At 41.9% G+C, this 72,089-nt stretch overlaps 2 protein-coding genes across 4 annotated transcripts; both read right to left on the bottom strand.

Annotated features, from left to right (window-relative positions):
• Positions 1–13,627: 13,627 nt before the first annotated feature.
• LOC137281576 (sucrase-isomaltase, intestinal-like) lies at positions 13,628–38,950 on the bottom strand. 3 transcript variants are annotated; one of them, XM_067812892.1, is made up of 25 exons: positions 38,796–38,950; positions 34,030–34,177; positions 33,735–33,818; positions 32,822–33,038; positions 32,057–32,217; positions 31,017–31,185; positions 30,692–30,788; positions 30,128–30,246; positions 29,339–29,464; positions 28,619–28,750; positions 27,404–27,541; positions 26,522–26,641; positions 23,906–23,990; positions 23,214–23,343; positions 22,309–22,445; positions 21,350–21,384; positions 20,863–20,994; positions 20,275–20,423; positions 19,511–19,595; positions 19,188–19,244; positions 18,632–18,756; positions 18,175–18,263; positions 17,408–17,457; positions 15,157–15,327; positions 13,628–14,379 (listed from the first exon to the last, which is right to left on the bottom strand). In XM_067812892.1, exons 2-25 carry the CDS (start codon positions 34,167–34,169, stop codon positions 14,317–14,319), a joined length of 2,811 nt encoding a protein of 936 aa, XP_067668993.1. In that variant the 5' UTR covers positions 34,170–34,177; positions 38,796–38,950; the 3' UTR covers positions 13,628–14,316. The 3 variants fall into 3 exon arrangements, with proteins under 3 accessions (XP_067668993.1, XP_067668991.1, XP_067668992.1); XM_067812890.1 differs by lacking the exon at positions 38,796–38,950 and adding an exon at positions 38,734–38,789; XM_067812891.1 differs by lacking the exon at positions 38,796–38,950 and adding an exon at positions 34,935–35,093.
• Positions 38,951–50,091: 11,141 nt separating this feature from the next.
• On the bottom strand, positions 50,092–71,443 carry LOC137281572 (amine oxidase [flavin-containing] B-like). Its single transcript, XM_067812884.1, has 15 exons — positions 71,411–71,443; positions 70,611–70,685; positions 62,372–62,441; positions 61,925–62,019; positions 60,376–60,513; positions 59,933–60,037; positions 59,072–59,163; positions 58,330–58,471; positions 57,876–58,025; positions 57,258–57,417; positions 56,741–56,885; positions 56,081–56,138; positions 55,804–55,901; positions 55,052–55,163; positions 50,092–52,303 (listed from the first exon to the last, which is right to left on the bottom strand). Exons 3-15 carry the CDS (start codon positions 62,418–62,420, stop codon positions 52,106–52,108), a joined length of 1,542 nt encoding a protein of 513 aa, XP_067668985.1. The 5' UTR covers positions 62,421–62,441; positions 70,611–70,685; positions 71,411–71,443; the 3' UTR covers positions 50,092–52,105.
• Positions 71,444–72,089: the final 646 nt, after the last annotated feature.

The following is a 72,089-nucleotide window of genomic DNA, read 5'->3' as shown; positions in this document are numbered from 1 at the left end:
GCACTACAATGTCACTTATGTCAGTAAAGATGTTTCTTTGTAAGTACTTCAAAGGATTGTTGGTGAAAGGACACTTTTCACAAGAAATTGCTGGATCTGTAACAGTTTGAGTGCTTTGTGTGATTGTCTAGCTGTGTTCTGAGGGTGTCTAAGGTAGTGACCCTGCAACAGGTTGAGTGTTCCAGTGGTTGTTCGGCTTTGTTCTGAGGGTGTCGCAGGTACAGAGATGCCAACCACTCTGATTTTGGAGGCGTTGCTCTGATTTTCGAATTCAAAATTTGCTCTCTGATTCGTCTGTAAAAAACTCAGATTTTTTAGAAAATGTGAATATGTTTATAAATTTAGAGTGTATGAAAGAATTTTAGTAATTCACCGATTGAATTATTAGTAACATCTGGTTAAGTAAGCCCCAAAATTACATATATGCAGCAGACTATATCTGTTTTTGTAGGGCAGCCCCCTGTCACAAAGGGGCCGATCCCACTCTTTCGCTCACCCCCCAACTTGCACCTTCAAGGCTTGAGAATTGCTTTGGGCAAGGCGTCACTTTGTTTACATTTGATTCAGGTTTGGCATCTCTGCAGGTACCAAAATCATGATCCCTGGCTTTTGATAGTACCGACAGCCAGTATGTAGAGATGTTGTTCAAGATCTGTGGTGCTATTGTTTGAAACCATCAACTGACCAAGCAGAATTGTCCTGGATTAAATACTTAACTCAAATACTACAGGAACAAATCTGAATTCTCGCAGTCACTTCCTTCAGAGTTGTAGGCTTAGGGTGCCATGCCATGGATGGAACACCCCTTTAAAGGTGTAAGGGTTTGGGTGCTATGCTATGAGTGGAACACCTCTTTATAGGTCTGACTGTTGGGGTGCCATGCCATGCCATGAGGGGAACACCCCTTTAAAGGTCTGAGGGTTTGGGTGCCAGATTTCGGGTGGAACACCCCTTTAAAGGTCTGAGGGTTAGGGTGCCATGGTATGTGTGACACAATTTTCAGAGTCATAGGTTTAAAGTGCCATGTTATGGCACCCCGTTAATGCCATGGGGCTATTGTGCCGTGCTATTTGATGTACACCCCTTCAACATTATTTGGAACCATGTACACCCGAGGAATATTCTGGACTAAGCCATAGTTTACCCCCAGCCCTGATACTTCGCCTACAGAAAATAAGTGATTAAGAATGCTGCTATGATTTTCTTGTACTTTTCACACAGTTGAACACTATTTACCACGCTAAAATGGGCTGATACATTTTCAAGATACAGAGCATAATAAGTCTGGGTTTTCAAGCTGAAAAAGGCAGGGAATGTCAGCCATGGCATTGTCAACATAATTCTTTAGGGGTATAGTCTAGGCTGGAGGGGTATACTTTGGCCTGGTCCAGAATATACCCCAGGGTATAAACTGGGCTAGTGTATAGTTTACCTCAGGGTATAATCTGGTAGGGGATTATTCTGGGCTGCTACACTGCGGTTTGATTCCCTACGTGGGCACAATGTGTGAAGTCCATGTCTGGTTCCTGCCTTAATATTGCAGGGATATTGCTGAAAGGAGTGTAAAACTGAAACCTCCCACTCCTGTCCCTGCTGTTGTACCCCTCCACACGTACTGTTCCTTCACAAATCCTCTGACCTATGTCAGCAGGTTTCTGGATAAGGGAAGTTCCAAGTTACACATTTGCAGTAGAATGTGCAACAGTTTCCTGTCAGTGGCCATCCAGGCAATGTAAATATGAATGTATCAGGAATAACAGGTTTCTGGATAAGGGAGGTTCCAAGTTACACATGTGATGTAAAGTAGGCAATAGTATCCTGTCAGTAGCTGCAGGCATAACGTATGTTCAATGTCTACTGTCGATGAATAGCAGATGTTGAAGTCTCCCTGGTGTTGGTCGATGCAGCAGAAGTCAGTTATGTCATGGCACTGTGACAAAAATGTTATTCCCTATTAAATATAATTATTGTTGTCATATTGAAATGTGGCACTAGGGTTTATGCAGTGTAATGACGTTTGGTCAAAGTACTAATTGGCCTGAAATAGTGTTGGCGTGTCTCCTTAAATATTCCCTTTACTGAAAAATGTCATCAATGCATGTCATAACTTCCCAGTATTATCCTTTATCCGTAACACTGACCACTATATTGGTCAGTGTTGTACACCAGCCACCCCTGTACTGTACACTGTCTCTCTTAAAGGGAGGTAGAGTACACTGGTCAATTCTGGACACGAGCCGCCACTTTAGTGTACACTGTTAGTGTTTGAGGCATGTAGAGCGACCTGGTCAGTGTTGTACACCAGCCACCCCTGTACTGTACACTGTCAGTCTTAAAGGGAGGTAGAGTACACTGGTCAGTGTTGGACAAGAGTCACCGCTGTACTGTACACTGTCATTCTCAAAGGGCTGTAGGGTACACTGGTCAGTGTTACAAGAGTAATCCCTGTACTGTACAGTGTCAGTCTTAAAGGGAGGTAGAGTTCACTGGTCAGTGTTGGACAGGAGTCACCCCTGTACTGTACACTGTTTTAAAGTTGTGTAGAGTACATTGGTCTGTTTTGGATTACAGTCATCCCTGTACTGTGCACCGTCCGTCTTACAGGGATGTGAGGATGAGTAGGTACCATTTTACTATGCATTGTTTGAAAGGGATGTAGAGTCTGTGTTCAAGCCACCTGTGTACTGTACATTTTCTTAAAGGTACACTGTTCAGTGTCCATAATCATTACTCTTTGATTTTGTCACCATGAAGTTCTTTAATGTGAGACAGACAGGATGCACATAAGCCACACCAACTGTATGTGTTTGTAAAATATGATTCACTACGCAGAGTCTAAGATATCTAGAAATTATAGTCAAGAAATTCATCCAAAATTCTTTTGTACTTTTGAGGTTCCAAAGCATAAAAGAATATTAGTATATATTAATTATGCTAGGATTCTAAAACCAAAATTTGAAGACATACATTGACTGCAGTTTCTTTCAATTCTATAATTATTTATCACTGGCAGATGTATCTTATCATGATATTGAAGATGAAAATGTTAATGTGTTATAAAGAGGAAGAGTTTTTCCAATTAATTTCCAGTCTAAACTGTATTTCATCCCTTTTGTTCCTCCTTACACCACCAACTGCGCTTGCGGGTGGTGCTACAGAAATTGAAACCCAGCCATGACTGCTTGATACACAGTCCCAACATCTGAGACTGGTGAATTTTGCAGGACTGGTAAAAAATTTGACCAGCCAGTGGAGAGGCGAGATTTTCTACATCTTTCCTACACTGCAGTAATCTATACACAGCCAAGGATTCTTAGATATAATCCAGGTATTTCAAATTTCAGGTGATAGCTAAGTTTCATTCTATTTTGACTGTGCTTCACTCCCTTTATTTCGGCCACCTGAAGTGAGGGTATGAAACAAGTATTAGGCTAACAACCAAGCTTGTATCCCACAACTAACTGCAATATGCTGATGCAGCTGAAACAAACTCACTCACTCACTCACTCACTCACTCACTCAGGATTATTACCAGCTGTGTGATAAACAATGTAAAACTGAGGCTCTTAAAAGTCTTGGAGTATTCTGTTTAAAGAAAATGATTACTCTCACATGATTTTAACCTTGAGTTCTTTGTTTACGTTGAGAGTGTTTGAGATGTGACCATCTCGTGTGTGAAGTGGATGAGTAACTTTGAGAACTTCCCGAATCTGGTCAATATTTGAATTAATGAGGTTCTTTTGTTTGTCTCTTGGTGACTTTCGCTAAACAATAGTGAAAATATTCAACCAGTTTTGAGTTCTGATTAAATAATAGAATTTATGGCTGAAAACCTGTACATCCATGAATTTCATGTACGTCTGGTACTTACACTTCGTACATCGTCCAGTACTGATTTCTTATAATTCCCTTGCTTATAGCCTGTTCATCTGGTACTAAAACTTGCACGTGTGGTCTGGTACCAGCCTGTACATCATTGGGTACAGCCAGTCTGTACATCGTGTAGGTACAAAATGTACATCTGCTACTTAGAGCTTGTAAATCTGCTACTTACTTCAGTACACAGGATTCTTACAGACTGTATGTCCGGTACCTACAGTCTGTAAATTTGGCACTTAGTTTCTGTACATCTGTTAGTGACTATCTGAACATCCGATACTGAAGTACTGTACATCCAGTAGTGACAGCCTCTACATCTGGTACTGACAGCCTAGCTGTACTTCCAGTACTTATATTCAGTGCACAGCATACCTATATGTTATATATATGACAGCATGTCCATCCGGTACTTACCGTCTGTTCATCCCATTCTGACAGACTGTATATCTGGCACTGAAAGCTATTGTGTCTTGTACTAACTGCCATTATATCCAATACTGACAGCCTGTACATCTGGTAGTATCAATCTGTACATCCTGTACTGGGCAAATACTACTTCTGGCACTGAGAAGGTCTGCTTATAGTCCCATCAATTCTACGTCTGGTTCTGACCAATTCAGCTTCCGGTATTCAATAATTCTACGTCCAGTTCTGAGGAATTGTACTTCCGGTTCTGACGAATTCTACTTCCGGTATTGAAGAATTCTACTTCCGGTAGTGGATTCTACTTCTGGTTCTGACGAATTGTACTTTCCGGTATTGAAGAATTCTACTTCCAGTTCTGACGAATTCTACTTCCTGTTCTCACGAATTCTACTTCCGGTATTGAAGAATTCTACTTCCGGTTCTCACGAATTCTACTTCCGGTTCTCACGAATTCTACTTTCCAGCGCTCACGAATTCTACTTTCCAGCGCTGTTTCCAGGTGTTGCATGCAGTGTTGTACTTAAAGCCTGTACATTCTGACAGGCTCAGTGTATGCTGTGGATGTATGCTGTGGATATATGCTGTGGATGTATGCTGTGGATGTCCAAACAGCAATGAAATGTGCCATGAAGGTAAAGAATAGTTTGATATAAGTTGGTGATATCAGCACATTAGTTGTTACAAGAAGACCACCTGAAAACAAGCTGCTTGTGTGTACCCGAGTATGTAGGTCTGTCAGACACTCAGCTGTCCAAGTAACTAGTATAACTAATACCGTTTTAAATGGCTACTCTGAAATGGCCTGGCCTGGCCAGGCCTGGCTTGGCCTGGCCTGGCCTAGCCGTTAAAGCTTACGATCATCATGCAGAATACCTGAGTTTCCCGACATGGGTGCAATGTGCGAGGCCCATTTCTGGTTCCCCGTTATAATTTTGCTAAGTCGAATAAAACCATACTCACTCACTCACTCACTCACTCACTCACTCATCCACTCATCTGATATACAGAGACCAAGATGTAAGACATGCCCCACTCCACTATTATTTCTCTCTCAGAAGTGAAAACAGTCTCTCAGCTGAAGGCCTGCCGCAGAATTAAAGTGTTCGCGGCGTGACGTCATCTCTGGCGACACTGACGTCATGACTGTGTCCTTACAATGGACTGTCCACCAAGTTGTTGTTGACTTGTTTGCACCATCAGCTGTGAACGAATTTTGACGTAATCAGTGGCCGTTTTCCATACCCTAATAAATCCTCAAAGTATTGCTGTAATTATTATTTTCAAATGTCCATATTCTCCCCCCTCCCAGAAAAAATACCTTGAATGTATCGACAACACATATACATCAGGTTAATTACTAGGTCACCTGACCGTCGCCCTGTCGGTCCAAGGTAAATTGATTGGCGTTTAAATTATAAAAATTACAATCTGTCGACAACAAATCAATGGATTGGTTGTATCAGTGTTTCAAAGTGATTGTTTATTTGTGTAATTGTTTTAACAAAAGAAGTCAGCAGAAATTATATATTCAGTATTTGCAGGTAATACAAACACCATACACTTGACGCAATGCTAGTTTTCAAGAAGCTCAATAACACTTTAACCATCTTCCAATCCGTCCATCTTCCATATTTCAGGTTAAATGTATTAATTATTACTTTCATCGTCACAAATATGCCCACATCAGACGATGGTTCGTAGGTGGGAATGTACAATCGACAAGTCGACAGTAGTCAATATACTTACATACGTATGTCTCCATAACGTTATGCAACGTTGTTACATAGTTGTTTTCGCAAACATGAAACGTTATTTTAAGTTAAAACCAGTTCTGGATATGAGAGTATATCTTTAGCAAACCTATGACATATCTTTGCAAGAAATAAATAAACAGTTCAGATGCTCGAAACAAATAAAGGTTTGCTGTAGTTCAGAGTTTTAACAATATGTAACCGACGGATTACATCAATTTGTATTTTGTTTTTCAGAGAGGGGTGCTGACCAAAGAGAAAATATTGCAAGAGCTCGGGTAATGCCTCTTCATTCTTGATTCTTCATCTGTGTGTGTAGTTAAAGATGAAAATATTAAAACAGTGTCTTAACTGTACAAGATTTTGTTCTTTGTGGTGAACTGTGTGTGATTCTGTGTTTGGTTTGTAAGACCACATACAGCAATGTTCCAGCAATATGACTGCGGTCTGTGGCAGTCCAGGTTATTACTCACATGTTGAACGATTGGGACAGGATGAATGACATGACTGAACCAAACCAGCGAGTCTGACCACACGATCCGGTTAGTCGCCTGTTGCCCGGATCTTCACAGATACCTATCTAGACCAGCAATGGTTTTGGTTTCGTCTGGGAACAGCAAGCTGTTAATTCTGCTGCCTTGTTTTTAACTGAATTTCTCAGTCGGCTTAAATGTATTTATGAACAGAATTGGTACAATAAACTTCAAAATGACAGCAAATCTATGTTCTATTCTTATTTCAAAATGTCACTGTCCAGGGAATTGTATTTAAATGTGATTTACAATAAAAAGTCTAGAGTAGCACTCGCGCAGTTTAGACGTTTTTCACTGTTACGTATTGAAACGAAGGTATTATAGATAGAAATGAAAGGTTACGTTTACAGTGCAATGAAGATTATGTTGAGGATGAGTACCACTTTCTCTTCATGTGTTTCAAATTCAGACAGCTTCGCTTGAACCATGTACGAAAAGCCTTTTATGTCAACCCAAGTAAAGCCAAATACAAACTCCTTATGTCGCCATCAGATTGTAACCTTATAAATAACTTAAAATAGTAAATAGCACGCAATACATCAAATATGTTAAATTATCAATCTATACTGTACACACCATGTGTTGCCATACACAAAGCAAAATTTGTAGTTATGGGCCGATGGATTACACTTCTGTAATAAAAGACCAGAGCAGAGCAGAGCAGAGCAGAGCAGAGCAGAGCAGAGCAATAGGCCGATGGCAACAAATTCTATCCGCTTAGTGTGTAGTGCTTGTCACCCGTGTGCTATCGAAGATTAGCGGGACACACTATGCTATACTCTCTGGATGGTCCAAGAGGTGAACATAGAATATGTTTTTCTGTGTTCGAATCGGAACTGTTGCACGCTATTCAAAAACGTTCCAAGTGTATTACGTACAGTACTCTATGCCGCGATGCTCAGGGTGCATGTGCACCCGTAATCAGGCGAATCGGAACTACAATAGTTACACATTTTGGACTCTTATTGCTGGTTTGGGTACCGTACCCGGTAATGCTCTGTCTTCTGATTTCGGATAGGATGATATCTGGGGTATATGGTATATGTCTGCATATGTGGTATTTGTGCCCACAAGGACTCCTCCTTTCAGTAGTATTTCAGTGGGGTGTGGACACGACTGCGTTGGTCAAGGGCACGGTTTGTAGTGTAGATTCAATTTGTATTAAGCGTTTAAATATTATCATATTTTAGCCACATTGCCGTTTTCACTTTTGCACGACTTCTACGACATGTCAGCCTCTTGCCATGGGTTCAAATAACGTATGACGTCACACCCGTCGACCGCCTCGCAGCGTGTCAGCTGTAGAAAGAAAGACGTTTATCGTTTGAGTCCTATACGGCGGGGCGGGGCGGGGCATCAGCACGCACCTTGTGCCGTTTTGGAAATTTGTACACTTGCTCAAAAGTTATGCGCCACTATTTTTACAGTGTCTTGATTTCACCACTGAAGAGGATCAGAAATATAAACTATAAATGTTTATGACTGAATTAGCCTTCCCTAGATTCTTGAACCTAAGATTATAACAAGGGAAACGTTATGCAAGTGCAGCTGCATTTCCCTACACCTACATCTACACCTACACCTGCACCTGCACCTGCACCTGCACCTACACCTTCACCTACACCTACACCTTCACCTACACCTACACCTTCACCTACACCTACACCATCACCTGCACCTGCACCTACACCTTCACCTACACCTTCACCTTCACCTACACCTGCACCTACACCTTCACCTACACCATCACCTACACCTACACCATCACCTACACCTGCACCTACACCTTCACCTACACCTACACCTTCACCTACACCTACACCACCTACACCTGCACCTTCACCTACACCACCTACACCTGCACCTTCACCTACACCTTCACCTTCACCTACACCTTCACCTACACCTACACCACCTACACCTGCACCTGCACCTACACCTTCACCTTCACCTACACCTTCACCTACACCTACACCTACACCTACACCTGCACCTACACCTACACCATCACCTACACCTGCACCTACACCTTCACCTTCACCTACACCTGCACCTTCACCTACACCACCTACACCTGCACCTTCACCTACACCTTCACCTTCACCTACACCTACACCTTCACCTTCACCTACACCTACACCTTCACCTACACCTACACCTTCACCTTCACCTACACCTACACCTTCACCTACACCTACACCTTCACCTTCACCTACACCTACATCTTCAAAATCAATCTTGAAAATCAATCTTGAAAATCAAGTTTCACACTCTTGGTTTCACCGGTCTCAGATTCTCCTTTCACGTTAGAGTTAGGAAATCAGTCATGGTGTGGAGAAAGTTGACCACCGCTCAGAGATGTCAGGTGATAGGTGATAGGTCATAGGTCATAGGCGTGAAAAAAATGCTGGCATGTCATGTAGGGCCATTGCAAGGCAAATGGGTCGTCATCACAGCGTCATCTCCCGTTTAGTTGGCAAACATAACCAAACCAATGATGTCATGAACAGGCATAGATCTGATAGTGATGATAGTAACCACTGAGTATCCAAAGCAGCAGATCACAGAAATAGTGGGTGGCCCCTAACTTTTGTGCATGTGCATATATTGAATTACACGTTAATATCTTCCTTTCGTCAATCTGTGTCGGTACTGTCGTATTTCGGACATGTTATTATTATAGAATTAACCATTCCAGGTAGTGTTAGGGCGTTCCACAATAAAACCACTTCGACTATTTCTTCCAGCAATGCGTCGCATTGTCCATACTCCTTAACTAATTCGTTTTATAAAGAGATACAATCAATCAAAAAAATAAGACTGCCTTGTTTTCCATCAAGAAATACCGGTTAATGCTGGAATCGTCCCACCGTGACCTCATCCAGATGTCATAGGCAGTTAACCGCACCATTATGACGAGGGCGCTGTCCTTCCCGTGTGCACTGATGGCCGCCCTACCTTGCAGGTCATGTGTTAGAGACGATAATGTTATTTAATTACTCAAATTACGGCTATACAAATCGATGTTAGCTGATACTCAAAGTACCACAAAAGGTCAAATGTTTGTTAGTGTCTTGCAATGGTGTTTGCATCGTCCGGATGGACTATAAATATCGTATGTTTAAACTACACTAGTTCCGTTCTTATCACTCGCCTGTGAAAATAAGTAATGCTATGATGAATACACGTCTGTTGTGTAGTGTGTCAGGTACTGACGATTAACAATATGTACAGAAACATGGTCTGTATTAGAAAGTGTAGCAAATATTCCAAACCAAACACTAATACATGAATCGTGAAAACATGTTATAGCGGGATATACTCTGGAAAACAATTTAAGCAACTTCACAGTGACCCCGCAAATGCATTTTGAAATAGGTTAGATCCTGAATAAACATAATGTAGTTGCTTTTGTGTTCACTAGTTACAACATAACATGTTTGGAATCTTTTTGCATTTCTTATTGTCGTATGCATACAATCAATTGATGTTTACGAAAAATACCCAGCCACAGAGTACATTAGAATCACCAAGTGCGTGAGAGAATGGTTGATAGTTGAACAGACAGCAAAACGCCGTCAAAGGTGGACAGTGTATCTGTACAGGTTGACTGAAGTTTGTGCACATAACGCGCCTCTGTTTGAAGTCCCAGGACCAAGGCCTGCTCGTTCAGGTACAGACGTAATGACGTCAGGTTTCCACTCGTCTGCTGTCCGTCCAAGCTATCAAGATGAAGACTTCAAATGACTTAATATATTGACTTAAATATCCGCTCGGTTCTCTGGCTGAAAAGAGGAGAACTGAATTGGTCATGGGATGGGAAAAAAATGGAGAGACACTAAAACATTTAGCACTACACTACAGTGTCCCATTTTTCATTGTATGTGGAGAAAGCAAGTCCTATGCACAGTCTATTTCTTTATTGGAATTAGTGTAGATATTCACATGAGATCACTGAATGATTGAATGATTCCCAAAAGCTTGAATTAAAAAAACCTAATAATCAAAGAATATATATGTACTATAACATTTATACAGCACAGCACAGCACAGCACATCACAGCACAGCACAGCATGTTGCATTGCCCATGTCAGGATACAGCTGGCTTGTGAAGGTTGAGGAAAATGCCGGGTTTCCATTGTCAACATGGTTAAAGCCATTCCCAGCGTTCCCCGCCGTGAGATTTGCTGGAATAATGCTAACCACACGTGTAGCTCCTTCACAACAATGGCCCTATTTGTCATATCATTCCCTGCACATATCGGCAGCAACATTTTACCACTGGTCAGAAAGGTTTGATAAAACAAATTCTTCATTTGAGGGCAGAGCCAAAATAAATCATAATACGCCACATGTTTCGCCATTCAACACCAATTTAAACATGATTATGAATATTGTGCACTCTTTGTGAAATTGACTGACGTACATAGAAGCGCGTCCTGATTCATTGATTGATTGATTCATTGATTGAGTTTAGCTTTACGCCGCACCGTAATCTTCCAGCTATATGGCGACAATCTGTAAATATTAGAGTGTGGACCAGACAATCCAGTGATCAACAACATGAGCATCGATCTGCGCAACTGGGAACCAATGACATCTGTCAACCAAGTCAGCGAGTCTTATCACCCGATCCCGTTAGTCGCCTCTTACGACAAGCACAGTCACCTTTTATGGAAAGCATGGGTTGCAGGCGGCCTATTCTACCCCGGGACCTTCACGGGTCTTTTTTTTTTTTTTTGTGTGTGTGTGTGTTTATGTTATATGATTTTCCATGATCAACGTTTATTTTAGAGGTTTTATATATAACGTTACATTTGGAAGCATATTTTTATAATGCGATGTGAGACCTTACACTAATATAGATCATGTCGATGTGCCAGACGTTACACCGCAGATACATCCCCTAGTGTTGAAGGCGGTGAAGGTGAAGGTGAACGTCGAGGACGATTCCCTACATAGGTGTAGCAGAATCACAATGAGTGAGTGAGTTTAGTTTTACGTCGCACACAGCAATATTCCCGCCATATGACGGTGGTCTGTAAAATTAATAATCAAGTCTGGACCAGACAATCCAGTGACCAACAGCATGAGCACCGATCTGCGATTGCAACCGATGACATATGTCAACCAAGTCAGCGAGCCTGACCAGCAGACAATGGACTAACGTACGGTGTACACTGGAAATAAGATAGATTATGAAAACGAACAAGACGATTGGGTGCAAACTATCCGTACAGACGTAATGCTAAGCATGGAAAAATATTTCATACACTATAAAACCTTAGATTGAGATACTTTTTGCCATTATTTGTGCAAAATAAGATAATCATACTTGGACAACATTTATATTCAAAGCATACTCACAATGCCTCGTTTTGTAGTTATTTAATGTGATATTTGTTTCAAAGGGAATATATATATATATATGAACTTTCCGTTTACCAGCTTACTATACATGCTTGCTACCCTGACAGGATTAGTTACTAGTGACTTATTTAATATATGTTATGTGTTTTAAATTAATTATGTTATGGCTACACTAGATGTGATTAGAGACTGTTTAAGATAGTTTACTAACCTGATGAAAATTTAGTAGATGGCTTGGCTTTGTCTGTCACACAAGTTTTGCCAGTCGTGTCTGGTGACTATATGACGTGTCGGGGTGCGGGATGTTCATGCATAGAAAAAAGCATGCAGGTTTGAACGGGCCAATTGTATCGTGTTGTCATGGTTAAACACTATTGATTTTATTATTGAAACCAAGCAATTAAACTCTATGAACTCTGTGAACTGCTGATATGATCTGAAATCATGAATGTGTTTAAAATACATAAATTATTATCTATTTTAGTTAGCCACTGTAGTAAGCTGAAATAAAAGTAATATATTAAGACATATTTGCATTGCATGTTTCAGCGTCTGTTGGATGCTGAAATAAATATGGAGAATTAACGGCTATTTACGATTCTTAAAATTAACTAAAGCTATCTAATTATACCTACAGACATACAAATGCACAGACATACAAACGTGCAGACATACAAAGTATGCCCCTGTCACACAGGTACAGTATGTGAAGCCTATTTCCATCACGATATTGCTGGAATATTGCTACAAGCGGCATAAAACGAAACTCACTCATCCTTCCGATGAGTAATGTGTAATCACTATACATGTACAGAGAAGAACGTCCCTCACAGCTATCATCATGAAAGTTTTTCCAATTGCATGACAATATTGTTCATGGGCGTCCTCTGGCATCAAGGCAACGGGAGTGACCTCCCTTAAAGGAATAGGAGGAGGTGGAACTTTTACGGCCGCATTCGTTCATACTGACAGACTTGAGGACGAAGCAGTGTGTGTGTGTGCGCGCGTGCGAGCGTGCGTGTCTGTCTGTCTGCTTGCACAAATAAGAACAGTAGTTCAGTCCAGAGATCCTTGAAAGAACCATTCAACATACTGCGAGAGAGGCCCTAACCAATACTTTGTCATTGGCCATCACAGCAAACGCCCAACTGAGATAGTCGGCACAATATTGTACTCGTCCAAGTGTCACTGCACGCGTGGAACCGGTGGTCAGACACACACATCTGGATATACTGTAAACGGTATCACACACCATGCAGGACTTCTGTCAGTTGTCTTAGCTGAATACCCGCGAAGGTCAGGGGTAGAATAGGCCTTCAGCAACCCATGCTTGCCACAAAAGGCGACTATGCTTGTCGTAAGAGGCGACTAAAGGAATCGGGTGGTCAGGCTCTTTGGCGTCAGCCTGTAATTAATCGAGTCTGGATCAGACAATCCAGTGATTAACAACATGAGCATCGACCTGACCAACTGGGAACAGATGACATATGGCAAGCAAGTCAGTGAGCCTGACCACCCGATCCCGTTCTTACAAAGGCACTATATCGTCCCAGCAGGGAAAAAAATAACATTTCAGCTCAGTAAGAAAGAAGACCAACCCACCAAGAAAGAACAGTATACTGGTGCATCAAGAAATACAGCAACAAGCCCGCAACAACTGGGTCACCTTTTCTTTGTGTAAAACTAGTTTATTGAAATATGTTACAAAGGAATATATAAACCAAATTACATTCATGCGTTCCACATCCCTGGCTCAGTTAAACGTATACTTAACAAAACAAGTGTGTTATTCCAAACATGAGTTTATGCCTGTATAAGCATTTTGACGCCGTGGAGAGGTTTGATCGGTTGGACATAAACAGATCTTTTACAGGTCAATTTATACCTCACAAAATATCACAATATAATCAACAACTATACGTACATCCGTCAACCAATGTCTTGTTGCATAAAGTTGTATGAGATACATATATACTCTTAAAAAAAAAGAAACTTAACATTCGAACAATATGAATTTAGGAACGCGTTTTTACACAAACCAATCAATGATGAATACCATGTCTCCACATGTTGGGATTCAGCAAGGACTGGTTTGTGTAAGAATGGTATGGTAAATTAACTCAAACACACCAAGAGAAGTTTCTTATCCTAAGAGTATATCTATGATAGATCACTTCAGTAATGCATGTTAGCATTCCATTTTTTTCAGTACAGGCGAGGCATGAATCACTGCCTGAAAGAACGCTGAAAACAGCTTTGAGATCTGGCGTTACACATCAGGCGCTTCCGATAATGAGGACATCACTGATTGGCTGACGTTTGCCGGAAGTGAATCACTCGTCTATCTGACTGGCTGCTACGTCCACGTGATAGTGTGGTTGCTAGTGAGGGTCATGTTCAGGTTCAGTAACGAAGTAATCTGTGGATAGACATTCTGGATCAAATTCCTGTATCATCTGAGAATGAGGTTATAGTTGCAAACTGTTTACCAATGTCTTGATTTATTTTGTATGCCATGTTATGCCAACCAGTATTAACTTTAAAATTTGTAGTGACAAAGTTGATTCCAGAAGTTAATAAAATATTGTGTATTTGTGATCAAATAAATCAAAATACCATGTCGTTTTTGGTCCGTTTCCAGCCAAAACCATCCATTAGTGTACACATTACCTTCGTGCAGTTTATATTTAGCTCCCTTTAGAGCTCCTTCCGCTCCAGATGTTGGAACCAGATTTTTTCAAAACCGTTACAGCACTAAATTTGGTGTGTGTTTTCCAGACATAAATGCCTTCATGCGTGTCGAACACGGAAACGGTGCTACAATTTGTTACAGATTTATGGCCCTTGTATGCAGTATGTATTTTCAGGTCATAAATACCTTGATGGAGTTACTTACAGAGTTAAAGCCCCTGCCATGCAGTTCTTGACAGTGCTTGTTGTCCCCAATGGAAACAGTTTTTCTCAGTAATCATTACTGATAGTGAAACCAAATGTATGTGTTTTTTGGACACGAATGTCGTGGTGACATTTAGAAAACAACAGGAACCAAATAGAAACAGAACGCTGTGGCGAGGGATATTGATGACCATGCTTTTTTGTTTATATTTGATCTGGCTTAATTAAAACTAGCAACATACTAACATTTACCCTCATAGTTTACTATATGGGTAGTATAAATAACTTGCGTGGGACTCACCGCGTAGGACTGCCGTATGTTGTCGACGGGCACCACGTGCCCGTCCAGACTGACGGACAGTGGAATGGTCTGGAGGCCGTAGATGTCCAGCTGGTCTAACGGCGGAGGCGGAGGCGGCGGCGGCGGGAACACTGACACAGACCCTGTCTGAACCACGTGTAGCTCACCGTACTGCAGAAACAAACAGGCTTGGATTGAGTCTGGGCTCAAACACATACTCAAAGCTAAATAGTTCAGTCCTACTGTTGACTCGAATACAATGTGTTTTGGGTAAATCTTAATTGACAATAGTTACCGCACTTAAGATTATGCAAGACAGAAAAGAATCTGGACCAGACAGTCTGGTGAATATTATAATTAGCATCACTCTGAGAGAATCAAATGAATCAATACGAATCAAATCAACGAGGCTATCAGTTACTACCCTAAAAGTACCGTTGGGAATAGGAAAAAACCTGTTTTTGCTGCTACTCTGTATCCCTAAATTTTACACAATTGCAAATAGCATATGTCGAAATAATCCACATCGGCCTAACTGGCATCAAACTGTAGATGGCACTTAGGTCTCTCAGCCAGGTATGCCGAAGGTCTGTCGACTCAACTGGCTTCAAATGCAAGTGCTACCTACGGAAACATGAGTCCATTGGAAAGCTTAATTTAGCCATCTTATTAAATGCCTTAAAATAAATAGATGTCCTGTGTGCCTCCTTCGCACTCTATTTTACATAAAGTCATGGTACGATCTCAATAAATCTCTTTGGAAAAAACAAACAAACAATAAAGAAAAAAAGAACCAGCATTGCTCATTTCTGCAGTACTCTCACCTCAGTAAAATCCTTTTTCTACGTTCACTCTTCCCCTACCACTCAGACTATAGTTAGGCCGAACGAACAGATACTTCACACTTTCACATATTAACTACACCAAAAGAATTCCGACAGTACTTTAAGTTGCTCGATAATCATAAGTTTCTCAAAATCAGTTCTAACCCAGAACTATTTTGTTGATGAGTCAGGCGGTGGCATAGTTCAACAAAGACTGGCCAGACGTAGGATTTACTTGATGTTGAGGTTGTTGATTGAAGTTGAACTATCACAAATGTAAGACAATATACAGCGCCAATAGATGGTATAGCATACATAAAAATGTACTCTTGATGTTCAGCTATTTTAATGAGTTATCAAAGTTTTCTGCTGTGAACAATGGATTAAGCCATCAAGCAAAGACTCTTTTTGTTTTGAAAACATCCTAGAAATGTGATGCCCGTTTAATAAAAAATAATACAGATATAACAAAAATAGAATGTCTAAATTATTCAAAGTAATACTTATACAATGTTTCCAAGCGACATCATATGTTCACATTGTTCTATACTCCTAAAAAAAGTAGGGGAACTGTACTTTCAATGCACGATTGTCGAAACTGGGAGACATATGGGATTGAATCAGTGTTGATACAAGAATGGGTGTTTTGAGATTGCATCACCTCATGGATTTCATTCAAGGCAAAGCTGTTCGTTCAGTTATCTCCCTTGTTAGGTGACTGGAGTATGACATGAAAGTTTCAGGTTTACAATTTTCAGTAAGTAGTGTGTGATGTCACCCTGAAAACCCTGACCATGCACAGATGCAAGAAAATTATCGGAAAAATGGCCTGCAGTGATTTATCCACCTACCTGAAAAACGCCAAGATTCATAATGACACCCCATGCGCGTGAATGAGGCTCCCACGTTGTGCACGTGCATCTCATGCATTGTGTTTGCGTGTGGCGATAACGTGAAATGATGAATGTCATTGTCACGTTCCTCAATGGGTTTTCTTTCTACCAGACTTCAAAGTTCAGGTTGCCCTACTTTTTCTGAATAGTATATATATATGATACCGTCACCTGTTCGAGTTATGTGTGAATTACGTTCCAAGTTGTCAGCAAAGATGTCCAGCTCCGAGATTTTACTGGAGCTTCGCAAATTATGTTTCTTTGAATTGTTAATGGTCCTCGGTAGATGTATTTCCAAGCTGTTGATGTCATTGTACTGTGTTCGAAAACTCATTTGGCTCTCCATGTCACTCACAGTGCAGAGTGTTGGGGTAGTCCAGTGGTGAACACCACGCCAAACACCCGGGTTCGATTCTCACTCACTCATTCACAGTGCCCAGCTATACACTTATGACTCCGTATCCATGAGCAGAGATTTTATGTTCTATCTCAGATCCGCTGACAAATAATATTATTGTTAAATGCTGAGCTTACCTTGGGCATGCGGAACTTGATCAATAAATAATGGTCTGTTTCGTAGGTATCTGGAAAAGTAAATACATGGTCTGGTTGCATGGATCCTGATCACGAAGTGTTTCATAAATTCTTTGTTTAGACGTACTCACGTAATGTAGACAATTTATAGCATGGTCGGTACTACAAGTTAAACTTGGAGTGAGAGACCTTACAAAGTATGTCCCTGAAGTATCAGGACAATCGGTATAGCCCTGTGATTAAATCCACTTTCGACGCTACGACATTAATTAATTAACATTAACTTACGACTATCTTAGCGCCATGAGATCTTCGAAATTTAGCCCCCAGGATTTCATTTCCCGCACGGGCAAAATGAGTACGGATTGTGGCATAATTCACTGTGCAGAGTTCTGTCTCGGTGACGCGGAATTTCCGCGTTTGAATCCTAGATTCGCACTGATGATGATATATAGTATGCTCCTACCAGCCGGATGCCTGTTATTTTTTTCGAAGTGGTATAGACAGCTTATATATACAACAATTTGGACATTTCTGACGTTCTGCGATTAACCTAAATTCATTAACCCAAAAGTCATTATGTTCTGTCATTTGATTGGCTGAGAAACATGATCAAATGGTATTAGAATCCCGGAATATTCCTAAAAGCGGCGTAAAATCAAACTCACTCACTTCCCGATCATCCCATAATGGCCTCACCTATTGCTTCCCGATCATCCCACGATGACCTCACCTATTGCTTCAGTATCAGACAACAATGACCTCACCTATTGATTCCCCATCATCCCAGAACAGCTCGCCCTCTGCTCGACCCTCTTTATCCAGGGCAACAATGGCACCCATCTTGTTCTTTCGACTACAATACAGAATGAAGTTACGAACAGCACAAATAAATTGGTAGATAAGACAGTGATGCAGGTTATCCTAAGCATTCAGTTATTCACGCCTGTCTGCCCAAATGTGCATGTTTGCGCGCCATATGTGTACAACCTATCGACCATTTCTTCGCTTTGCGTTGCACCCTTTTTGATAGCTTGTATATTTCAGCACTGCAAAAAAGTTATCTATTTGCTGCAGATATAACGCTCTGTAATTGTCTTGTAATCTGTACCTATGTATATCTGTTACTCTCTGTTCGCTCACTTTGTTTATCTATATCTAAAACATGCATCCCGACACATTTGTTGCTATAATCCGGCGAGCTGGTCCTGAAGACCTACCTACCTTGAGTTAGTTGTGATAGCCGGCACCTGCCATGGAATCACGTGACCACCCCTGACGTGAAGGTTGAACTTCTCCAAAGGCGTGTCAAGGTCAAGGTAATCCTTGTTTACCGCAACCGTTTCACCCTTTTACATGCAACAATAGGGATGCAGCATTAAACCCCTTTCCCGGGAGGGCATGCATACTTTAATCTTCAACCAACTTGTACCGTTACCATTATAATGAACATACTTCAACAATGGAACAGCGAACGCTCAATGAGTAAGCGACCATCCCAAGGCACATGTGTACAAGACCTACGTGTTCGAGAAGCCTGAACGTGGGATAATGGTTTCGACGGTATACCAGTTTGGGAATATTGGCATATTCCATGCTCAAAAGCTTACGGAAATGAACGAAAAGGGACGGAACGATGACGGACACACAGGGACGTTTCAGGTACCCATATGGTTGAGTGACTGCAGCTGGAGGAGATCGCGCATCAGCACACATTATATAGAAAGTTGTCAGGAAGTTGTCAGATGACAAAAGGTCACCAGAAGATATGCTGACTCACCTGGAAGTAGTCATACCAACGGCCTTCTGGGAAATATGCTGTCACGGTTGTCTGCCCCTGGAGAAATGACAAGTCAGCTTTCTCTATTATATGCTTTGAAAACATATTGCGTTTGGGTATTTTTCTAAAATATGCTTAAACAATCGCGGGAAACAAATGTGTGTTTTAGCAGGATCATGGCTAATATTTCGTTTTTAGGTGAATATAACTGAAATGTTACCTGGTCTCTACAGAAAGTCAGAGAGCACTATTTTCAGTGTACACTGTATATGTTATTGGTTAATTGATCAGGTACAGGACAGGTTGGCGTTACATGAAGTCACCTTGTTTAGGACTGGAGACACCAGCAGTGCAGGTCCCAGCAGGAATTGTTCATCAACACTCAGACAGACAGGGTCGTTAGGGAACCTGTGGCAAATACAACACTCAGACAGACAGGGTCGTTAGGAAACCTGTGGCAAATACAACACTCAGACAGACAGGGTCGTTAGGGAACCTGTCTAAGTGAGTGAGTTTGAATGAATAAAACGTGTTACATTTATACTTACTTTGCCACACTGTGTCATTGCAGACATTCATTTTTCAATGATTCATAGATCTTTGAAGCGAAATTAGGAGCGCCTTCACCGTCCAGTTGTCTAGGCAGGCAAGTATCAAAGTATGTCAGGGACCCGCTGCTCTTTGGACATGGACAGTCGTAAGTCAATGTTAAGGCATTACCTATACGACAGCTTTCATAAGCGGACCCATGGTAGTTGAAATCCTTTCGTACTGGCGCGGGTAGTTACAATATTCATCTGTAGGCGTCCGTTTCAGCGCTACGGTTGTCGTAATTTCAAGTCTTGGCGTTACGATAGTGGCAGTGCAACAATCACATATGAGTATCTGGTTCATGATCCATAAAACGTCCATAGCGCTACGACATTCGTAAGATAATATGTTCAGTTACAAGTCATAACATTACGAACGCTTTGTGGATCGTGACCATGTCTAAAGGCTGTAAACAGGAATAAACTAGGGATACCACCACTCACTCGAGAGAGTGAGTGAGTTTAGTTTTGCGCCGCGCTCAGCAATAACCACTCACTCGAAAAGGAGGGGCCTCATGACAGTGTCTCCCCGCGCATGCGCATTGTGCATGAGGGTGTACAGGTAGGGTAGCAGCTTGTAGCGGGTGATAAGTGCCTCTTTGGCAAGACGGACGAATCGGGCGTCCCAGGCAGCGGGGTCTTGTGGCTGGAGAACAGAGAACCATTCCAGTCTGTCATAATTTGTCGTTGAGCAAATCTTGACGCAAAATATTAGCTTTGTCCCGTGATGTACATAACTATGTGTGTCTCACGAGGACAGAACACCTGTGTAATCGACCGTTTTGTGTCTATCACATCATCACAAAAATGTAGAAAAACGCGACACCTACAGAATACATGTCCGATAACTATGGTCATAAGAAAGTTGATGTACTCTCCAAACATCCATTATTATCATCTCAACACCGATTGACACCAACATGACCAAATTTTTCAAAAGTAAATTACAAATGAAGTTTTACAGACTATTTCATGTTTCTTAAACATTTTAAAAAATACACGAAATCTTGACAATGTCTCGCAATACCTATGTTCCTGAATCTTCTGGAAGGAATACAGGAAGACAGTCCCTGACCAATACCCACCTTGAAGAAGTCAGGAGCGTCCCCCAGAGCGTTGTGGTTGCGGGCGAATGGGTAGAAAGCGCCCAGCTGATGCCACCTGACGCACATCTCGTACTCCGCCTCGTACCAAAACCCGCAGATGTCGGCGCCGTTCTGTAAAAACAAGGGGAGATAACTCACGTGGAGAAAATCTGAATGGCCGGATTCCTGATACTTATTCATGTCACTTGCTGCGGTGAGTAAATAAGTTGGTATAGGCCTCTCCGGCGTCCGTGCAAAACGCCCATCCCGAAGGTCACTTCAGACGCCAGAACATCGACGTTAGTGAATGAGTGAGTATGGTTTAAAGCAATATTTCACAATATCTCGACAGGGACACCAGAAATGGACCTCACACACTGTACCAATGTGGGGAATCGAAAACGTTGACTAGGTATCTTTTACGTTGAACAGGTAAACGTGTGAACGTATGGAAGAAGATATGAAAGTTCAAACCAAAGGTACTCACCAAGGAAAACCCGAAAAGACCGAACTCTAGGATTCCTGAAAATCATAACAGGGCATCAAGTACAAGAATCCGGTACTGGTAAGGACTGGCAGAGAAAGGATGGGGAGTGTGCCCATCAATTACGTACATCTAATACTGTAAACATCGGTACGTTTCATCCTACAAGTTAGGGCTGAATCAGCTTGTGATGTACAACCAGCCTATCTAAAGTGGACCCGTGAAGATTCGGGTTAGAACTGGTATTCAGCAGCCCATGCTTGTCGTAGGAAGCGACTTTTGGTATATGGTGGTCAGACTTGTTGATTTGATTGACACATGTCAGCGCATCCCAGTTGTTCAGATCGATGCTGATGCTGTTGACCACTGACCACTGGACTGTCTGGTCCAGACTCGATTATTTACAGACCGCCCCCACATAGCTGGAATATTGCTGAGTGCGGCGTAAAGCTCAACTCAATCACACACTGTCTGGTGTCAAGTTTAATAAATACATCGTTGATATTTAAATCTTTGATGCCGAGGCAACCTCTCCGATTTCACGTATAACAGATCGTTGGTGGTTATATTTGCGACGTGCGACTAGTTCATCAATGTCACGTATAACAGATCGTTGGTGGTTATATTTGCGACGTGCGACTAGTTCATCAATGTCACGTATAACAGATCGTTGGTGGTTATATTTGCGACGTGCGACTAGTTCATCAATGTCACGTATAACAGATCGTTAATGAAACAACCGATGATGTACAGCCCATACCATCCCATAACTCACGGCTACCCGCTTGAACTGGTAGCATTTGAGTTACCATTAAATACTTAAACCTCTGTCATTCGACTGGTCACGGATATGTCAACCTGTGACTTACCACCAGCGAGTTTAAATCCCCAGTACGTATGTGTATCCCGACATATTTCACAGATTGAAATATTGGGTTGCGACTTGTTGGGTTGTGACGTACCCACAATGGACCACTTCATCTGTTCCCAGCGAGACTGGTTGTCCCCCATCCACTTTGTAGCATACTTCCCTGTCCCCGCATAGGATGAACGGGTCATCGTCCAAGGCCGCTTGTCGGGGAATATGTTCTTCAGAGCACTGCAGGAAACATCACACACGTACTGGAGGACGGACGTACTTGACGGTTACGGATGTTTAGACTGTGAGCTGTTTGCATCTACATCGAATCTACATTGTACGAGTGAGCGAGCGAGTGAGTTTCGTTTTACGCCATATAGCAATGTTCGAGCTATATGGCTGCGGTCTGTAAATAATCGAGTGTGGACCAGATAACCCAGTGATCAAAAACATCAGCATCGATCTGCGCATTTGGGAACTGATGACATGTGACAACGAAGTCAGCGAGCCTGACCACCCGATCCCGTTAATCGCCTCTTACGACAAGCATAGTTATCTTTAATGGCAAGCATGCGTTGCTGAAGGCCTATTCTACCCCTGATCCTTCATGGGTTACATTGTAGGAAGACCTTACATATCCGGTCACATAAGCCTGGATGAATTATTAGTGTTTGGAACATAGTACTGACCGTCAGTCTCGTTACGTGAAGTCCATTTCTGGTTTCCCTTGCCGTGATATTGCTGGATTATAGCTAGAGGGACGTAAAACTAAACTCATTCACACTCAGTCTGATTATGTATAACGCCAGCCTCTGTGTTTATATCTCTGTATATTGGCGTGCCCTGTGAACTCATGTATATGTATGTATGTATGGATGGATGGATGTATGTATGTATGTATGTATGTATGTATGTATGTATGTATGTATGTATGTATGTATGTATGTATGTATGTATGTATGTATGTATGTATGTATGTATGTATGTATGTATGTCCCGTGTACTCACTTGTATGTCTGTATGGCCTGTGTGTGGGCATACAAACTGTGTACGTCGTAGTGGCTGCCGAGATGTTGTATGGCATCCATACAGAGAGTCTTGTCATACATGCGTCCGTCCTCCCCTCGACCCAGGATATCTGGAATGGCACATTATTACCGTGTCACCGAGAACAAATAATACGTCATACACAATTGCTAACATCGCCATTCGCCCTAATATTTTTGGGTGCTGCTAGACGACTTCTTTCATCTATATGGGGAGTATGACGCGTTGTTCCTCTTATTTGGAATGAATGGCGGGTTGGTCCTCTTTCTTGGGATGCATTCTGGGGTTTTCCACTTACTTGAGATATATGGAGGGTTGCTCAACTTACTTGTGGTGTATGGCGGGTTGTTCTACTCAGATGTATGGCGAAATGTCCTACTTACATGGGGTGTATGGCGGGTTGTACCACTTACATGGGGTGTATGGCCGGTGGTCTATTTACCTTGCGGTATGTGGCGGGTTGTACCACTTACTTGGGGTGTATGGCCGGTGGTCTATTTACCTTGCGGTATGTGGCGGGTTGTACCACTTACTTGCGGTGTATGGCCGGTGGTCTATTTACCTTGCGGTATGTGGCGGGTTGTACCACTTACTTGCGGTGTATGGCCGGTGGTCTATTTACCTTGAGGTGTGTGGCGGGTTGTACCACTTACTTGGGGTGTATGGCGGGTAGTTCCACTTGTTGTTCTCACAGCCGTCTACAGATCCGGGGACAAAACTTGCAGGTTCGTTCATGTCCTGAAGAAGACATGGGCATATCAGTCTCCAGGGCACAATCATAATTCAAGTAACCGACTCATCTAAAGGTAGGAGATCAGATGGTGGACACACAAACACTTGCAGACTCCTCGTTCCAGACATATACTGAGTCAAAAAAGAAACTTCACAAAATGTAATTTTTAAAAATGATGAATAATGTTTCTATGATGGATGATACATCTATGTATCCGAAATGGGATACCTATCTTTCGACTCATGGAAAACGTTAACAAAACCCATTCAAACCCATCTATTCGTCGTGCAAATGACGTTAGTGCCAAATCAGGTTTTGCACGTTCGGTCGATCACGTTATTTTCGCCTCGAAGTTTTCTTCATTGGCACGTGTTTGCATTGGCCTCAAGAATTGACATAAACACTCTTAAACCACAGTTCTAATGGTACTTTAAATGTCACGATTGTCAAATGTGCAATGTGAACGCGCTGTTGGCATGTTGCAAGCGGGAAGATCAGTTATTGACATCGCAAGAGCAATGGATGCAGCCATCGTACTGTGTATTACTTGCGAGGTCGTCTACAAGAAACTGGCACCACTTCTGATCGCCTAAGGTAGGGACGTCCACGTGTGACGTCACGAGCAGAAGACCGCCAAATCGTCCCACGTCACCTACGTGACAGATTGCCGGCTACACGAACCAGGACTGAGATGTTTAGAGGTCGACTGTCCTTACATACCATTCGTAATTGGTTGCGGGCTGCCAATCTCCATTCTCGACGTCCATATCGTGGGCCAATATTGACGCCGTTTCATCAACGTCAACGTCTGCTGTGGGCCCAACGTCACCTCCGATGGACCCAGAGAGAAGAGACTGGAATCGATCTAACGTGCATTGTCACTGAACAAAGTACTGTGTCGACCCAGCTCACTCAGCAGCAAATGTGTACCTTCTAACGATGTGTCGGTGTGACAGCGGTGCTTAACATGAGTTGTATATACCCCAGGGAGCTGATTTGTTAAACTAATTCATGAAAGAAAGACATCCGTTGATGAGGGGACGCTCAAACGCATTCAGCATGCATTGCGTGGAAATGAGCTCTACATCAATGCCCTGCCCTGCCCTTATCTTATCTTATCCACCACCAACAACAACTGACGCCAAATGAAGCTTCAGGAAGCCCGAGACATACAGAGACAACACCATGATCACCATGCACGTTTAGCGTATCACTGGCCTCCTCATGTTGTCTTTTCAGCATCATTGCATTCTTTACCCCATCATTGCCATGTTATGTTAGTGCATCACTGGCCCCCTGATGTTGTCTTAGTGTATCACTGGCCTCTTCGTATAATTGTGCTATAGTCCATGAAGCCAATTACCTTACCGTTTCAGTACATTGCTGGCCTCAAGTCTGTATTATACCCTTTAGTCTTCAACGTTGGTAAACATGTTTTCTTTGCAGCGCCTCGGTATATATACCCCGCTTGGTACTCCCATTATTCACCTGATGAAGAAGCAAGCATACCAACCCACCCACCCCCCACCTTTGTTTTTTCCACAATAAAGAAGTTATAAATCTGGCTTTTCGTAGGCTACGATCGTTTAATTTGTGGAACGCTGTCCATTACCCCGTTTCTTAACGTGATCGTAAGTCCTAAGTTGTTCGTAACTCCAATACTTTAACATAGACTTACGACTATCGTAGCGCTAAGTTGTTCGTAACCCCCATACTTTAACATAGACTTACGACTGTCGTAGCGCTAAGTTGTTCGTACCCCCCATACTTTAACATAGACTTACGACTATCGTAGCGCTAAGTTGTTCGCAACTCCCATACTTTAACATAGACTTACGACTATCGTAGCGCTAAGTTGTTCGTAACCCCCATACTTTAACATAGACTTACGACTATCGTAGCGCTAAGTTGTTCGTAACCCCCATACTTTAACATAGACTTACGACTATCGTAGCGCTAAGTTGTTCGTAACCCCCATACTTTAACATAGACTTACGTCTATCGTAGAGCTACCATTGTTTTGAGGAACAGGAGTTTTCTTTGAGGATACAAGAGATTTCTTTATGATCTGTGTCAGGACGATGGCCTTACATAGTACCTACTACGTGGGCAGTATCTATGTTGATATGATCAGATCTTTGGATGGTCTCTTTGAAGTCTTTACCTTCAACGAGTCTCAACGGAAAGAAATACGACAAAACCAACACACGTGGAGTAATGGTTGACGTCTATAGTCAACCGTTTAGCAAAACCGTTTTGCGCCGCGACCAGTGCAAAACCGGCGCAAAACAATGTACTGGTCGCTTCCAACATACTTTCTTTGAGAAGATGACTTATACTCCCAGAACATATAGAGATCAAACAAATAATTACCACTTGAAGGAGTGAACGAGTGAACGAGTAACTTTGTAATTTCCTTATATGAAGCATTACAAATATCTGTATGTATCTACCTTCTTGAGCTATCATTCGGTAGGTAGGACACATCTGAAGGTCAAGTAAGGTCACTGACCCTGTTATGAACTAAATTACTCACGATCCAGAGGGAATCAAACTCGATACTCTCGTTGTCATGGAAATACCGCGCCCACTTCTCCCACCAAGCCTCTGTAGCCGGGTTTGTGAAATCGGGGTACCCGGTAGTGCCTGGCCACACCTGAAACAACCTCACACAAGTGTTCACCAGGTATTACTAAGGTCGGTAAATAATGACCAGACAGGAGAGATTTGTGGTTGCTATTGTGAACATCGTCCCTCCTCATCTCAGGTTGACGTACCAGCAACTGTCACTGGTAACATCAGTGAAAATTCGGGTTAGAATTGATTTTTCAGCGCTACATGTTTGTCGTAAGTGGCAACTAAGGGGATTGGATGCTCAAGCACGCTGACTTGGTTGACACAAGTCTCCGTATCCCAACTGCGTATATGGATGCTCATGATGTTGATCACTGGATTGTCGCACCGACGCCATGCAGCTGGAGTAGCGTCAAACAACAAACAAACACATGGCATTCTGGTCCATTATTGTCGCCTCTCACGACAAAATGTAATTTGGACCAGGGTTGCATCGCACAATGCAGCTTCGGGGCTAAGGAAATCGTTCGTAGCGTCAAAGGGGTGCAACCGGGGTGGTACGCCCAGCTGTGAAACCGTTTGCTCGTCACGACGAAGGTCACGGTTCTATGAGTCAGATGGATGCAGTATGTAAAGGCCATTTCTGTATTTTTGCAAGCAGTGGTTTTGCTGGAACATTGGTAAATGCGGCATAAAACACAACTCACCTCCCTCTAACCTGAACATTATCCTCACCTAACATGGCTGAAAGGGTGTTCGACTATCCCTGTCGAGAAAGATAGGGATCAAAATCGGGACAATTGTTGCTCTCAACCACAAGTAATTGACCTTTCCAAACACTTACTTCGGCTACGATGGGACCGGAGTTGTTCGGATTCATCACCAGCACTCCCTCTCTGGAACCATCGTCGAATACGTCGTAACCTGGACTGTTGTGTTTTATGAGGCTGCTGATGTTTGGGTCGTTGCCCAAACCTGGATCCTGTATTGCAATTGCAGGATATTAGAATAACTGTTGATACTCAGCAACCCATATTTGTCGTAAGCGGCGACCTAGTGGCCTGGCTCGCTGACTTAGTTGACGCATGTCGTATCCCAGTTGATATCCTATGACGGGTCGATCAAGTCGTCGAGCCTGACCACAAGATTCCTATAGTCGACTCACGACTAGCATGGGTGACTGAAAAACATTTCTTACCAAGATCTTCACCTGTCAACTCACAAAGACAAAACTTTCACTCAGGAAGGTCACAAGCCTACTCATTACCACACGTGTACTCACTGCGTCAACACTTGAGCTCACAATATCTACACGTATTCCCATCACAACTGCTCGTCCACTCCCAATCATGCCAAACTACACGACTACTCACCTCAACGACACGTGCACTCACATCCTCCACACGACTGCTCATCACGGTTACACGTGCACTCACAAACTAGACACAATTACCCAGTAGGACGCTACGTGCACTCATTTCTCCACATGACTATTCATCATGATGACGCGTGCACCCACAACAAGCTCAACACGACTTCTCACCTCAGAGACAAGTGCACTCACAACCTCTACACGAATACTCATAACAATGTCACGTACTCACACCCTCCACACAATTACTCACCAGGGCGGTAGGTGCACTCGCAACCTCCACACAATTACTCACCAGGACGGTAGGTGCACTTGCAACCTCCACACCATTACTCACCAGGACGATACGTGCACTCACACCCTCCACACCATTACTCACCAGGACGATACGTGCACTCACACCCTCCACACAATTACTCACCAGGACGATACGTGCACTCACATCCTCAACATGACAACTGACCACATGACTACTCACAACAATGACACGTGCCCCACATTATCAACCATATTATTCACCACGGTGACACGTGCTCTCACATCCTGCATGCAACAATTCATCACGATGACACGTCCTCTGACAACCTCCACACGACAACTCATCTGGACGACACGTGCACTCACATTCTCCTCACGACAACTCACCAGCATGATACGTGCACCCACATCCTCCACACAACTACTCACCACGATGACAACAAACTTCTGGTCGTGGTCATGAAGGTCACGCACAAGATCGGGGAGTCCCGGGAAGGTCTCGCGGTTGTAGCTGAAGACGAACTTGTTAAACATATATTCCAGGTCGGCCCACTGAGCGTCCTGTAGGAACACAGGTTGTTTAAGCAATTTGTGACATTTTCACATATGGATCGAACAGATATCAAACCATTCACGTTGATATACCTTCTAATAATAACCACTTTACACAGTAATACCCGTGAAGATCAGGGTTAGAATTGATCTTCAGTAACCCATGCTTGTCGTAAAAGGCGACTAATGATATCTGGTGGTCAGACTCGCTGATTTGGTTGACACATGTCATCACATCCCATTAACGTCAATTGATGCTCATGCTGTTGATCATTCAATTGTCTGTTCCAGACGCGACTGCCATATAGCTGGAATATTGCTGAGTGCGATGTTTAGCAGCAAACTTGCGAACACACACCAAGAGCTGTTGAGGTCACAATGTCTTCATCATCCGAATGGTAGTTTTACACCGCATTCGCCAATATTCCTTAACAACCCCATTATCAGTAGCATCACTATCACGAATCCATTAATGATGATCATTTATATAAACATTGTTTTTATCAATAGAAACAACAACAGCACTACTTCTATCATTTATATATTATTATTGTTATCGTCGTTGTTGTTATCATCGTTATCACTATGATCACTCACATATGGTATCCCGATTTCCCTGTTCCGGTCGATGACCATCCTCAGGTCGCTGATGTTGGTGTAGCCCCAGCGGCAGAGGTGGAAGCCCAGCGTCCAGTAAGGGGGCATAACAGGTCTACCGATAGCCTGTGGACATGGAAACATCATATTGTACAGCGAAGCAAGCAGTTATATACAATGAAACACTTATGTGAATCCATGCAGCCTCATCATACACTGAGCATATTTAGTTGTACGCCTCTAGTAGCTATATTCCAGTAATATCAAGCCCGGGGAAGCAAGAAATGGGCGTCACACATTGTAACCATGTAGGTCTTCAACGAACCTAGGTGTTAGTGGTGAGCGATGTTTTAATCACTAGACAGGCCACGCGCTCCCCTCCCTGTGGAATATTACAGAGTGTGGTGTAACACTAAACTCACTCACACATTTCAAAAGCAATATTCGGAGATCGAATCACACATCTGATGATTGTGAAGATTTGAATTGGTGTTTTCTGGATGACAACCCGTGAGGACGATTGGAATGTATCTTCAGGTCCATGATTGTCGTAAATGGTGTCTAATTGGATCGGGTATCGGGTGGTCAGACGCGCTGGCATGTCATCGGTTCCCAAGTGCGCAGATTGATGCTGATGATGTTGATCACTGGATTGTCTGGTCCAGACTCGAATATTTACTGACCGCCGCCATATAGCCGAAATATTGCCGAGTGCGGCATAAAACTCACTCACTCACTCACGAGACTGTTTTGTGTAATCGGATTAAAAACACATTTAGGCTTAGTTACCGCCGTGTACTGTTGAACCGCCTCCCCGGGGGAGGACCCGAGGAAGATGTAGAAGTCGAGGACGCCGCCGATGGTTCTAAAAGTGATGGCTGGATGTGGAGATGGCTGCAGGAACACCTCTGTTTATAAGGAAGTCAGACATTGTACTGTTAAACAAAGAATAGGTAAGTAATTCCACCTGATATACAGTTTTCGACATGTGGAATTGTACCTGTGATCGATAGTATGAGCACATACGTTGGATCAGTCATGATAGTACTAGCAAAAGTAGATGTAATAGGGGATATATGGAGCATATATTCTTCTTTTCGAACACATCTGAACATTTTTTCATGACAAAATGTTATTTTCTTTGAACATAAACTAATATTTGGTACTACCACACGTATATCGTGTTTATCATAATGACGAATGCGTCGTTTTTCTCAGTAGAGATGTCTCATTAACAAAACATGTCACAGTACAAACTACTTATATCCTGATATCAGAAGCACTTTAGGGCTTCAGAAGACTTCTATTTGCAGGGCGTAATCATATCTATCACTGGTTGAAAATGTGTCTCACCCATGGCGTTGCTGTTCTTGAGGAAGACCATGTGGGCACTACCGTCGTCCTCCACGTTCATGTAGGTGGGGTGAGCGCCGTACAGGTTCCACTCGTCCTGGAAGTAACTTGTTACATTGTATTAATACACGCATGTATTATATCGAGTCAAGCGAGTGAGTGATAGAGCTTAGTTTTACGCAGCACTCGGCAATATTCCAGGTATGTGTACATGATCGAATCTAGACCAAACAATCCAGTGATCATCAGCTTGAGCATATAATTAAGCAACTGGGAACCGATGGCATGTGTCAACCAACTCAGGGAGCCTGACCACCCGACTTACAACAGGCGCCACATCTCGGGTGAAGATGCTCCACGTCTTCCAGGACAGGTCATGACGGAGCTGGCGATGGTTGTGTTCACCGAAGCCGTATACGTTGCTGGACGCCAGTCTCGTAGTCAGCTGCAGGTACTGGTCGGAATAGATAAACCCTGGCAGGGAGGTGTTGAATCTGAAGAGCGAGTGAGAGTGGTTTTACGCCGCATTTAGGAACACTCCAGTAACATCACTGCAGGCAACACCAGAAATATAACTCACGCATATGGCAAGTCGAACCCAGGTGCTCATCGTAAGGACGAACGCTTTACCCTTTAGGCTATCCCAATGCCTGACATTAAGATATTTCCATTGTGTAGTGCGGCAGACATGTTCATTAACCTGTGGGTGTATAGAAACTGTGACAATGACATTTAAATACCCACAGTTAACGCTGGGTGTTTGCCATTAATACCTCAGTTTAAATGGAATCAAGTTGGGACGTGTTGCGAAAAGAACATGGACTGAGTGAGTTTAGTTTTACGCCGCACTCAGCAATATTTCAGCTTAATGGCGGTCTGTAAATAATCGAGACATATCAGACAATCTAGAGATCAACAGCATGAGCATCGATCTACGCAATTACGATACGATGACATAAGTCAGTCAGGTCAGAGAGCCTGACCACCCGATCCTGTTAGTCGTTTCATGCGACGAAAATGGGTTACTGAAGGTCAGATCTAACGCTGATCTTCATGGGGCGAAAATAACAGCGTTTGTATGACACGTAATCAAACAACACAAACACGTGTACAGGATATGTATAGGTTAATCACCCTTTCAGGGTAGTTATTTAAATAAAATCTGCGACGGTGGTAAAATGACTTACACCATGAGAACTTACTTCTCCAATACGTCTATAACGTATTAGGCATGATGTAGATTATGAAAATAGATGCATTTCGGTGGGTTTTTTGTCTAAATAGAAATGATTGCCTTGTGTCAGCTAAACAGTGCCCTTAGTCAGTCAAGAACTTTTCCTAGTGGTGTAACCCAGGTTGACCTACATTGTCTGGTTGTTGGACACCCGGGTGATGATAACGCCAAACACTGGAGTATCCACGATGGTTACATTGTACAGCCGTGTCGTCTCGCTGGCCTTGCTGGGAGACGTTATGTTCAGGACGCTATCGGGTATCTCCCATCTGGAGTCGTTCTTGGGATAGAACTGGGGAAAATCACAAGTACATAATACTTATAATGGGAGTACGCGATGTACTTTTAACATGTTTGGTGCAGGTGGTGAGCTCTCGAAATGGTTGGTTTCGTGGTGTACTCTTGAAATGGTTGGTTTACGTGGTGTACTCTTGAAACAGTTGGTTTAAGTGGTGCACTCTTGAACGGAGTGGTTCACGGGACGAACTCTTGAAAAGGTTGGTTTACGTGGTGTACTCTTAAAAGGGTTGGTTTACTTGGTGTATTTTTTAAATGGAGTTTTACGTGGTGTACTCTTGAAATGGCTGGTTTACGCGGTGCACTCTTGAAATGGCTGGTTTACAGGACGTACTCTTGAAAAGGTTGGTTTACGAGCTTAACAATTGAAATGGTTGCTTTACACTGTTTACTTTTGAAATGGCTGGTTTACATGGCAGAAAAGAGCTTTACTGCATGTATATATTTATAACCTTTCAAAGACGGTTTCACTATGCAATTTATGTTATGCACAGTTACTTTTTTCCGTTAGTATATATGTATGTCACCAATGCGTGCTAACGATGTTCACGGCCATTGATAACTAATTAGAAGTGTCACTGACGAAACCGTCAACATACCCTTAATCTAAGGCGGGAGTCGGTGTGGAAGTCCACGTCGAGGTATATATTATCGAAAGACGCCGAGCGGGTGAGATACTGAGGATGCGATGTGCGCTCCAGTTCCACGCGCATGCCCATTGGTGTGTCCATCACGTCACCCACCATTCTGTAGCCATATCCGGCGGGGAATTTACACCAGGGGGCGCCCTTGTCAGATACCGGAGACCATAAGCAGCTGTACCAAAGCAGAGCTCATTTTGATTATGTGTGTTTATAGATGAATGAATGAAATTTCCTTCAGTAATTTTACAATTTTACTGATAATATAGCACCATATGCCCCATCGTCTACAAATAGTAAAAACAGTCATCTTCTAACGCATATATGTTTAGTGTGTTTCAGAAAGTGATGTACCTGTTCAGTATTTTCTCTCTGCATATCCCCCTATTCTATTTTTCTCATGTCCTCATACCCACCTTCCTTTGCACTTCTCTCTGCATACCACTTGTTCCACGCACTTACTCTGTACATAACAAGTTTTCCTTTTTATTTACTTCTACATAGCAGTTTCATTGCAATTCTACTCTCAACATACCCATGTTTTTACGCTTCTCTCAACATACATATACCCACCCTTCTTTGCACTGCTTCTCTTTACATATCCTCTTTCATTGCAATTCTACCCTCTACATGCCTTTTCAATGCGCTTCCTTCTTCATACTCCGTTCTTTGCAATTCTCCAGTCTACATACCACTTTCTAGTTGTACATCTCCATTCTGCATACATGTACATCTATCTACCTCCCTTCCTTGCACTTCTCAAGTCTACATACCACCTTCTAGTTGTACATCTCCATTCTACATACCTCCCTTCCTTGCGCTTCTCTTAGCTACATACCACCTTCTAGTTGTACAGCTCCATTCTACATACCCCCTGTCCTTGCACTTCTCCTCTGTACCGTCAGACTCTGGGTGACAATCAACGATGACATCAGAGCGCTCGCCTAAGCTGGAACTAAACAGCGAAATACACACATTGTGGAAGTCATCTTTCCCGAAATATTTTAAGGAGTTAATGAGAGAGATAGACAGAGAGAGAGAGAGAGAGAGAGAGAGAGAGAAGGGGGGAGAGAGAGAGAGAGAGTAGGGGGTCGAAATAGGACGGATACGGGGAGGGAGTGTATATACTGGAAACACCGCGAAACACACTACTGTAATGCACGCACACTGGTGAATTTTCCTTTTCCTTGTTGAAATGCAAGACGAGCCCCACAGTCAGCGAGATAGCCAAACACACAATCAAGAAAAAGGCAAAGGCAATTTTCCTCTTGGCCGTGGAACTCCCAGTAACAGCATCGGCAGTCATATCTCAGTCTGAAATATAAAACAGTGAAAAGTTGAGGTTGTAGTTAGATATGGAGAAGTATCATTTGTACTCAAAAACGACCAGCCATACAATTCCATCAGCAATTTACAAGGAAGACCAGTGATACATTTCCATCGGTAAAATATAGGAAAAAACAACTGTATGAGTTCATTAGCAATATGCAAGAAAGAACAGTTATATAAAAGTAAGAGCAGTTGTACAATTCCATCTGTAATATATAAGGAAGACCAGTTATGCAATCCCATCAGTGATATACAAAAAAGGCTCAGATGTGCAATCCCATCAGTAATATATAAGAAAGGTCATTTGCAATATTCCATCAAAAAAGACAAGTTGTGAAATCCCATCAGTAATATACAAGAAAGACTAGTTGTACAATCCCAACAGTAATATACAAGAAAAGTCATTTGTAATATTCCACCAAGAAAGACCAGTTGCAAGACCAGTCATGTCACACATACTTTAAATGTATTTGGGTCAGATATACGTCGGATCTGTATGTTCAGATTGGGGTTGATACACACCCGTGGTGAAGTGAATAAAGCGTCTGCCCGAAAAACATAAGGCCGTCGATCGATCCCCTTTTGCCCCTTGTCACAAGATGTTGGAAGGCATCTTGGAAGTGGGGGAGTTAGTGCTTAATAACATGAATAAGTACTGAAGGATTCAGGGATCCATATTAAACTGCAGCATTGTATTTCCTCGGACAATCACAATGAAACACACACGCAAATACAAAATCACCTGGACTCTCAGCCTCCTTATTGTCCAACCTCACCTCACGGTTGTAGTAATGTCATTTCACCTAGGGGTGGTTGTGTGTTCGGAGAGCACCGTTACAACCGCATTTGTGTTAAGGTGGCGGGAGACATTACTCATCTCGAGAGACTTAACTTCAAATATAGAAGTCAGTGGCGTAACCTAGTTTCAGAGTTAGTTCGTCACGACAAAATATATCTCTCGCCGTACATGAGCATTGCGCCATTAGCTATGCCATTGCTAGGATATTGTGAAACGCGGTACACAGTCATCATACTCACTGACGTACAGTCGGATCACAGTATCTCGAACTTGGCTCCAACAAATAAAGAAAATATATGTTACACCACACACGAAACCATATGATTGTTCTTTGTAATATATTGTGTATTATTTGAAGGAATTTACTTTTGTGTCGTTGACAAACTGTGCCCGGTTGCGATTTGATTTGATTTCTGTTCAATGTAAACAGATAATTACACACTATAAAAACAGAAAGAAAAAAACACTAAATCACTTGACTCCAACTGTTAGTAACTCGAAGATGTCAGGACGTTTGAGATAGCTCACAACGTGCATAGCTTTAAAAATATTAAAATAGCTTTAAAAATATTAAAATTCAAAACTTCGAGGACAAAGTACAAGATTCCACATTCGCCCTTCTGCTATGGATGACTCAAATCAAAAGCCTTATTTTCGCTTTTCAGTTCAACAAAGCTCAAGTGCAGTGGAAAATGTCTTTCATACTCTGTCCTTGAGCCTAGCTGCGTCACAATGAAAACACCAACACGAAATGTGCATACAGTAGACCAGTATAATATACAGTGTCCAAACTTAGGGTTTAATGTCGCCATTAATCTTAGCGTCTACAGGCAACAGCATGTGTTTGACGACTTTTGTTTTTGTAAAAAAAAACCCGAATATTGTGTCTCATTTTAACTATTTACTATATCTTATTTTAAACCGAAACTTGCACAAAGATACGATAGAGATCATATTGTGTCATGAACCGTGACTAACTGAGTGAGTGCCCCTGAGTACCGCTTTGGCTGTGTTATATTTCATGTAATTTGCATGTCCTTTTGTCTATAACTTCTATCATTATGTGACACTTAAACGAGATTAAAATAGCATGTGATATTAGAGGAAAATGTGTTATATGCGCTAACGACGAATTGACAGTTATAACGCAATATTTACTGTTCCGTATCTGAAAGTCGAAATACGACGGGTACATTATGTGCGATTAGGGGAAAGAGTAAACATGTGTTATTGAAAATACTTAAAAATATGCAAACACAAGTGTAGATTCAGTTAATAGTGTATTACTCAGATGTAGGTGAGTCAGCATAGCTTTGCTGACATGCATACAGTTATCTCAGTCTTGTCAAGCAGTGAGATCGACATTATTTACAGTCGCTCATTTTTTATACGGGTGAAGTGGCTCTAGTTATCTGTGTCAAGGCCGTTGACGTGGAGGTTGTGTGTGTACAGAGACGACGTGCCTGAAGAAAGACATGGGGATCGTATACCTAGCACTCGTGGTGCCAGCAAGTGAGAAACAGGTTTCCGCGCACCTGTGCCACATTTTTATGCTTCAAATACGTATTACATGGGTAAAATAGATCTTCGACTTGCTGACAATCGACAAGATGAATGGATGTTGCTATGGCACAAGAGAGTTCTCATATCAGCACGTCTAGTCTTCTTGAGTACAGGTCTCGGTCCCGAGTGAGTGTCTCTGAGTCCGTGGGTGTATGCGCATGCGACGTGGATGCGTCCAGTTCTAAATGCAGATCCGGATCCAGAGTGAATGAATGCACGTGCGTACGTGCGTACGTGCGTACGTGCATGCATTCAGTCCAGAAGCTCGGATCTCCCAACAACTTTAGTCACAGTGATAGCGGATCGTGATATATTTTCATGACCGACAGGAGGTCAACATTGTTTTCTCACAATTGATCAACTAGCCCATAATTGAACTGCAACAACAGAGGTGTCTAAATAACAACTAAGAAAAACTTGTATGAAGAATATCAACACGAGCCAGTTACAACACTGATCAGATCCATAGTCCATTCGCTCATTTCTCCGATTCGTCACTAGGATTTGTCACTAGGATGTGTCACTAGGATTTGTCACTAGGATTTGTCACTAGGGTGTGCCATTTTTTATTTTGATTTTTGAATGGACGTGCTAATAAACTATCGAACTTATACCCTTAAAGCGTTACGGTGTTAAACGGTCAAACTGACCACACAGCACTTCAGAGATGATTCATGCATGGAAATTTCCAAGGGGTTTTCTCAGGAAAGTGGAATTAATCCGTCAGTGTTAAAGTCACATCAAGAATTCGTGACGTCAACATCAGTCTTACGTTCATGTGACTGAATGTGACTCACCTATCACCTGATGGAAGAGATAATTATCGCGCAAACCTCGCTCCAAAAATATTTGCTTTTAAATGCCAGTTGTTTCGTTTAATTTAATTTAGTTTAGTTTAACTCCTTTTCTGAAAGTATGCATGCATTTGTTAACAATCCACCGAGAGGTGTGTGTGGTGGAACGGTCCTTCTGAATCGCGTGATTGAATGTAACACTTGGGATTGCGCTCTCGTAGTAAATTACAGATTCTTGTACATTTTGGGGTTGAGTCCCATACGGGGATTTGGATTTGCCCCCTTGGAGTCAACGATCTAACCCACTCAGCCACTGTGTGCGGACAACTGGTGGACTAAATCACATATTTTGTGTACCCTTCTGACAAGCTGAAATGGGCATGGCTCCAAAGTGGTTGGCAATGTCATATTTGGGATTTCACTTCATTAAGCATTGTGTAATCTGCTTGGTTGAAGAACTATTATTTTACTTGAAATTTCATAGAGTGAAATAAAGTTCATGTTTAGCCTCAAAATTGGTTTTCCGTGTTGGAATGACACTCCATATTCATAACTAGAGTGACATGAGCTAATACTAATAAACCACAGTGATATATTGGATTTTGACATTTGCCAGTTATGAAATAATAGGACAGTTTATTGTAGCATAGTATAAACATCTGTCATTAGATATCGCAATGATATATTGGAGATTTTCATGTGCCAGTTATGGGATAATAAGGAGAGCTTAACGTAGCATAGTATAAACAAGTGATATTATATATCAAAGTGATATATCAGAGATTGACATGTGTCAGTTCTCTACACATTCGATGTGTTATCGTGACATTAGAACATTGTGAAAAGCTGTCGTGTTTGATGGCTTGCATATCTGAATGGTGCAACATATGTCATATTTGGGATTTCACTTTCTTAGTAAAGTACAAATTCCACTGTCGGAAGTCGCGGTGGCTGAGCGGGCTAGGCGGCTGACTTTGTGTGCTGGCGATTAGGTGCCTGACTCTGAGGGTGCGGGTTCGAATCCCGGATGGGACTCAACCGAAAAAAGTACTAGAATTTGTACTTTACTAAGAAAGTGAAATCCCAAATATGACATATGTTGCATTTGACCACTTTCTAAATGGCATCGTGTAATCATATCTGAATGGTGAACATAACTATGTATGTTGTAGCGATGTGGTGATCAAACAGTCGTCCTGCGTCCTTTCTGGTATTTGCAGAAGCCTGAGGTCTTTCTTTAACTGCGAAGGGAGGCAGCTGACAAGACCGAGGGCTCCTACAAATGATAATGCCCTGAAAAGCAGCCTTACTGTCGTTATAGCTAAATGCATGGAATGTATAATTAAATTGTAATAAAAACAACGGTTGTCAGACTAGTCACGTACCTGAGTGTTAATCTGCCTCCTATGAACACAGACCAACTAGTTGTATCAGATTAGTCACTTACCTTGGTATAACGGCTGTATTTATCGGGGGTGAAGAGACCGGACGGAATACCTTTCTAACTCCGTTTTGTAGCCTGCGTGATAGACAGTGCACTTACTCCCAAACCCAGCGTGTTTGTCGGTAAACATGGCTTGACACTCGGCCCTTTAGCTAGTGCTATGGGAGTGGCGGTGTACATCTATATTTATGCAACGCTGCTGTAAGATACATTGTATCTGCAGCTGTTACCCATATGCCAAATGATATGGAAAAATGTGGATGATTTTAATTATATTTGCTGCATTTAATACGTTCGTGTTGTGTGTAGAAAGCCGACCAATGCGTCACAGTTTGGTATATTCACGTTGGCATCAAGAAAGCTGTGGTATCTCCTCGCTCCGCAGCAGGCAGGAGGTCTGCTTTAGTAGGAGATACACATATTGGATTTGACGACAATAATATGAGTCTCAATCAGTAAGCTGTTCTACAACATGTATGTCACGTGCTCCTTTTGTCATGTAACAGGATCCGGCTTGACGTAAGAGGCGACTAACGGGATTGGGTGACCATTCTCACTGACTTGGTTGACGCATGTATCCTTGAAGCGTTGTCAGTTTTTGTTTTTTTGTTTGTTGTTTTTGGGTTTTTTTTAATCTGTTTGAAAATATCTTCACCATGTGAAGAGGAACATAACTATACACATAAAAGTGAATTAGTGTAGTTTTGATCACATACGACCTCAGTTGGAGAGAGTTATAAATGTGTTTGACACATCTTGAGATTGTTGACATTATGGCCGTAGAGATGGATTACCGACCACAACCTACTTAGAGTTCGCATACATAAACAATTACTTGATCCTTCTTCTGACCTAGTGCATGTTATGTGGGATCGGGTACTCCCAGTACCCAAAGTGCTCACGGGAATAGAAATACAACGGTTTTGGTGTGTTTTTTTCCACGTAGTTTTGAACACGACTAAAGTTCTCTTGCCGAAAATGTACTATTTATTTTTTTTAACGGTTCATTCATAGTTTTGATTGTCTAATGCACAATCTCTTTTGCGTTAGACGCGTAAATGCTATTTCCCACTGACACATGTCATCGGTTTCCCATTGTGTAGATCGATGCGCATGCTGTTGATCAGTGGATTGTCTGGTCGATTATTCACAGACCCCCGCTATATAGCTGGAATTTTGCTGAGTGAGGCGTAAAACTAAACTCACTTACTCACTCAGTAGTATACTCTCATACCCAGTGTCTGTTTATGTGAGTGCGTGAGTTTAGTGTTATGCCACAGTCAGCAATGTTCCAGCTATAAAGCGGCCGTCTCTAAATCATCGTGTTTGGAACAGTCAGTCCAGTGATGAATAGCTTGAGCATCGATCAGTGCAGTGAGGCACCGATGAAATCTGTCGACCAAGTCAACGAGCCTGACCACCGGATCCCGTTAGCTGCCTCTTACGACAAGCATAGTCACCTTTTTGGGGCATTTATTTGCGTAATGAACAAAAGACGATTTCGAGGTCTTGGTAGCAAATGTAAAACCCGCGGAGGAAGGAATTTGAACACTCTTCTCCAACGTTAAGTCAAATACATATAAGAGCGGGAATTATCAGCTAAGATACAAAAACAAACATCGATCATAGGGTTAACTGATAACACGCTGATTGATTAATTCCTTTTGTTTTGCTCACTGGATTTCTCAAAAGGTAGTGTTTATATGTGTAGATTTACTGTTGTATACCGATCAAACCCTGTCGTAAAGTACTTGTGTAAAAACAACATCCTTTCTCAAAGGATTAACCACAGACAGACAACGTGCACTAGATCGTGCTTAGAGCGTGTGTGAAAAATGATTCACATAAGCAATCCTATAAAATGTCTAAATATTACAGTCATGTTCACTACAAATATAAACAGGTTGTCTGCTTTTCATGAAGTTTCAAAATGCATACAAAAAGGGTAATAAACTGTTTAGGATTATAAGACAAAATATTAACACGCGCATTTATTTTCATTCCTAACATTTTCTACCACTGGCAGATGGTTCAATATCCAAATGTTTTTGTGTGTTGTCATAAAAGATCAAGATGGAAATATTATCAAGTGAAAAGATTTCATTTTAGGTGATGAATCTATACCTACGCTGTCAATTGCGAATCCGTGGGCGCCACAAAAGTCAAGAACCAAACGAGAATTCGGTTGATATCATTCTAGACAAAAAAAAGAAAGAAAACCCCCCAAAACTGGGCGGTGGGATAGCTTAGTGGTTAAAGCGTTCGTTCGTCCCTCCGAAGACTCGGGTTCGATTCCCCACATGGGTACAATGTGTGAGGTCCATTTTCTGGTATCCTCCGCCGTGATATTGTTAGAATATTGCTAAAAGCGGCGTAAAACCAAACTCACTCACTAGAAAAAAAACCAATAGCAATAATTTTTCTTAGAAGAGAGTGATGCCGAATTTGCAATTTACACTAAATTTATCGTCCCATGATGAACTCTCTGGGTGGATTTGTACACAAGAATAGAGCAAAATCATATTCTGTTCTGCAAATTGATTTGTTACATAAATTGAAAGCAGCATTTTCTGAAATGTGAGTCCATCTAACAAAATTAATGTAAGTAGTTCTTTCCTAACCAAGACTGATATGCCTCCAGACAGTCTACCATGTGATGACAATTTATCTGCATCTTTGTTTACAAATTTAAAATCATGAAAAACATGGTATAAATCAAGATCTTAACATCAAGATTCTGAGATTCCAATAACGTCAAATGCATTGATATAATTAACAACGTCAGTGGCGGTTAACTTACATTAAACTCAGGAATGTTGTCACCTGAGGCTGAGTAATCCTGATGAAGCGTCCTACAAATCATTTCAATTAGTGTCACTCACTCGGCCCTGGTCATACTTCGCCCGTATATCCCACGCCTGCTCTCTATAGTTCTTAATATATTTTGTTGTCAACCAGCAGAAATTAAATAACCTTTTGCTATCAGTGATTTATAACAATCAAATCCATCCATATCATCACCGCGTACCATCTGTCACTAAACACTTATCGCATCAAACATATCTTCCAATATACCCGAGTACTCAACCCGTATACCCCACACATTGTGCTGTCATCCCAGTCGCAAGTCCGAACTACGTACCCTACTGCACAATGACAGGGTGTTTAGGTTATTGTGACATGCATTTTAATCAAGAAATACCCTGTCGAACCTGTTGCGTAATTACACGGATCGTGCACAACTCACTACAGGGTATGACATCTGAAGTGGGATTGACAACGATAGGATTAATTGTAAAGTTTGATTTGTTGCTCGACTGTTTTGTGACTACGTTCTTCGCGTGCATATTTCTCTGATTTCCACTGTAACTATGCCATAATCAAGACAGTTTTGCTGGAATGTGTTGAGACGGGACAGGACACACCTACCTGGAGGTTCGACTTCCTTGTTATACATGTCACTTAAGAGTCACATGTTTCTGTGCGAGTTGTATCGCAAAAATATCCACCGAGGCATGCATTCTGTAACTATGACACAACACAATGTACACGGTTGGAAATGCATTAAGCAACACTAAATTCTAAGACCTATAAATCGGAAAATTTAGAAAGAAGACAATTTGCCCTAAGCGATACATGAAATTGACATAACTCAGTGTGCCGCACGAGGTTTAAGCATGTAAATCAATAGCAGACAGATCGTATGAAACGTCCCACCTAGCTCATCATCAGTGTCCTGGCACGTCATAAAATGTCCGAGGCTTTGAAATGGCAGATTATTGGCATGGGGAATGGTATGTCCCTTCGACAAATTGAACAGCAAGTTGGGTGCCGCCATTCAATCATTTCACGACTCATCAGCAAGCACAGGGCCATTGCTGTTGTTAAAGATCGCCCAAGACCAGACAGACCCCGTAAGACGGCAGCAAGAGAGGATAGAACACTATCGAGACTTGATTCTAGCTCCTTCTTACGATAATGGTTAGCGGGCAGAATCCTCTTTGATAGAACTGCCAGGAATTGCTTTAAAGCAGCTTGATACAGGGCCAGAAGACCAATAAAGCGCATCTAACTGTCTCCAGCTCATAAAGCAGCACGTCTTGAATGGTGTAATCACCGTGTACGCTGGAATTTTGAATCATGGCGGAGGGTCCATTTATCCGATGATATCTTATTGCATATGGTGGATGGTAGGACACGCATGTGGAGAAAAGGGGCACAGGTATGGTTCCACGATACATCTAAGAGACGGCTCCTTTTGGTGGACATTCGGTCATGGTGTGGGAATGCATTTCCTAAGCTGTACCTTATGAAGGACCGTGGTACCCTTTCTGGGCCTCGGTATCAACAAGACGTCCTTGAGACCATCCTCTTGCGTCAAGGTCCATCTTTAAGGATGACAACGTGAGGGGCACGTGCTGTAACCGAGTTCTTTAAGCCATTCCATGGCCAGCTATGACTCCAGATCTCAATCTTATTGAGCATTTGCGGGACATTTCGAGCCTCCGCGTGCGACAAAGAGACCCCCCCCCCCCCAAATATCTACATACGATGCTGGCACCTGTAGCTTCAAACTCGCAACTTCTCCAGCTGTTAGTGCGTCCGAATACTACTGTGGTCCCTTTGAACAAACGTGACAACACGTGAAGTATGGGTTGCCTCTCCCTCGCTGTGATGGGGTTGGAATATATGTAAAACAGAACACACAGCCATTTCTCTTTCTCTGTCTTTCTCTGTGTCCCTCTCTGTCTCTCCGTCTCTCTCTGTCTCTCCCTCGCTGTGATGGGGTTGGAATATATGTAAAACAGAACACACAGCCATTTCTCTTTCTCTGTCTTTCTCTGTGTCCCTCTCTGTCTCTCCGTCTCTCTCTGCCTCTCCCTCGCTGTGATGGGGTTGGAATATATGTAAAACAGAACAAACAGCCATTTCTCTTTCTCTGTCTCTCTCTGTGTCCCTCTCTGTCTCTCTCTGTCTCTCTCCGTCTCTCCCCTCCCTCCAAATATCTACATACGATGCTGGCACCTGTAGCTTCAGTCTCGCAATTTCTCCAGCTGTTAGTGCGTCCGAATACTACTGTGGTCCCTTTGAACAAACGTGACAACACGTGAAGTATGGGTTGCCTCTCCCTCGCTGTGATGGGGTTGGAATATATGTAAAACAGAACACACAGCCATTTCTCTTTCTCTGTCTCTCTCTGTGTCCCTCTCTGTCTCTCTGTCTCTCTCTCTGTCTCTCCCTCGCTGTGATGGGGTTGGAATATATGCAAAACAGAGCACACAGCCATTTCTCTTTCTTTGTCTCTCTCTGCCTCTCCCTCGCTGTGATGGGGTTGGAATATATGCAAAACAGAGCACGCAGCCATTTCTCTTTCTTTGTCTCTCTCTGCCTCTCCCTCGCTGTGATGGGGATGGAATATATGCAAAACAGAGCACGCAGCCATTTCTCTTTCTTTGTCTCTCTCTGTCTCTCCCTCGCTGTGATGGGGTTGGAATATATGTAAAACAGAACACACAGCCATTTCTCTTTCTTTGTCTCTCTCTGCCTCTCCCTCGCTGTGATGGGGTTGGAATATATGCAAAACAGAACACACAGCCATTTCTCTTTCTTTGTCTCTCTCTGTCTCTCCCTCGCTGTGATGGGGTTGGAATATATGTAAAACAGAACACACAGCCATTTCTCTTTCTCTGTCTCTCTCTGCCTCTCCCTCGCTGTGATGGGGTTGGAATATATGTAAAACAGAACACACAGCCATTTCTCTTTCTCTGTCTCTCTCTGCCTCTCCCTCGCTGTGATGGGGTTGGAATATATGTAAAACAGAACACACAGCCATATCTCTTTCTCTGTCTCTCTCTGCCTCTCCCTCGCTGTGATGGGGTTGGAATATATGTAAAACAGAGCACGCAGCCATTTCTCTCTCTTTCTCTCCGTCTTTCTCTGTCTCTCCCTCGCTGTGATGGGGTTGGAATATATGTAAAACAGAACACACAGCCATTTCTCTTTCTCTTTCTCTGTCTCTCTCTGTGTTCCTCTCTGTCTCTCTGTGTCTCTCTCTGCCTGTCTCTCTGTCTCTCACGCACACATACACACACTAAATATACAGCTTTAATATACATGATCATATACATGATCTACACTGAAATATTTGTGTTAGTTGATTGTATTATGTTTAAACAACGCTTGCATTTTTGTCTCAGAGAGTATGCCTTCGCACTTTTATCGGCAGACTGAGAGAATTGCAAACTAACAGAGTTACCTCCCTCCGATCGAAATCTTTCTCGACAAGTGCCGTGAATCCTGAGTGAGTTACCGACAAAGCATAATTTAATCGACCGCTAGAGCATGAGTATCAAACCACCTGACAGGAGACATCCGACTTGGGTGACATCAGCGATTAATTGCCAAGTTTGTCTGCTGGCGTTTCAGTGCTTCAGTATGAAGCTGGACACATCCTGTTCTCAGCATGTTTAGAATGTTCTATTTTACTGAGAAACTATCTTCCATTTTTTTTATTCAAAGCATATTTTCATCATAATCCTTAACAATTCCCTACAAAACTGACATCGCTATGTTCATATACTACGAACAAAGTGTCTTCAGCAACTCTTGCTTGTCCTAAGAAGCGAGCAACTGGTTGTCTTGATGGGCACTAGTCATCGTGTCCCAGATGCTTATTGAATCTGTTCACCGGACTGCTTGGTCCAGACAAGAATATTTATAGACGGTCCTTATGAGAGCGGCCCCTTACACAGCGCACGAACACACACACGTGTGCTATATAAGGAAAAACAAAGCCAATTCACAACGTACAATATTTCGCTATTGTAGTTCTAATCTACCTGGTATAACCGTGAATACATTAGGTATTAGATGTATGTAGTTTACAATCAAGCCCACTCAAAAGTAATGTCAGTATCGGTCATGTTTCAGTAATTCACCCCCGACGTCTATGGACCAAGCTGCACCAAGCCATGATTATCACTGGAGTACTCAAGACAGCCTTCACCACTGTTATGTTTGTTCTCAGTGATGACATCCCTCAATACTTTCGGCTGGTTTCAGTGCACTGTACCATGTCGACATCTACCATTCCACTTCATGTGTAAAGCCCCGTGAAGTCCAGGGTAGAATAAAAAAGGCGACTATGCTTGTCGTAAGAGGCGACTAAAGGGATCGCGTGGTCAGACTCGCTGACTTGGTTGACACATGTCATTGGTTTCCAATTTAGCAGATCGATGCTCATGTTGTTGATCACTGGAGTTTCTGGTCCAGACTCGATTATTGACAGACTGCCGCCATATAGTTTGAATATTGCTGAGTGCGGCGTAAACACAACTGACTCACTCCAACACACTCCAGTTTCCAATTGAGCAGATCAATGCTCATGTTGTTGATCACTGGATTGGCTGGTCCAGACACGATTATTTACAGATTGCCGCCATATAGCCGGAATATTGCTGAGTGCGGCGTAAACTCACCTCACTCACTCATCATACGTAAAACCTGACGTTCCCATATACGACATGTTCTTCAGCGGAGGGTTCTTATTATCACACTTTTTTTCATTTGTATAAAATTTGACATACCAATGTCTCTAAGCGTTCCATGTAAACCAGCTGTTAAGTATGAGTGATGTCTGTTTTCCATAATTTGCTCGTAATATTGAACTCAAGTAAAATATTATTCCAAATACTGTAAATAATTTTATAGATGTAAGTCGTACAATGATATCTGTGCAGTTTACATGTTCGCCACTTCATTTCACGTCACGGCCGAGGTGACTTGTTACAGATCACTTTCCACCGATGTGCATATATACTGGACAAAAATAGTTAGGGATATCTGTAAATTTTGAAATTTTGATTAATGATTATTTAGTCACTGACATACTAATAAAATATCAGTCATAAAAATAAAAATATGGACAACTTATTTTGTCCAGTATATTTTTAAAAAAGAATAAGCGTTTACACCTCAGCCCTGAGATGAGATGAATAGAAATGGACAATCATATACAAAACAGGAGGATTTGAAACATTATTGTTGTTGAAGAATCTATAGGAAACCATTGTTTTCAAAGCGAAAAAAGCAGACTTCCGGAATTCGCCGGGGGCATGGAGTCATTAGATCATACGTACTTCTTCGAATCCAAGAGTTTGTTTACACCCAGATTTACATGCGCTGTGTTGTATTGTAACTGCACCTCTTTATAATCGAGATGTGCACAAAGAGTAGTTTGCGATTATTTGTATTATCACTTCGTATGAACCGCTCATTTTGTCACTGGTTTATCATCCAAGGTATAATTTGAATTGCATCACAATGGTTGGGACTTCGGAGCCGAAACAGCAGTTTGTTTCTGGAACTTGACTGTTACTGACAAGGTGCCTAATGATAATGATGTTAAATGCCTCGCAACATAATACACATGCATGAAGTGAAGGCAAGAATGGTCAAGGCAATGAGACGGTGCCGTTTGGTTATATTGAAATCTGTTTGAGATTTGCACTCGTGTACTTTGATTCTCGTGGACACTGCATTGTCATCCAGGGCAGTACTTCGAATATCTAATGTCCTGCATCGTCACCCTCTTGCAGCTTCTTCCATGTCGGACGTCGACATACAGACGTTCTTTATCATGACAACAAATGCCGGTTTCACTAGGACAAACGTATTGGTGAGCTGGGGTTTTTTCCAGTATGTTTGGGGATTTGCCTCAAAGTGTGGAGATCACCATAGCCTACTGTGAAGAAACTCTCTCTGGCCTCAAACATTTTGTATGGATAATTATTTTGATTTTATTGAGTCTTGTATTGCTCTGGGTCTATAAACGGAACAATATATACCTGACACGTGTTTCTTGAAAAGTGTCCAGATAACTAGATTAGTATTATATCTACCTACATATCACTTCATAGAGTTTCAACGTGTAGTATTTGAAGCAAAAACGTTGTTCAAGGCGAGGCTGTCTTTTCCATACATTCTCAACAAAGGCACTTGATAACCTGTGCATTTGCCATTCGTTATGTTGTTGGGTAAGACCGCCCAGATACGTGTCTACAGCTGATAGCTATTTCCGGTTTTGTTTACGAGATAAATATTCTCTGTAATCTTAATCCATGCATATATTACATTGCTCATCAAAAATGGATTTGAACTGAAAAGGTAAACAAGCTTGTCTATTAATGTTTCTTGCAAATGTGAAGTCTTCACTGACACAGTCGTATTCTCTTTATTCCTTATAATAATTTCACGTCCGTCCCAGGTATGCATGCTAATTAAAATATTTGCGTCATTTGTTAACATTTTGCGTAATTTAAGCATGGCGCAGGGCCAAATGAATCCCTGCAATGTAATATGTAAGTATATATAATACTAATATATGGATTTAAACACAAAAGAGGATACATGTTAGGCATTCAGATGATTTTGAGAGCTCGGGCCAAGGCGGACCGAACTCTTGTGGTACAGTGTCTTTGTTGAGAATGTATGGAAAAGAGGGCCTCACTTTGAGCGAAGGTTTTGCTTCAGATCCTACACTTTGAGACTCTGTGGGGCGATATGTAGGGAAATATGATACCAATCTAGTTATCTGGACACATTTCTAGAAACGTGTCCGGTTTATATTGTGTTTAACATGACCGGCCAAGTCGGACCGAAGAGAGACTATTAAGCAATTGAGGCTGTGTTGGTGGTTTTGGTTCCAAAGGATTTTTTTCCGGCAGTCGTTGGGAACGGAGAGAGAAAATGGCTTCACTTTTAGTTTACTTATGAAGTGGTATTTAGGTACATGACTTATGATATAATACCATTTTGTTTTTCGTGTGTACTAGTAAATAAGCGCATATGCATATATTAACATGGAGAAAACGCACAGTGTTTCTGAAGATTTGATGGCAGTGTGTGCTAATGAAATACAGAAATATCACAGACTAACTGACCACGTTTCACAATCGTCAGTTGGCCATGGGTCACACTGTCAAACGAACGTCCGAGACCAGTATCTTGTATGGTCAGCAGATAGAGATAGGCTAATCGAATTCAGTGTGAACTTCACTCATCAACTCGTCAATAAAGTAACTTAACTGTGCAGTAGGCACCTTATCGTCAATCGAATTAGGCAATGGGATTAAGATATAGCAACTGAAATTCACAGCAACAAGTATATCGTCAGTTTTATCAGAAAATGGGATTAGAAATGATAATTGGAATACGTATAAAACAGGGATGGCACAGTCACAAATCATTTTGTGACTGCTGTGTATTAAACAAAATTGTTTGTTTTACTCAGGTGAGAAACTTTCCTTTCTCCTACTTTGACAAATCGTTGCCACTGATGTTCGGAATTAACTGTAATCTATTGATGATACTTTATGTTCCGACCCTTGCCACAACCGTTAGGTATATGTGAAACGTGGCGTCGTTAAATGTATTTTTCAACTACTCCGTATTTGATAATGTTTAACTTTACATTGTTTTGTGGCTATTTTGGATTGTATAAAGTGCGTCGAACATTGCGTTATCAGCACTGTGCTGTCCGTGCTGCATGAACGCCCGTTAGGTTGTATGTGACATATTTTATCTATTATATTACGCTGTGAACACTATGCTGTTTTGTAACTATGTACTATGTAGATTGTATAAACGCCCTCTGGCTTGATGTGTAGAGTATTCAACAATGACATTACGTTGTATACTTTTGAATGTGTATCGTGGTTAATATCGTGTGTATAACGAATCTGTGTATGATGTTTATGTTCTTTGAAAGCTGATTAATAAATATAATTGCAACATAGTACTATTGAATTATCATGTAAAAATCATCCTGTGACTGTTGTGTATTAAACTCCTTGTTTGTTTTACTCATGTGTTGTGTTGTGTTGTGTTTTGGGTTGGTATAGTCATACCTCTTGCCAAGCGAGCCAATTCCCCAAACAGCTTGTGTGGTATAAAATTCATGACAGTTTTTGTGTGTGTGAATGTATGCTTTGTTTGATCCTTCATAACATATTATAAAATTGTGTTTTCTTTTAATATACATAATCATGTCATATTTGACTACTAAGACTCGTCAATATCAACCTCTCTTTAACATCAATATCTTAAAAATATGAGACCTAAAGGTTCATTAGGAATCCCAATGTCATTGTTAACTACACATTTTCAATAAAACCATGCTTTTGTGAAGCCAGTAAGTGTATCTTCCCAAATGTGCAGATTTCGTTTGAATATTCTACAGTCCCTTTTTTGTATTACCCGGTGGCCCGGTCCGACTTGTCTCAAAAATGAAACGTACAGCTTTGTGGATTACAGCTTCTTGTTTATTACGTTGAGAGACGTTTCGTTGTAATTTCTTACATTGATGCAAAGCTAAATGTGAATACAACCAAACTGTGAGATGAATCACATACATGGCATGTTGTGACAAACAGCGGATTAATATCGATAACAGCATGTGATAGAATAAACAGGTGGTGCATAACTGGAAGAGGCCAGTAGGGAACAAAAATAACAAAGAGCACTAGTGATGATTCCAATGACGAGTGGGATTAAGTAGTAACAACAAATAGACACAATGCTTAGATAGTCTATGTTTTGAATAGTTCTTCATATGTCGATGCTATGTAGTATCCTTGGTCTCTATTGATCAAAGGTTTGTGGCAGCGGATATCGATGGCGTCCAGCAGTTTCCTTTTTGTCCTGGTTTTTGGTTGACAGGACTTCGAATTCGTCGAACTTGATTCGATGAGTGGGGAATTTTGGTCTGAGATTGCTGATTTGCTTGCTAAACAAGTAGTAAGCCGACTTTTCTTGGCCCGACTTTCAGGCCATCCCGTTAATAAGCGGCTGAAAAACCTGTTAGAGCACTACTGCACCAATCAAATGTCATGTGTATGTCATTTCTAAAGCTAATGGAACTTGATCTTTAAGTTTAGAACAACAATATCTTGAAACCTGCCAAGGTCCTTACAACTGTGCACATACATGTGGAATATAACCAAAATATGAAAAAAGAAATTAACTGGAGTCGTATATTAGTAGTTGCCAGTGTAGAGATGACACAACTATTTGGATGATCAAGTTCTTTATATGGACATGCAAATTTTTCATGCTTGAAAACGGTGTCAGAACCGAAACGTCGAAGTTGTTAGAATAAAGAAGTTGATCATCAATATAGCTGTGCTATCTCTAAAGAAATTATCAAAACAAAACAAAACAAAGAACAATTTGGGAAAAAGAACAAAGGTAGATAGATTTGAAATTGTGTTCAAAACCAGAGTGTTCTATGCATCAGAAATATAGCTGAATCATTATTGTATAGCTATTGTGTGATTATTTCCCCTTAGCTGCAAGCGGGCAATGAACACTCAACTTTTCTGTTCACGGATATACTCTCGAGCATCTCTTGTGGATTTTGTAAGACATTTTCAGCTATGAATATACTGAAGTTATGTGAATTCACACAAATGACATCTTAATTATATGAAGATTTGTGTGACCACTTCAAAGATGTACAGTGACTATGTCTCATGAAGGTTTGTGTGACCACTTCAAAGATGTACAGTGACTATGTCTCATATATCTACAGACCATGCATATGTGTGTGGAAAAGGTGCATCAGAAATGTCCATTAATATAATGTTATGTATACTGTTATACTTAGTGAATATTAAATAAAAAATGTCACGTCAATATAAAGTAGCTATATGTTAATTTTCACAAAACATTCAAAGTAAACAAATTATATAGCTGATTAATTACAATAAAATACATAAATGCTTAGGGACATGTAAAGTGATTACATTAGGCAAATGCAAGATCCATCTGATTACAAACACCCTACTTCAAACAAATGCCAAAACAACAATACAATACTTAAACGCTTATGAAAATCCTCTGAACATTTAAAAACATGTATTTATTGGTAATTGTTAAGACAATATTTCCACTTTTAGTCTTAATAGGTGATGGAAAGGAAATTGATAAATAAATGAAAGCACTTTGATGTGTTAAACAAGGAACAATGAAAACATTTCTTCAAAAATATTAGTTTTAAGGGTGTGTGGGTAGACTATTACAGCATAAGCAGATTAATAACCCGAACCCAACATTTGCTGATTGATTGCGTGTCACCAGGAAACCCTATCACACACAAAGGTCTATCCACTAGGTTTATCATGCTTAGAACCGACCTCCATCACAGATGTCATTTTGTCTCAAGAGAACAGTTAATGTCAACATGTCAATCACTGGATTGCCTTTCACTGACATATAGCTAGACTGTTTGCTTTGTGTGGATTTAAACAAAGATATCAGTACCCCAGCATGTGGAGAATGACTGCCACTAGAGCAACACAGCCAGCCAGCACTACGCTGACAGCCACGGTAGTCACAGACGGCATGTTCCGGTCCATCCATGAAGTCGTGATGGGACTGGCAGGGAAGTCCTCTGATTCTGGTTCATCTTGCATAATCTCTGATTTTTGTATCTTTCCCTCAGCAAACAACACCTGCACATAACAAACTGTTTCTTCAAGTAATCCGTTAAAATGAATGTGGATGTACTGTTATCATCCCTGAAGTTGAATTTACACAAGGATATTGTGAGCACGATTGATTCACTAAACAGGGATCACCCATACATCCGTAAGCTCCCACGTCATGTCTACACCTGTAATTCCCCCTCGCCCATCCATCCTCTCCATGTCTACAGCTGTGATCTCCCATCCCACGTGTACACCTGTTATCTCCCAGTCCATGTCCTTACCAATGATCCCCCGCTCAATGTCTACACTTGTGATCTCCCACACCATGTGTACATCTGTGACCCTACTCCATGTCCACACCTGTGACCCCTTCCCGATGTCTACAGCTGCACATGTGATTCCCCACTCCATGTCTACACCTGTGATCTCTACCCCCTTCCCTCCACACTCCACGTCTACACCCTTTACCCTCCCACTTCATGTCTACACTTGTGATCCCCCGCTCCATTTCTACTCCCGTTACCATCCCGCTCCATGGTTACACCTGTGATCTCCCAGTCCACGGCAACACCTGTGATCTCCCACTTCATGACTACACCTGTGACCTCCACTTCATGTCTACTCGTGTGACCTCCCACCTTGTGTCTGTACCAATAATCTCTGATTCTTTGACCTTTCCCTTTACCTGTGACCCTCATGTCTACATCATTGTCACTCCATGTCTACACAAGTCACCCTCATGTCTACGCCAGTGTCACGCGCGTCTACGCTAGTGTCACCCAAGGCCACACTAGTGACCTGCATGTCTACACCAGTGTCACCCCAAGTCTACACCAGTCACCCTCATGTCTACACCAGTGTCACCCATGTATACACCAGTGTCACCCAAGTTTACACCAGTGACCTGCATGTCTACACCCGTGTCACCCATGTATACACCAGTGTCACCCAAGTCCACACTAGTGACCTGCATCTCTACACCAGTGTGACCCCAAGTCTACTCCAGTGTCACCCATGTATACACCAGTGTCACCCACGTTTACACCAGTGACCTTCATGTCTACACCAGTGTCACCCATGTCTACACCAGTAACCCTCATGTCTACATCAGTGTCAGACATGTATACACCAGTGTCTCCCCAAGTCTACACCAGTGACCTGCATGTCTACACCAGTGTCACCCCAAGTCTACACCAGTGACCTGCATGTCTACACCAGTGTCACCCCAAGTCTACACTAGTGACCTGCATGTCTACACCAGTGTCACCCCAGGTCTACACCAGTGACCTGCATGTCTACACCAGTGTCACCCCAAGTCTACACTAGTGACCTGCATGTCTACACCAGTGTCACCCCAGGTCTACACCAGTGACCTGCATGTCTACACCAGTGTCACCCAAGTCTACACCAGTGGCCTTCATGTCTACACTAGTGTCTCGCATGTCTACACCAGTGACCTGCATGTCTACACCAGTGTCACCCATGTCTACACCAGTAACCCTCATGTCTACATCAGTGTCAGCCATGTATACACCAGTGTCTCCCATGTCTACACCAGTAACCCTCATGTCTACATCAGTGTCAGCCATGTATACACCAGTGTCACCCATGTCTACACCAGTAACCCTCATGTCTACATCAGTGTCAGCCATGTATACACCAGTGTCTCCCATGTCTACACCAGTAACCCTCATGTCTACATCAGTGTCAGCCATGTATACACCAGTGTCTCCCATGTCTACACCAGTAACCCTCATGTCTACATCAGTGTCAGCCATGTATACACCAGTGTCTCCCATGTCTACACCAGTGACCTGCAAGTCTACACCAGTGTCACCCCAAGTCTACACTAATGACACCCATGTCTACACCAGTGGTCACCATCTCTACACCATGTAGACAGTGGTCACCACGTACATCTACAACAGTGACCCCTATGTCTACATCAGTGTCACCCCAAGTCTACACCAGTGACCTGAATGTCTACATCACTGACACCCACTGTCTACATCAGTGACCTGCATCTCTACACCAGTGTCACCCCAAGTCTACACTAATGACACCCATGTCTACACCAGTGTCTCCTAAGTCTACACCAGTGGTCACCATCTCTATACCATGTAGACAGTGGTCACCACGTACATCTACAACAGTGACCCCTATGTCTACATCAGTGTCACCCAAGTCTACACCAGTGACCTGAATGTCTACATCACTGACACCCACTGTCTACATCAGTGACCTGCATCTCTACACCAGTGTCACCCAAAGTCTACACGAGTGACCCCTCTGTGTGCACCTGTGTAACCCATGTTGCCCCATGTCTACACCAGTGGTCACCACATCTATACCAGTGACACCCATGTCTACACCAGTGGTCACCACATCTATACCAGTGACACCCATGTCTACACCAGTGTCACCCAAAGTCTACACGAGTGACCCCTCTGTGTGCACCTGTGTAACCCATGTTGCCCCATGTCTTCACTTGTGTCACCCATGTCTACACCAGTGGTCACCACATCTACACCAGTGACACCCATGTCTACACCGGTGGTCACCACATCTACACCAGTGACCTCCCTGTCTGCACCAGTGTCACCCATGTCTACCATTTGCCGCGATGTCTACACCCAGTGACCCCAATGTCTACACCTGTGTAACCCATGTCTACACCAGTAGCTCTCATGTCTTCACTAGTGTCACCTGTGTCAACGCAGGTGTCACCCATTTCTACACCAGTGCCTCTCCCTATCAACATGTCTCACCCACCTCTCTGGCTGCTCTCTCCCCAGCCTGGATTGCTCCCTCCATGTATCCCAACCATTCTGTAGCTGTTTCTGTTCCAGCAAAATACACACGGTGGTATGGCTTCCTGATCTCCCTGAAGAAAACATTTCTTCATATGCATAACATATGTCTCGACTGAAATAACACTAATGAATCTGACAATCATCTTTAGTTGGCATGACAAAGCAATGTACACTCGTATGATCAGACTCAACAGTCAAAGGGTTTATATCAGAGCAAGGTATGGTGACAGGTACCTAATGTCGTTGTAGACTTGAATACTGCATACTGCATTAAGCCTGTACGTTCCATTCTATACAAGCACTCAAGGGAAGTGCAAACATGAAGCTGCCTACCACATTTTGATACGCGTCCACTCCCTTGGAAGGGGCAATGAAGTAATCGCTTTGTGAAGGAAGCACTACTGTGCTGAAACAGCATTATCTCACAAGGAATACAATCCACACTTCAACCCGTCCGTAGCATCAACGACAAAGCACCACTTGAATACTGAAACAGTGTTACGAGTCTAATTCACGTCCGTCCATATTGTGCAAGAGGATGGTGTAATATGTTATCAAGTGTAATATCATTTCACTTTCTTCCCACACTGTGTTAGTACTCTGGAGTGACATGTGACTATGTCATGCCCCACCCCACACCACCACCCCACACCACCACCCCATCCCTCTGCACCCAGAATTCTGGAACTAGTGTAACGTGGTACAGCTTACCTTCCATACTCTGTCAGTACTCCAGGAGGAAGTGTGACCGAGTAGCACCCCCCAGAATATTCATCATCCATCCAGTTCTTCTCCACATATCCCACAGGCTGAAGAAGTATTGTTTTGAGCAGTAAGAAAAGTCTAAAGATGACTGATGTCAAATTGCATGAACCCAATATATTCTTCTCTTTTCTAGAATGTACCCATGAAACATTAAAGAGCATAAATAACATGACTAGATATTGCATATCTCACTGAAACTATTCACAAACATCAAACTCATTACCTCCAAAAACTTCTTGCTTTTGAATAGTTCTGCAAACTGCTGGCACAATTTCTGTTTTCTGAAACGATGTATAACAATATTATCCTGATATAATATACTGGACAAAATCATGTAGGGGTACTAGTACTTTTATGGCTAATATTTTATCAGTATGTCAATGAATAAATACACCATCATTCAAAAGTTCAAAGTTTACAAATATCCCTAACTTTTTTTGTCCAGTATATACTGAAATACTATTCCAGCAAGTACAAAACAGACTGTCTCATGTCTGAAGAAAACCATGACATACACTGTAAACAACCGCTAGAAGGTTTTAGATTAAAAGACAAACTGCATGCTGTTCATGTATATAATCATTTACGTGTGGTGATTATCCCAATATCACAATGTTCATCCTCCACAGAAGTGATTGAACATTGGATTTAACAACCTGTGTAGTTTCTAGTAGTAGTAGTAGTAGTAGTAGTAGTAGTAGTAGTAGTAGTAGTAGTAGTAGTAGCAGTAGTAGTAGTAGTTCGGCGAACATATTGTACAATTTGACATGGCACACTGATGGACATGGATGCTGACCATGTTATAAACTGGTGGTTCTCCTGGAGCAGACCCTTCTATTTGCAGGCTATTTTGATAGAGATGACTGACATAACATTGACCCACCTCTCTTCCTTTGTAAGTTGACTCAGGCTACGACACTTGTCAGCCAGGATGAAGGCCATGATCGAAGCATGGGAGCCGTCTGGTTTTGTGTCATCAAAGCATGCAGCAGATGGCCCTGTATCACTCGAAGCCATTCCACTCAGATCTGTAAATCAAACATCACTAGTAATGAAACGCTACTGTGCCACCTTGATCTGTAACGTTGTATATCACTAGAAATGTAGTATTGATGTGTCATTTAGATTTGTAACATTACCAGTGACGAAAACCTCATTTGTCTCTTAGATCTGTATCATTATGCATCATTAAAAATAAATGCAGCAATGTTGTGGCATATACATTTGTACTCGTAACATAACTAATTGGAAACACTCCATTGCATGTTAAATGTGTATCAAAATACGAGTGATGAAACATTGCTATGCCATGTAGATATTTAGCTCTTCCACGTGGATCTGTAAACTCATCAATAACAGCAGACCAGCTATCAGTTCCATATATCGTGACATGTGCTCACCAAGCTCTCTCCAGAATGGGGTGCTGTAGAACATGTTTGTCTTGATGATGGAGCCCATGGGGACTCGCTGAATCAACTGGGCCTTGAGACCAGGTAGCGGAGGAGTGAAGTGCACTCTGGATATCAGCGGCAGTGGCATGGCGCTGATCACGTATTTACACTGAGGGGAAGAGAAAACACTCCTTAAGTCACCCGAGACAGTTTGGTATTTTATAATAACAGTGCAAGCAAGTTGTGTCGAACACGTTGGGACCAAGGGAACAGTTCAACGTCGATATGTTCGATACATCCATCAGCATAGAGTAATGGTACAGTGAGGGAAATTTGGCAACGACTGAGAGATGTGTTCGACACAACCGTGTTCGAGACATTAGGGTTCTACTGTATTTCAGTTTTGATAGGTTTTGTATCACTATCGGTGATATGCAGTTACAGTGACATTTTTTGCCCATTTCCTTGTCATTGTACCCTTATCACCATTTCTCAAGCAGTTTATGTGAGTGTTTCCGATGCATCTTATACCAATAGTCAGGTTTACAGAGCTTTATGCTTCAACCATTGATCCAGGGAGCATGATGCAGAAAGATAACACCAGTGTGGCAAGTGTGAATTACCGACCTTGACGACTTTCCCATCAACGGTTTGGACAATTGCTCCTGCACCATCCTGTGTGACGCTGGTGACTGGGGAGTTGAGATGAACATCAGCACCGAGCCAGTCACTCATCCCCGCAGACAGCTGCTGGGTCCCACCAACGATCTTCTTCTCCTTGGAAGACATAAACAAGGGGTAAGCACGACAGATCTTGCATAGTTCACGAGAATTTGACTAACATTCATTGCGTGGTACATCATTGATTAGGGACAGCCTGTTTCTACTGTATCCACATTGTATCCATTGTATGGATGGAGTACAGACTGAGACTATCAGGCTATCTGTGTTCCATCACTTATGAGAGACAACATGCTGACATTTAGGTCACTGTGAGTTAAGGGCTGACTGATACTAACATTCAACCATACTGACATTGAGGTCATTGTCGATGGTGTGCAGGCTGAAATTAACATTCTACCTGTGCTCCGTTAGTGATGAGAGATATCCTGTTGAAACCATGACCACCGTGGATATATTGGAGGAAGTATAGAAGGGACAACTGATGGTCCTCGGATGTAAAAATAGCGTTGATGAATATCTTGAGTATTCCTTTCACTTCCCTGAAATATAACAGAAAGAGAAAACAGTAGCCTCAATGGACTTGAAGGTGCAAGAGCAAACATCGTCTTTTTCAAAAACAGTAATTCTCTAGTTCTAACAGTGATTTTTACTCTTTCTAAATGCTAATTGTAACCACCATCAGGATGAGAGGCATATAGAAGATCCTACACGGCCTTCTGTATAATGTCATATTTATTGTACGAGTTAATGATTTGGTGTCAAATTAGCGAAAGCGAGTTTGATACTAAAACTTTCACGGGTATAATCAAAGTGGTATTTTACGGAAGCGACTTTAGTATTCTGAACCCTTATTCTCGAAACGTTCGTGGCCCTAAGAATTCTTAACTTTGACCGTAGCCAATGTGTTAAGAATGGGCTTAAGACGTTCGTAGGGATACGAACGTTTCGAGAATAGCTAGCCTGTTTATTGTTCTCCAAAACAAATTGATAAAATCTGCCTACAGAGTGATGACTCTCTGCTTTCCATGAGTCAAGCAAGGTCTGATACTATTGTGACAGAGGTATTCATACTGTGACGTCAGAACTGTAAACCGTTATGGCGTCACACCTCTTACACTATCACACTAGTTATATAATACCTGGTCCAGCAAATAGAGTCGATGAACTCCTGTACAGTGATTGAGTCCCACTCCTTCGCCTTGGCTGCCTTCCAGGGAGCTTCGACGGGCACCTGCAACCAGCACACTACTATGTTCATTCCATTGTCACCTGGTTCATGTTCATAGATCTTCAAAGGGTGACAAGAAACAACTGAAATTCTTAGTTATCCAATATGGCGGGTCATGGAAACGAAACGCGCACCGATAATACTGGTACATATGATCCCATAGTGCTCATGATTTCTTCTTACAAACTTTCGAAGTTGTAGTAACCGTTTTTTGGCTAAGATGTTTTCGCAGTTTGCGTTAAGAGAGAAACTAAGATTGTTTCTTAAACTTAAGCCTTCTTAAGGAAATTTAAGTGAAAAACTAAGAACATTCTCAGAAGCATTGTGAATTCTGCATCCAGTTGACTGAGAGAATAATTAGAGAAGAATGAGATGCACACCCGACTCGTTCTCCACACACCTCAAATATTAACTGCTTGGAAAAGACAATGTATATTGACAATGTAAGATATTGTGTGAATGCTACTTTTCCCAAAATTACTTCTCCTCAGGAGTATGAGAATGGGAATGCAATGGCAGGTAACTCTCAGTAGAATGTCTTCCATGAAATGACCAAAACTGCTGCAGTACTCAGGTACTTCTTTGTGAAGATTTGGACATCAGTTCAAAATATTCTGAATATTCAGAGGTTTCGAAATATATTATGTAGATATACTTTGAGATGGAAAGGTAGCCAAACAGTAGAAGTATTGGTTTTGTCAATCGTTTTTTCTTGAGAAGGCAATTGTAAAAAATAGATAATAAATCATCAAGCAATTGCGTTGCAGTGCACCTGTTTAGCCATCTTGTCAATGGTTCTCATTGCATTATTATAATCAAGGTAGCTGAAAGGATTTCTCAGACTTGGCATTCTTCCCTTAAAGGCTGACCAGGAACCCTGAAAATATTCAGACATCACATGACACAAGTATGCAGGTAGTACCTTTGTGACTGTCCATTAAATCAGTTCCTTACAGTGTATCTAATTCAAGAAAATTCAAAATTTACGTTATGTCCACAATATTGGTTTGCTCTTTGCAAAAGTCAAGGTGATATGTTTTCTTCTTATGGTCATTGAAACGTTAAATCCTAAAAGACTAGAAATGTTGAGAATATCTTAATAATCGTTGTCATTTATAAGATGTTGTCTTCAGCCTCACTAAGGGTTGTCAGACTCGCTGACTTAGGACGTAAAAATACAAGTCATAACAAATGGGTTCAAGATATGTCACTAACATGAGTATACAGGATAGTCTTGTAATCCTCATTGACATTGTATACTTGTAGTCCAAGTTCCTTGATGAGTCTGTACACTCTGTTCTGGGTGGGTCCAACGTAGGCCGCGCCCACATCCACCCAGCCGTGAGTTGGGTCCTACAATTAAACAATCCACTTCAACAAAACATTGATCACAGATAGAAAATATATCCTGATTAAAAGGTAAGCCCGAGTTTCACCTATAATGAAAAGTAATTAATCGACACATAGACAAAACACACAAACGTATCTTCTTGTTGGCAATGTTGATAACATCATTGCAATGGTTTCTGAAATTACGGTCAGTAAAACAAGTGGTGGATAACCTACAGCAACATCCAGGTAGCCCGTATGTTAACGACTTAATAATAAACTAATGTCCAAAAGAAACGCTAGCAAATATTTTGCTGGTCTGAGAAAAGACTAAAGCTAAATACGGTAACATTAAATGCTATATTGCAAAATCAATCATTCAGTACTTGATGACAACGAGAACAAAAACTAGGCCGCTCGTGATCTAAGATCACATTAATGACACTGGGGTGCATTGTCCAATGTTCGATCACCAATGCAGAGTCGACTGGGATTTTCACAACTTTCTGGGCAGCACATTTTGTTCAATGACAGGTGTGGCCACCTTTAGCACTGATGCAGGTCCGACCCCGACGTCGAACTGAGTAGCTGAGTCGTCTGACATCTTCATTAGGGATCCGACGCCACTCCTTCAGCAGAGCAGCAGCCAAAGCGTTCCTCGTCAAAAGTTCAAGACGTCCTAGTTATTCCCAAAGGTGTTCAGATAGGGACAGATCTTGAAGAGCTGGAACTTGCTTTCGTCACCAAAGTTCACTCTTCGCCAGTTTCACTGCTGCCGGTGTGGCACAGTGCTGGTTCATCCCAGTCTGGCATGTTGATGTTGACACGCCAACGTCATGCCCTTGGAAGGTCGATCGGTATACAGACTATGAATGCGGAGTCGTCTGGTCCGACTGTCTGCTGACTGGATGGTGTCAACGTGGTGTATCGGTTCCCCAAACGCAACACTCGTAAATACTGGTCTTCGTATTGGGTATAGAGACCTTCAGCCTAGCACTCTTTGACCTATCGACAGTACTGTCAGTCTGTCGTAGACGTGTGACCAGTCTTCCGATGGTGGGTTTGCACCATGCCATGGCCCTAGCCACATGCTCTTGTGTCTGTTCCATCTGTAACGTACCATTTGCTGTCTCTCTGCTCTGGTGTTAAGGTGCTGTAAAATACCTTTCAAAATACTTCATCGCACATGTTGCTATTTTTGAGATATTGCTGTCATCGTGCACACTACCTTCCAGGAAATGTTGAAGGATAATAACTAAACAAAGATGACCTGTTCTTGTGTGTGCATATTCGGGTAAATTGACTTCAATGTGTTGAGTAATCTGGAGTTCATTTCAGAGTTGAAGGAGGCACAGAAGAATGAAGACAATTACAACTAACAATGACTTTGATAGGGAGCTGATGGGACTAGACTAAGCCAGACCCGTGCCTGTACCTTGACTGTGTAGGACCGTCCTCCGACACGGTCCTGGGCTTCGAGGACAGCAACACTTAATCCACTCTTCTTGAGTAAACAGGCAGCACTCAGTCCTTTAAGAAAGACAATAAGAATTCACATGAGCAGGAAAACTGTTAACTTGGATACACAGGGTCCACTAAACATATGATATCAAGTTTACCACAGTTTGCAATATGAGGAATCATTAACAGCAGGTGCTGCTAAACAGAATTATGTTACAACCTGGTGAAAGGAGAAATCGTCAATGATCATGGTGAAAGAATTCGTGTTAATGTTTGTGAATAAACGTTAAGGACTCCTGCTAACAGCATCTGCTAAGATGCCTTCAGCTTGTAATTTGTGTAATTGTCGTAAGAGAGTAAACCTCGTAAACTATCTCCCTAACAGAGAGTCCTATATGCAATTTCAACACAGTTTCCTCACCACTGATACCACCGCCAATAACTGCAACATCCACACGAATGCCGTCCATCTTCAGATGCTCAGAGAAACTCTATAAACGAAGATAAAAAATCAAAATATTGCCACTGCTGTCGTCTGATAAGTAAATCAGTGATTATGATAGAACTACCCAGTTCATCAGGATGTGTTTTGCTGGGGCTGGATATTTAACACATTTCGATTTTTCTAGCTTAGTGTAATGCCTCTCAATAAATACTAGTAATTGAGTCTGAACCAGACAATCCTGTGATTGGTATCATGGTCATTAGTCTAGACAGCTGGCATACGATAACAAGCATCTACCAACCAACGAACCAACTGACCACTTGGCCCCACATGTCGCTTCCTTCAACAAATATGGGTTACTTGAAACCAATTCCATTCCAGATCTTCACGAGTTTAACATGATGTGATCATATTTTGATTGGAAGTAATATATTTCTGCATACATTCCTGACTACGAGCAGAGAAACGTAAAATAGCTGTTAAACCTTCCACATCTGCAAATATGTGGACATACCTTATTGCCCGCTTTCCCAATATGATATCTATTGGTCTGTAATACCCTTACACTATGTGTCTTATCACATAACAAGAAGACTTCTTCATCAGTATCAACCGCCACAGTATTGTGTTCCTATCTTCTCCATTCTTCTCACAAACAGGGGTACATTAGCTGTTAAATGACGACTGATCACTGTTATGCCCCCTATGAGTGAAATGAGACGAAAGATATTGGATGTTAAAACGAACACTGAGCGCAAAAGAGAGCATTCGTCTATTCGTAACACGCTACAGTCAATCAGAATACGCATGGGACAGTATCGTTGTGAAAAAGGCAAATTGAAAACAGATACAATATAAGAATGATTCAGCGTTTACAATTTCCGTCTGCGCTACTGTGCGGAACGGTCTATTTTCTCGCACTGTGGAATTTCAAAACGGGTCTATTATTATCCCTATCAGTAAGTATTTCATATTATCAGACAGGTTCTTTTGTCGTCAGCTTGTGTTAAGGTGCATTTAGTCTGAAAATTATGTTGAACTACTTTCGATTGGACAGTTCATGTTGCGATACCCAATCGAAACATGTGCACTCTTAGTTTCTTGTTGAAAACCGGACAGGCAGGCTTTTGTCCGGACTGGTAATTTTGTAAACTTACCAGTCCGGCTGCCTACGTGGAATTTAGGTAGTTTTAAACACTGGGTAATGTGACATGCTTATATGAAGTTGTCAAAGTGTATGTGCAGCGAGAATCCATGACTGACACAAAATCACGCAGAAAGGAAACGATAATTATCGGCATTACTGGCTTCTTCTCTGGCAATGAAAACGATATAAACATATGACAATACACAGATTGTCACTATCATCCTGAGTTGCTTCAACCCCATATTTATGTACAAGCGATCCCTGAATCAAAGAAAAGGACCTCGCAAAATCCATCGGTAGACATGTCACACATTAGTATTGTACAGGAGTATACACAGTTGCCGTATACCAACGATTACACTTTCACCATCCTAAAGTACAATTTGCGTATCTTTCAGACATTCTTTCATGTGATTGATTGGATCATTTACGTGTATTCTTTTTCGTATCATATCCGTCCATGTAGGATATACGGTTTATATTTTTTGAGTGTCTGAGTGAGTTTAGTTTTACGCCGCCATCAGCAACACTCCAGTGGTCTGCAAATAATCGAATCAGGACCAACCAGTCCAGTGATCAACAACAGGAACATCGATCTGCTCAACGGGGAACCAGTGAGATGTGTCAACCAAGTCCGCGTGCCTGACCACCCGATCCCGTTAGTCGTCTCTTACAACAAGTATAGTTAACTTTTGTGACATGCACAGGACGCTGAAGATCTATTCTACCCCGGATCTTCACGGGTCTTTTTCTTTGAAAGTACTGTTTGTTTCTTACTTACATAAGAACGTGACATACTGAGTGAAGAATACCATATTTCAAACGTTTTCACAAGTGGTAAAAGAGTCCATGCAGGCATAATACCAAAATGTACTTCAGAAACAGTGTTAGATTCTAACCTTTTGTACAATTCATGGAAACTGGAGATGCCTGTTAATCAACATACCTATGTCGTCTTTTTCCGATGTCGACAAATATATAAAACAAAAGGGGCTTGTAACGCTAAAACCTGCCTATTTTTAGAGGCATTTTAGAAGTTGCAAGGATGAAGGAAAACGAAGTTCTATTTTACTCTGATGAGTACGACGTTTCGGCGTATGTACTTACGCCGTTATCAAGCATGTGATACATACATTGCTGCTTGCGGAGTATATAAAATTATGAAGGCTGATGCACACTGGGTATCTGGAAGTGATCTGAGCAGATTGGGCTGATGTACAGAGTGATGGATTGTGATGTGATGTGAGTTTGATGTACAGTGAGATAATAGTAGGTAGGTTGAAGGATGCAGTTGTGATTACAATACGCAAAGGAAATCCTGGCAGCCGTGGGTGGATTACCGGCGGTGATCTTTGATTAAGGGGTGATAGGCTGGGGAGATGAACTAGCCTTTGTCTCGTTTCATGGTGGGGTTGAGGGGTGGGTGATCATGGATTCAAGGATTTGTTTTATCTTGTCGTCTGCTCCGTTGATTTTCAGAATATCGACGTTACTCCATTGGATGTCATAATCAGGGTTATCTTGGGTGTGGCCGGCTATGGCGGATTTGGAGTCGGTTTTCTTGGACTGAGGTTTGGTGTTTGTGTTAATTGGTCGTGGGAGCGGGCGGGATTGGGCTAAAATAACCTTCATTGTAAATGTCGCGATTTAAGCCTTATTCGCTGTATGTTTTGAAATATGAAATCGGATAATTACTAGGACTATTGAATTTCACAAACAGCATCTTAATCATCACTCATATTACGTTTTCATATAAAAAGTAATGATAATTCTGAAACGTAGTCGATGAACCCAGAAACGGGTGTCATGTTTTCGAAAATACACTTATAGGAACGCCGAAGTGCGCATTCCGCCATATTGGATAGTGTTCATAAATTAATATCTTAAGTTTCTTTCTTTCATAACGTTTATGTTGAGATATGTAAAAGAGTATGATGCCTGATACCCACAGAACAACAATGTTTTAAATGTCCAGTAAAACATAGGTAGCATACGATCGACACGACTAGATATATATGCCACGTTCTTCCACACTTTAATTCCCCTCAAAGATTATCCTATATTAGCTGATATCTCTATCCCCAAGACCGACTCCAACCATCGTCTGCTACACCTGTCCTGGTTTTACTTTTGAGGCGACCCCTCCTACATCTGTCTTTTTCTAGTTATAGTGAGAGTCCGTGGTAGCTACATATATCGGTAACCAAGCGTAGTTTAATAACGAGGGGGCAGACGAGAACGGAGTAGTGTCGTCAACATAGTTACGTCATTCGAAACATGTATATTATCGCCAGATAAAGTACTGTTCATCTTTTCGCGAAGCTTCTTAGAATTTCCATTACTTCGTGATGTAAATAAACATGCTAAGTCATACTCTGTATCCCTTTGTATTTATCCTTGCTGAACTGCACAACACACACACATCGTTTCAACACCATGCACATTCTATACATATCATCTCCTCGATCGTGAGAACACATTGCTTAACCCTCACGCTGTTCACCCCAATGAGAGATCCCATTTATGCATGTACATTCAGCATCAAAGCACTCAGGTAGTAAAGCTACCTTATTCTTATTGTATACATTACATACATTTGTCTCCTGTACGCAGTCAATATGATGTCATGCTGGAAATATTTGTACAAAGAGCGCTTTCTGAGTACATAGCATAACATCGAAGTTATAACACCACTTTTATGAACCACGCCCAGCCCAGACTACTTCACCAATTCATCATCCCATAAACAAGCGTAGAGGTGTACCACTGGCAGCACCCTTACACGTACATGCATGCTTTGAAACTGAAATATTGAACAGTAATGCAGTGGAAGCTGTCAAAAGTGGTATGTGTCCAATCCGGAAAGTTGTCAACACCGGCTTAAAATCTCAGTCCCATCCGTAGCTTGTACATTTACCATCAGCTCAACAATCCAACACTTTGTCTAAACCGGGTAGTTTTTTCAGTCCCAATGAGACAACGTCTACCGTATATGTATTGTACAAAGTGAGAGGCGTGAGTAACACCTACCAACAAAGCTATGCCACTACCAAGGCCACTTTACAAGATTCACATCCCATAAGCAAGCGTAGAAGTGCCACTTGCAGCACCATGATATATGAGACCAGTATATGGAGGACAGCTTTGCCTATAGTGTATAACACGACGTTTAAGGCCTACGTCTTGCCCCTTTTATCACCTGATATATCGGACCAGTATATGGAGGACAGCTTTGTCTATAGTGTATAAGACGACGTTTAAGGCCTACGTCTTGCCCCTTTTATCACCTGATATATCGGACCAGTATATGGAGGACAGCTTTGTCTATAGTGTATAACACGACGTTTAAGGGCTACGCCTTGCTCCTTTTATCACCTGATATATCGGACCAGTATATGGAGGACAGCTTTGTCTATAGTGTATAACACGACGTTTAAGGCCTACGTCTTGCCCCTTTTATCACCTGATATATCGGACCAGTATATGGAGGACAGCTTTGTGTATAGTGTATAACACGACGTTTAAGGCCTACGTCTTGCCCCTTTTATCACCTGATATATCGAACCAGTATATGGAGGACAGCTTTGTCTATAGTGTATAAGACGACGTTTAAGGGCTACGTCTTGCCCCTTTTATCACCTGATATATCGGACCAGTATGTGGAGGACAGCTTTGCCTATAGTGTATAACACGACGTTTAAGCGCTACGTCTTGCCCCTTTTATCACCTGATATATCGGACCAGTATATGGAGGACAGCTTTGTCTATAGTGTATAACACGACGTTTAAGGGCTACGTCTTGCCCCTTTTATCACCTGATATATCGGACCAGTATATGGAGGACAGCTTTGTCTATAGTGTATAACACGACGTTTAAGGCCTACGTCTTGCTCCTTTTATCACCTGATATATCGGACCAGTATATGGAGGACAGCTTTGTCTATAGTGTATAACACGACGTTTAAGCGCTACGTCTTGCCCCTTTTATCACCTGATATATCGGACCAGTATATGGAGGACAGCTTTGTCTATAGTGTATAACACGACGTTTAAGCGCTACGTCTTGCCCCTTTTATCACCTGATATATCGAACCAGTATATGGAGGACAGCTTTGTCTATAGTGTATAACACGACGTTTCATGGCTACGCCTTGCCCCTTTTATCACCTGATATATCGGACCAGTATATGGAGGACAGCTTTGCCTATAGTGTATAACACGACGTTTAAGGGCTACGTCTTGCCCCTTTTATCACCTGATATATCGGACCAGTATATGGAGGACAGCTTTGTCTATAGTGTATAACACGACGTTTAAGGCCTACGTCTTGCCCCTTTTATCACCTGAAGAAGGGACAAGACGTAGCCCTGAATACACGTCTAATATAATCACCAACTTCTAACGCCTCTCACGAATCTCAACTTACATACACACGCATGTCATGTATACACTGTATATGTCGGCCATCATGGATCGGTCAAGGAATGCCGCCAAGTTCTTTGGTTCTAACTATAGCACGCCGTAGAACCGTCACGCCAGGCCTAGCTACACCGTGACTAAGCCTTGCTTGTGCATTTCGTGTAAATGGAAGGTGTCCCTAAACCTAGTGTAGTGCTTCACGTCTGACGTAAGGTACGCCTGAGATATGCATACGTGCCGCTGATAGTAGCTTACATATAAATGCATGTATACACTCTATATGTATATATGTATACATGTGTTCACTTCTTATTCAGTGCAACGCAATATCAAAGCAGACCCTCATGTATCATACCATAAGTATGAAGACTGATTATCATAGAAGCAATTTGTCAGTTGGCCAAGATTCCAGGCTGTTGAAGCCGTTGAAGCAAGAATGAACTAGTCTTCCCTGCCTGATGATCCGCAAGTTTACTTGTGATTGGTCTTCGCGAGAATAATGTTACCATACCATGGATGGATGAACCTTTCTTGGATGCCTTTGAAACAGTTTTACATGTTGTGTTCCCGTGTAGCTGATGACATAAGGGACATCATTCATGGAAACCTGCCTGTTGGTGTTTCGATACGAGATGTGATACAGGAAGTGAAAAGAATTGAAGCCATCTGTGAACATTCGGTCAGAAACCTGGAACAGATTCCAGTACTGGCTGAAAGATCCAAGGTCCCCACCACCACTACAATGGTGGTATTAACATCAAATACCAAGTTCAGTCAAGAAGCATTGACAAGAGTTTTGCTTAGAGTCATAATTGCATGACATTGTTGAAGTGTTAAAAGAAATTTGCAGGCTTACACCAGGAAGATGTGCTATTGTACTGCATGGATGACAGACACGGAATAAGTGTCAGAGCACCAGATCCTCCACTGGCTTCTTGTGACAGAGTTGAGCGGGTAGTGGTGTTCAAAGGAAAGGAACAAATGACTCTTGATAATGCCCTTCTCAGATTCAAGTCAATCCCTTCTGTGCTTCTTGTGTGTGATGTCCCAGAACATACTGATGGAAGCATTTACAAATGGCAAGTGTTTGCTTCTGTCAAGGACAATCTCTTTAATGCATCCACAACTTAGACATACATGGAGTTTGGGAAAGCAGTGTTGATATGTTACTTATGATATTTCCTCAAACCAATTGAAGTTTTGTTGACAGATGTAGGTCCTGACTCCCATTATTTGGTTCTTTCACAGCATCTCTTGTTGTACACTTTCTTAGCCGATGTATTGATATGACTGCTCCATGATGACGTTATGTCAATCTTGCCAAAAGGATGGAGCAGGGTTGACCAGGGTAAAACAGCATGGCAAAAATATCACTCATGTGCAAACACGACAGAACAAGAAAAAGCCAAACTGTTGGATGGTTATGAAATGTCCAGTGGGGAAGCAAACAGCCTGTCATAAAAGCTTTATCTGAGCGTTTCAGTCACCTCAGTTTGAAATACGTGCCTTTCAAGATAGTTTATTAGGTGTCTACTGAAGAGGTACCTGAACTTTTCAACCAGGCCAAAGCCATACTGTCAGAACTTTTACGTTCTGACACCACAACACAGAAACAGCTTACCAAGCACAAGAGTCTCATGCAGCGTACAGCTACTCATTGAAGAGAAAGACAATACTCCTTTCAACTGAAGCAGTGCCAAAAGGGCCCATCCAATAAATGTTTGAAAGAAGAGGCCAGTTTACTGATACTTTCAAACAAGAGCCTGAATCATGACAGTCAAGGTGAATGTTGTGAAGTAGCAACTGTCAATAGCAGATCTCAACTTGAAGATGGAAGGAAAATGAAGACCCGTGTACAGTTTGTCAGACTCCATGGATAGGATTACAAAAATTTATGACTCTTCCATGGATTCATGCTCCACAAATGCATGGAAACAGTGTCGACAAAGCAATGTTCATGCCTGTTATGGACATCACTGTCAAAGATGCCACGGAGACTGCATCATACTAAGACTGATGATGGCGAGGAACTGCAATAAACCAACACAGGAGAAGAGCCGACGAGTAGTTGAGTACAGCTGAATACTCAAAAAGGTGACTATGGTAGGGTGAGAGGTGACTACTTGTATCGGGTGGTCAGACTTGCTGATTTGGTTGGCGTGTCATCGGTTCCCAGACCGATACTCCAGCTGTTGATCACTGGGTTGCCTGGCCAAGACTCGATTATTTACAGAATGCCGCCATATAGTTGGTATATTGCTGAGTGCGGCGCAAAATTAAACTCATTCATTCTCGTAACAAACCGAGGGAAATTTATTCTAGCAAGAGGTTGTGAGCAAAAGCTGAAGTGGACTTGAACATGCAAAAACAAATAGGTCTAATTTTAGATTTAATTTAAATGGCAAAGTTTTGAAGTTTCTTTTAGATATGATTCAGGGAGTGGTGAATTTACAGCTAGAAAAGGCAACGAATGTTAATATCAAAAATACTAATCACAGCGTTTTTGAAAAATCTATAACCAGGCAATGAAAATTCATAGATTGAACAAGTATTGTAACTTTATTATATTCCTGAATGTTTCAAAATAGTTAACATAATATTTCAATTGTTTCCAATTAAGGCAATCCCTCAAAATATAATATGACAAACCTTTAACTTGATTTACTTCTCAGCAGGATATCCTCTATATTTGCGGATCACCCGTCTTTCCAGAAGGACATGAATCTGGGGACAAGATGGTGGTTACTAGAAAGCTCTCTTGCAACGGCCTTGTCGAAATCCAGGGACTAGATTTTTGAAGCTCTTAAGATAGCGTTAAGATAGTCGTAAGTTAATGTAAAGCACTTGAGACTATCTGAGCGTTAAGAAGAGCTTTGAAAGTCTAGGCCCAGTACTACAAATGTCAGCTCTTTCCACCTGTGTGTCTCCTGAATACAGTCAGCATGATGTCATGCAGGAAATATCTCTACTTTCAAGGTCTGTTACACACGGCGACACAGTCCAGCGATTTCTATGTACAATATAACAGTAAACATTACTGCGTCTCTGATCATCGCTAAGCCTCGTCGTAAACATAACGTATGAATGCGTTTCTGCCAGCCAGCACTAATTAATAAGATCCATATTGCATACACAAACGTAAAGGTACAAGCTTGTGCACATAGTCATTATGATGTCATGCTGGCCAAATCTTTCCAAACCTTGCCCGTAAAATGTATCACAAACGTCGGTACAACCGAGGGGTTTCTGTGTAACATGACATGACAGCAAAGTGATATCACTACGTTTATGAACTACGCCCCGTCAAGAATACTTTACAAGACGCACATCCCATAAGCTAGCGTAGAAGTACCAACGGCAGCACCCTTACACGTACATGCATGTTTTGACCCTGAAATGTCGTACTGTAAGTAATACGTGGAAGACAAAGTGAGAGGCGAGAGACATACCTACCCGGACCTGGGATTTTCTGCATTGTTGACGTAGCTTCCGGGGTATGCATGTATGTTTACGTTCACTTGTATATTTTATGTGCATGTGACAACAGGACAAGGTTTCTAATGAATTAATACACAGTCGCGCATATATGAGAAAGTGAAATTGAAACCCCCATTGTGGAAGGGATTATCGCTGAGGAGTTTACGTTCACTTGTATATTTTATGTGCATGTGACAACAGGACAAGGTTTCTAATGAATTAATACACAGTCGCGCATATATGAGAAAGTGAAATTGAAACCCCCATTGTGGAAGGGATTATCGCTGAGGAGGTGCACATGTACAGCGTCAACAGATGTCTATATCAAACTGCACAAAAAGCATATGAAATGCTATTTGAAATGATGAAAACGTTTTTTGTACCCAAACATATTTACAAGGCACAATATTTCCAAACTTTAGTACATGCATTAGGAAATTACATATCACAGACATTGTTCTCCAGGTGTAACAATCCCAAAGCATTGCCTGTATAAAATATTCACTTATTATTCATTTAGGGTGGCGATGGGAAATCCCAGCTGCTAAAGCGTTCGATCGTCTAGCTAAAGACCCAGGTTCGATTTACCACACGTGTACAATGTGTGAACCCAAGTTGTGTTGTCCCCTGTCGTGGTATAGCTGGAATTAG

Source organism: Haliotis asinina, chromosome 4, assembly GCF_037392515.1.
Source record: "Haliotis asinina isolate JCU_RB_2024 chromosome 4, JCU_Hal_asi_v2, whole genome shotgun sequence".
NCBI lineage: Eukaryota > Metazoa > Mollusca > Gastropoda > Lepetellida > Haliotidae > Haliotis > Haliotis asinina.
This window is presented reverse-complemented; position numbering and strand designations above follow the sequence as displayed.

Bases quoted from the DNA above. Each gene is read 5' to 3' on its own strand.
- LOC137281572 (XM_067812884.1), bottom strand. From the start codon at position 62,420: ATGGACGGCATTCGTGTGGATGTTGCAGTTATTGGCGGTGGTATCAGT. The intron at 62,020-62,371 runs GTGAGGAAACTG...TCTTTCTTAAAG, and splicing joins TATTGGCGGTGGTATCAGTG to GACTGAGTGCTGCCTGTTTA. The intron at 56,886-57,257 runs GTGAGCACATGT...TTTGATTTACAG, and splicing joins CCCATTCTGGAGAGAGCTTG to ATCTGAGTGGAATGGCTTCG.
- LOC137281576 (XM_067812892.1), bottom strand. From the start codon at position 34,169: ATGACTGCCGATGCTGTTACTGGGAGTTCCACGGCCAAGAGGAAAATT. The intron at 32,218-32,821 runs GTATGTTGACGG...GATTTTCCCCAG, and splicing joins ACTCCCGCCTTAGATTAAGG to TTCTATCCCAAGAACGACTC. The intron at 20,995-21,349 runs GTGAGTACCTTT...TTGTTTTTACAG, and splicing joins GTCTTTTCGGGTTTTCCTTG to AACGGCGCCGACATCTGCGG.